The sequence below is a fragment of the Panulirus ornatus genome, chromosome 17 (assembly GCF_036320965.1).
Source record: "Panulirus ornatus isolate Po-2019 chromosome 17, ASM3632096v1, whole genome shotgun sequence".
NCBI classification, from domain to species: Eukaryota; Metazoa; Arthropoda; class Malacostraca; order Decapoda; family Palinuridae; genus Panulirus; species Panulirus ornatus.
Genome location: NC_092240.1, coordinates 49595243 through 49662494, shown reverse-complemented (window position 1 = coordinate 49662494; position 67252 = coordinate 49595243). Strand labels below are relative to the sequence as shown.

The 67252-nt window shown below is 43.5% G+C and overlaps 6 protein-coding genes and 1 pseudogene across 6 annotated transcripts in view; 2 read left to right on the top strand and 5 right to left on the bottom strand.

Annotated features, from left to right (window-relative positions):
• Nucleotides 1-1230, bottom strand: part of LOC139754484 (probable G-protein coupled receptor B0563.6) — a 12325-nt gene extending 11095 nt beyond the window's left edge. The window contains exon 1 of the mRNA XM_071671751.1: nucleotides 934-1230. The gene's annotated coding sequence lies outside the window, so the exon portion shown is untranslated. The remainder of the gene's footprint in view (nucleotides 1-933) is intronic.
• An 11109-nt stretch (nucleotides 1231-12339) lies between these two features.
• Nucleotides 12340-24387, bottom strand: LOC139754728 (golgin subfamily A member 7). The gene is made up of 5 exons (XM_071672432.1): nucleotides 23981-24387; nucleotides 19330-19464; nucleotides 18694-18846; nucleotides 15761-15862; nucleotides 12340-12903 (listed from the first exon to the last, which is right to left on the bottom strand). Exons 1-5 carry the CDS (start codon nucleotides 23987-23989, stop codon nucleotides 12856-12858), a joined length of 447 nt encoding a protein of 148 aa, XP_071528533.1. The 5' UTR covers nucleotides 23990-24387; the 3' UTR covers nucleotides 12340-12855.
• A 13662-nt stretch (nucleotides 24388-38049) lies between these two features.
• Nucleotides 38050-39038, bottom strand: LOC139754483 (uncharacterized). Its single transcript, XM_071671750.1, has one exon. It carries the CDS (start codon nucleotides 39004-39006, stop codon nucleotides 38200-38202), a length of 807 nt encoding a protein of 268 aa, XP_071527851.1. The 5' UTR covers nucleotides 39007-39038; the 3' UTR covers nucleotides 38050-38199.
• A 5262-nt stretch (nucleotides 39039-44300) lies between these two features.
• LOC139754444 (uncharacterized) lies at nucleotides 44301-47760 on the top strand (annotated as a pseudogene).
• Nucleotides 47761-47926: 166 nt separating this feature from the next.
• The window catches only part of LOC139754442 (uncharacterized), a 32341-nt gene continuing 13015 nt past the window's right edge, over nucleotides 47927-67252 (bottom strand). The window contains exons 3-6 of the mRNA XM_071671717.1: nucleotides 64501-64549; nucleotides 50410-50487; nucleotides 48294-48419; nucleotides 47927-48138 (exon numbers count right to left, since the gene is read on the bottom strand). Of these exons, the coding sequence (XP_071527818.1) occupies nucleotides 47937-48138; nucleotides 48294-48419; nucleotides 50410-50487; nucleotides 64501-64549 (455 nt within the window). The 3' untranslated portion in view covers nucleotides 47927-47936. The remainder of the gene's footprint in view (nucleotides 48139-48293; nucleotides 48420-50409; nucleotides 50488-64500; nucleotides 64550-67252) is intronic.
• LOC139754835 (uncharacterized) lies at nucleotides 52028-53928 on the bottom strand. The gene is made up of 2 exons (XM_071672700.1): nucleotides 53100-53928; nucleotides 52028-52168 (listed from the first exon to the last, which is right to left on the bottom strand). The coding sequence occupies exons 1-2, from the start codon at nucleotides 53517-53519 to the stop codon at nucleotides 52028-52030; spliced, it is 561 nt and encodes a 186-aa protein (XP_071528801.1). The 5' UTR covers nucleotides 53520-53928.
• On the top strand, nucleotides 54136-61855 carry LOC139754482 (uncharacterized). The gene is made up of 4 exons (XM_071671749.1): nucleotides 54136-55340; nucleotides 58667-59093; nucleotides 59233-59340; nucleotides 61676-61855. The coding sequence occupies exons 1-4, from the start codon at nucleotides 55144-55146 to the stop codon at nucleotides 61811-61813; spliced, it is 870 nt and encodes a 289-aa protein (XP_071527850.1). The 5' UTR covers nucleotides 54136-55143; the 3' UTR covers nucleotides 61814-61855.

Here is a 67252-nt window from a genome sequence, read left to right as displayed (position 1 = left end):
TATTGCGTGTTTGACGATATGTGTTTATATCATTGTATGGGTTGTGCATTACTTTCGTTGTTTCCTTGCTCCTCGCAAAACGCGGGACAGCGACAAAAGAAAAAAAAAATAAAATAATAATAATAATTATAATAATAATAATAATGATGATGATAATAATAATAATAATAATAATAATAATGATAATACCAGGAAATAATTCCAGAAGGAAATAATATAAAGTTATTGAATAATGATAAATAATAATATAATGATAGATAATAATAATATAGTAGTTTAGAAAAAATAATAATTGTTCAACCTAGTTCGGTCACTTTGAACAAACTCTCAAAAGTTATTCACAATGTGATGATATCTTTATTGCTCACCCAGAAAAGAAAAAAAAAAAGAAATACATAACAGATATTGATGGAATTATTCTCACACCCATTTAGTGTAATACCAGTAAGCGCCAAACTATCCATGGCGACTTGCCATTCATATACTATCCATCACTAAACCATTATATGTTCACTGATGGCGGTCGACCAAAAGGGATAATTTCCACATCCAAAAATGCTCTCGTACAATATACATTACATGTCTACACACATCACCAATTTCTTTTATATGTATATTAGCTTAGTATCAAATTCACATCTTAACGTATATGTATGTCAAACGAATTCACATCTTTAACGTTAGTTGTATATCAACGATTCAATTTAGTATTGTGGTATATCAAAACGATTCACAATCTTTAACGTATTATATGTGGTATATCAAAACGGATTCACAATCTTTAACGTATTATGTGTGGTATATCAAAACGAATTCACAATCTTTAACGTATTATATGTGGTATATCAAAACGAATTCACAATCTTTAACGTATTATATGTGGTATGTCACTATGAGTCAATATCCCATAGGCCTTATATAGCACTTACTTACCTCGGATAGAATAATGTTGAAAATTTGGCCTTGAATGGTTAGTTAGGATGTACAGTTCCTAAGGCCTTCCATGTCACATTAACGTAGGTGTGCCCTGGTTATGGCGGAAACTTACGCTTGTCACAAGCGTAATAATTCTTCTAGGTTCTGTCTGTGTGTGCGAGTGCGTCCTAGCAGTGTGTGTGGTGGGTGCGTTGGTGGGGACCCCGAGCCTGTGTGGAGGGTGAGTGCGTTTGGCAGGTGGCTTCTCTCCCTCACCCTCACTCACCCAGCACACGCTCGCTGCCACGGTCTCCTCCCTCCTCCTCCCTCCCTCCCTCCCTCCCTCCCTCGCTCCCTCCTTCCCCGACGCTCCGCCTACTGACGCGTGGATTCTGGGGGCCGCCCACTCGGGTTCCCCGCCCCCCAGCTCGGGTTCCCCGCCCGCCCCAGACTCGGGTTCCCCGCCCCGCCCCAGCCTCGGGTTCCCCGCCCCGCCCCAGCCTCGGGTTCCCCGCCCCGCCCCAGTCTGGGTTCTCCCCGCCCCCGGTTCCCCGCCCCGCCCCAGCCTCGGGTTCCCCGCCCCGCCCAGCCTAGGTTCCCCGCCACCCCCAGTCTTGGTTCTCCGCCCCCCCAGCCTAGTTCCCCGCCCCGCACCAGCCTTGTTCCCCCCGCCCCAGCCTCGGATTCCCGCCCCCCCAGCCTCGCGTTCCCCGTCCCGCCTCAGCCTCGGGTTCCCCGCCCCGCCCCAGCCTCGGGTTCCCCGCCCCGCCCCAGCCTCGGGTTCCCCGCCCCGCCCCAGTCTCGGGTTCCCCGCCCCGCCCCAGCCTCGGGTTCCCCGCCCCGCCCCAGCCTCGGGTTCCCCGCCCCGCCCCAGCCCCCTTCAAAACCACACCTCCCTTATATCGCCCTCCCCCAATGCATTGCCCCGTGCACACAGCCTTTCACCCCAGTGCCCCGCCCCGTTGCCTGTCCTCTCCCAGGGCACCGCCCCATCTATTGCCCCCTTTCCCAGATCCCACAGCGTCCTCTCCCAGCGCCCTGCCCTCTCTCCCAGCGCCCCCAAACAGTTGCATCTGCCCTCTCTAATTTACTTGTTTATCCCTGTGTTGCCTCCCCCCCTTCAATCCTGATCGTCCCGCCCCGATCCCCCGCCGGGTCCTTGGCCCCGCCCCGCCCGCAACCCTGCCCTAACCCTCAGCACCCACCCTGGCAGCGTCTCTGGAGGCATTGCATTCAAAGGACCCTGACGACCTCCCCTTCTTCTGAGCCAGCCACACACACACACACATTGTCAACAGTTTACTCGCGCTAATCTTTTCCTTCCTTCCACTGTTATGACCCGAGTGATCTTGTCTGTGTACACATCTGCTACGTCTGAATGTTCCATCGAGACGTAAATAAAACTATAGAAGGATCGTCCTACCGATGTATGAAAGAGAAACTTACTTTTCTCATCAGTGGAAAAGAAAAATTGCTTTGGTTTCCATAGGAGAGGTCCAAAAAAATTGTACATGGAAAGGTAGAAAAACGACACTTATGGGGGCCATGGTTGACCCCAATTTGACCCTAGTGCCTCGGATGGAGGGGTCATCTATCGCCATATACACACAGGAATGTCAACCACATGTACTTGAAATAAAGAGAACGATTTGAGTTGGGTGGTGGTCAAAGCTAGGCCCTTGGGTTTCATGTCTGCCAGCTGGGAGTGACCAATGACGCCAAAAAGGCTATATAAACATCTGAAACAGTTTAAACAGGTTTATATATAAATATTCAAGTGCTACAGTAATTCCCAGGGCAAAAGGTCATAGGGTTGATAAGTTATTATGGTAATTAGAATAACACGAAGATGTGAAGGGCAGTAGACTGGGAGTGGACATGGCTTAGCTTGTCTGAATCCACTTCGCCTTCTCTTTATATTTTTCTTTAAATCGTACTTTCTTTCAGTATCCTTAAGTTCTATTTTGTTGCGTGACTTCGTCCATTCTTGGCCCTTCTCTTGACCCAAAGAAAGTCATGGAGAAACGAAGAGGAGAAGTAGAGAAATCAGTAAACAGTAATCATGGTTTCTGGCAGACTCGTTGTGAATAAGCATGGCTAAAAATACTGCCTTGTTTACCCGGAGTGACGAAATGCAAGCTACCTTTTGAAGGCGTTTATTTATCTTGATTTAAGATGACACGACACAGTAGTGTATATATATATATATTATATATATATCTTTCATCCTCTTCGCCATTTCCCGCGATAGCGAGGTTGCGTTAAGAACAGAGGACTGGGCCTTTGAGGGATATCCTCACCTGGCCCCCTTCTCTGTTCCTTCTTTTGGAAAAATTAAAAAAAAAAAAAAACGAGAGGGGAGGATTTCCAGCCCCCCCTCAGCTCCCTCCCCTTTTAGTCGCCTTCTCCGACACGCAGGGAATACGTGGCAAGTATTCTTTCTCCCCTATCCCCAGGGATAATATATATATATATATATATATATATATATATATATATATATATATATATATATATATATATATATATATATATATTATATTCACGAGCTAGGGGAGAAAGAATACTGCCCACGTATTCCTTTAAGGTGACTTTAAGGGGTAGAAACCGGGGGGGCTGGAAATCCTCCCCTCCTCTGTTTTATTTTTCTAAAAGATGGAACGGCGGCGAATGAGAGAGAGAGAGAGAGAGAGAGAGAGAGAGGAGAGAGAGAGAGAGAGAGAGAGAGAGAGAGACCTTACCCCTGTAAGGCTCAGGCATCTGTTCTCGACGCTACCTCGCTAACGCGGGAAAGAGAAAACAGTGAAATCCATGTAATCTCCACCACCAACTCGAACTTTCCCTGTTTTCCCCTTTCCTCTCTATACTCTCCTGGAAACGACCAGGAGAGTTCTGAAGTCATTATTTAGGGTCCATCTTTGCCTACATCTCACGAATGATTGAGTACCTTCAGGCAAGGAAGTGACATAGCATTCCCCACTTACGTAATTTCCTTTTCGTAAGCGCCAACAAGTAAGTTTTCCCGGTTGGACTCCCGGGCCAATCACTGAAAATCTCCATCGCACAGTCCTTCAGCCAATCGGTGACCAGCTTGGCAGGGAGTCCCATCCTGGATGAACACTTGGGGGCCTTGCATTTTTTTGAACCAATGTGGAAGGTGGTCTGACAGTAGTAACTCGAGGTACCTAAGCCCATTCATAGTTCCATTCTTGGGCGACATTACAAGGTCCCCAACACCCTAGCTGAGACAGTGCCGCACCATAAGCGAAGCCAGGAACTCGACAGTGCTTGCAGTGTACCTGGGGTTCAATGGATCACATACTGGGTTCACTGTATGTGCTCACGATGGCCACTTTGGTCAAAGAAAAAAAAAAAGATAAGGCGGACCCATCACTCATGGACTTAGCTATATCCAACACAACCTAGTTCTTGCAAAAGTCGAGTATTGTCATCTGGTACCTACGGTTACAAGTAGATTGGGATGTCCCTTGTGTAAGTGGCGCCACACTGTCCTTACTAACACATCAATGGGCAGTTCAATTTTTTTTTATGCTCTCGAGTGTGGATCTACATCCACGGATGCCACTTGTGTAAGTGGCGCCACACTGTCCTTACTAACACATCACTGGGCAGTTTAATTTTTCTTATGCTCTCGAGCATGGATCAACATCCACTTGAGGTTCATGAAGATTTAGGTTACGTGGAGAGGTTTTTTCCTGGCCTTCCCAGGCCGTTCCTCATGGTTCGGTGTAGCAGTTCCGGTAGTCGTTTATGCTTCTCCATCCCATCGTTGTATGATCTCAGGTTCACAATTGTAATTATAGAAATTCCCCTAAGTGGCTCATTTCCCTTGTAAAGTGCACCTATAGAAGCTATTTTGTCACTTGCAATGCGAGTGCTTCCAACCATAGTAGGTGGTAGAGGTACGAAAAGGGAAAAGAAACAACTAAAAATCCATGCCATAAGTGCAAAGCACAGAAGTTTTTACACCTCCTCCAATCAGCTAAACTGCTTCTGAGGCGGGCTCTGGGCTCATGTGTTATGCCTGTATGTCACATAGTTACCATTGCTTGCTAGAGGGCGCCCGCTTCACTGGCGACACACACACTATTTCAGGTGTGGTAAAGTGATTTGCCATGGGCCTGCTCGCGCCTGCTTCATTGGCAGGCATTGTACACATGGTGCTACTGAAATCCACTTGCTTGTGGTTATACCATCTCTCTTTATCTATGATGCCTATCCCAACTAGAGTTCTCTCAAAGAGGATGGCCATAGCAATAAAGTCTTCATAACTGGTGACCTCCAATGCTGCTTCTTACCCTATAGTCCCTCATTCTTTAAAGGCCACTGGATGGGGGCAACTCTAGTGCAGTGTTTGCAGCGGCTCCTACCTCATGTTCCTACTGACTACTTCACCCTAATTCTCTAGCTTAATTGCTCCTACCATTTTGCCAAAAGGCAGGGCTAGTGCTCGCCGCAGGAAAATCATGAGTTGTGAAGCATGAGCTGTGTTAGTAAAAGGTTGTTATGTGTGACACTGAGAGATTGTATGCTTGTGGACAGAATGCCATTGGTCTATGTGTGGGTGAGGCAGAATGAAAAGACAGCTACTTGGGTCAGAGAGTGCATCTTGTGGTTATTCCCTGGTTGAAAAGTCACCTTCAGCGAGACTGTATTATTGGAGTACAGTCTCATCAAAGAAATTCTCACTCCAAAGGAATTCATCCTTTCCTTGATACTTACCGTAACAGCTTTAAAGATGCACAATGCAATGAAATTAAACAATAATATTAATAAACGTAGGCATGCCTTGATCATGATAAGGGCAATAGTTACACAAGGATTTTTCACATTTCAATTTTATTTTCAGAATGGATGACAGGAGGTACACTTGTCACCAGCTAATGTTAGGAAATCAATTCCTAAAACAAAAAATTAACAACAGCAGCTAATGGAAATAGACTACACATATGACTTACATTTAGCAATAATATGCATGATCTGATCAGTGATACCTACCAAGCATAAATATCAACTCATTTCAACCTAAATCCGTCGTCTTTGTTCAGTAAATAAACCATACTCTGATGGTACAGGAACCCATAATATCAGGATACTTAACATCCACTAATCACATCATGCATGTAATTACAATGAAGATACATTGTCCTAATTCCATAGCCAAATTAGAAAAAAATTTCAAGTTAATAATCAAATTCTAGTACATCATACAAATAAAATATATGAATTGAATCAATTTTGATAATGCTGGAGAGAATGCAACAGTTTCTAGGTGTGGTTCATTACCAGTCTGTCACTAAATTTGCTAAATCCCCTTTATAGAAAGTACAAAACATTCTTTCATTACACTAAAGGCTACCCCCTCAGGTTCTAGGTACAGGTATGGCTCACTATTGCACTGGCTACTGGTGAGAGGATCATCAGCTGTCAACAGGATATTTCTAGCTATTATAAGGCCCACAAGTAGTTAGCAAGAACCTACAGGAAGAATAGACTCTAACCCACAGTGCATTATTGTAAATCCTATTTGAGCCAAAGGATTTCTATTCACCCTTCCACGAACTATACCCCAACTCTTGGTAGTGTCTAATCTTCCTCGTAAACAACTGTTTCCTCTTTGTGGACTTTTTATATTAGTTATCCTCGTGGCATTGTGAGTGCCTCATCGACAGTGTATATTTACATTTATGACCCAAATATCATCCATAATTATAGACAAAGGTACAATTTCAAATCCCACATCTGGCTATCCCGAAGATATATATTGAGTAGGTGCATGTATAGTATACAGTACTAACCCATAAGATACTGGAAGCATTCACAGCTCCATATGTAAGAAGGTACAAGATGGATTCACATATTAGAAACACGTTTGAATTTGACAAGAAAAAAATGAGTACAGTAGTCTTAATAATGTGAGCAGATGCACCAGTCCCAGATGTTTCAATACCCCATATGGAAAATATTTCATACTGCTAAAGATATCCTTCAGCTTTTCATTTTTTCTCTCGTTTATCAGTAAGCTGTTTATAGTTATAAAATGACACTGTAAACAGACTAGTAAATTTTCATATGTTATATACAGAAACCAGCATCATTAAGTCATCTGGTTCATGGTTAACAAAATCACACACGAGATCAATGGTCTACATTTATTTAATATGTCAGTATGGAGTGATAGGACCTGAAACATTAATTCCTTCCTTACGCACAGCCAGTAAAGAAGGAATGCTATAAACTTGAATGATAACTACGGTTATTTTTTTTTCTGAGTAGTGTCTGTGCCAACAAATCATTACTTTCTCAGTCTTCAGTTTCACACATACAGTAATTGGTAACTTATTGGTGACATCTGAAGTATGTACCACTTGTACTCACACTTTACTGTCGTATGGATGAAGTGTAAATTTTCTCTGTAAAGTAATCACTAAGTATTTCTCAAGCTACACATAAAGTTCTCTGTTGCTTTGTAGCTAAACGTAATGATGTATTAGTCGAACTAAAGGTTCAGCGATGATTCTAGCTGTCAGGAGTATCTCGTATAAAATGTTTCACAGTAAACTAATGTGGCATGCCTTTTTCTTAAGCAAATTAGAAATCCTTTTATTTTTCAAGAACTTTTTTTCAATTTGATTTCCAATTGCCATATAAGTCATAGGGAAGCTACTGTATATGAAGTTCCTGAGAAATACTTCACCCTATGCCCTGCAATATATTAATGAGAGATTTGTAGAGCATACAGTTGACATAAAGGACATGCTGATTTCTTCACAGAAAATGATACTGTCAAGCTGGTTCTTTGGCTTACATTTAAGGGACATTTGAAATATAAAAATTTAAAAATTTATCTAAGGTGAAAATCCTTCTTTTTTTTTAAATGGATTATGATAATAGGAATATTATTCAGTTAGACAATACTTTCAAAGAATAGAAATATTGTGTAGAATTTTTTTTTTTCAAAAGACAAGTTACTTGTAATGTTGAATAACAGGATAGCGATAGAAGTTAAATATAACATTAACAGAGTGATTTTAATGCAGGAATGATGAACATGTATGAAAGAAAGAAATATATATATATATATATATATATATATATATATATTACTCGTGATGTAACCAATGGCAAGCAGTCTGTTAACACCAGTATATATACATAGTCACAGAAACTTAAGCACTCATAATGGAGGAAGTAACAAAATTATATTTACAGGAAGAAGAGAAGAACAAAATTAGCATAAAGGGTTGGTGGATAGTGTTCAGAAAATTTAAAGGGGAAGATTACAGATACTAAGGAACATGCTTCATTTAAATTTTAATCAAAGAACAGGTAACAGAACTCAAATATTTGACGGGAATTCAAGGGTAGTTATAACGAAAAGAAAATTTATAATTTTTGTCAGTAAATTCACACATGCAAAAGAAATTCCTTTTCATGTTCACGATAATTTACAGAGGTCTAATATTCATAAAAACATTAAAATTTCTCTCGTTAAAAAGAATCCATGTGATACATTCAAGACATGACTCTCATTGATAATAATAAAAGAGCATTTGAAGAAATAACATTATCAATAGCGTAGAAAAAAAATAACCATCATAAATTTTGTATATTTTCAGTTGCATTACATTATTCTGCATGTCCACGTTCATAAACTGTTAATCTACGACATTCTCATACTTAATATGATTTCCCTGTATTGTATCTGATAAAACAGGATGGCAGTAAGATAAAACATGACGTATATTATCATATTACACTTTTAAACAGTAAATATAGCTGTAAACTATTTTCGGTATAAAATGAAGTTGATCATGTTACACAGTACCACTTAATGTTATCCAAGTACATTTTTTATCTTTCTGATAATAACAGAAACTGGTACCTATGCCTAATGCCGTTAAATTACCTTTCTATCAATATGATGGTCTTAAGGAAAGGTTTATATTTCACATCACTCTGAAAGTATTGTAAGGAATTCTGTGGTACAACAAAGCTCACCGAGAATTTGATACTATCAAATACATAAATATATATACAAAATGTATTAATAGCAATGCACCCTCTCTAAAAAATTGTATGTCATCTTTTATAAAACCTGTAAACCATAAACTCACCTTTAATATAATGCATGCATACCCTGAAGATTTTTGTATCAATACCATACCAATCTTTTTGAATTTAAGGGTACCTCAACATACCCATGAACTGTGAACTTTAAATGAAATGGCCACAAAATGCTTTATGGCTGAGAACCTTGAAAGTCTATTTGAATAAGTTTTTATTATCAAAATAAAACAGATTCCCAGTTGTGCACCTGAATCGTTGCTGAAATCATCCAATACTTAAGGGTACAGCACACAATAAAAAATTCAATGAGCCTTTGGTCTATGCTTTCCGTTAGTATCTACATTCCCAACGGAATATCAGAATGTCATGGTAGAATAGCACCAACTTTATGTATCAGGCATGCTGCTCTTTATCACAAGCATCTCATGCACTTCTGAAAAAAATCCTGTTTTTCCAGTAAAAAGCATAAGTTTGCAGCCTTTACTGACTTCAATCATTGTTTCAATCAGCCTTCATACTGACCATTTCCTGATTCATCACGTCTTTCACATGCTGTATTTAAGATGATTTACATGCACTGTTTTGGGATATGCAGGATTAACTGTTATATAATAAATATATTAATAACAACTATCGTGCTAAATCATAAATAAAACATTGAAAATGGTTTGGATATGTAAAGTTATGAACATAAATGACAATACTATCAAAAAAAAAAAAAAAGTTATAGGCTGTCTATGTACACTTCGATCTCATATGAATTCAGGTAATTACAAAGCTGCCAAAAGCAACAGGATTACCCTGTATACTTATCACAGCACAAATCCTGATTCTGTTTTTAAATGAGCTGAGAATACAAGCTATCACTGGTGGTCTATTTCCTCAGTGTACCATTAGGATACAAACATAATTTTCCAAAATTGTTCTTATGAACTGCTTCATATGTATTCACAAGGTAAAAGTTTTATAACTGAAAAATTACATGAAATTAAATATATTCAGAGTATAATCAGCCCACCGAAAAAAAAAAAAAATATATATATATATATATATATATATATATATATATATTCACCACACCATCCATAAACAGATTAAACAGCTACAATTACATCACACACTCCTACCGCAGACTTACCTTCATCTGGAACCACTCAACCTCCTCTCTGCCTACATTCACACATGCTTTACTTTGTTGATAAAAACTCCTCACTGCTTAAAATAGCTTTCCTCTCACATCATATATTTGCAACAACTTCCACAAGGCATCTCTGTCAACCATATCATATGCTTTCTCCAGATCCATAAGTTCCATGCACACATAAGTACCTTAAGGCCACTTTCTATAATAGAGTACTGGTGTTACCCCTTTCTGATCTACTGCAGCTCAAGGCAGCACTAATGCCAGTAGCAGGGAAATGTAGACTCCTTTAAAGGGAGACATTCTTTAACAAGAGTTTCCTGACAGTGACACAGCTCTGCCAAAGGTAACTTTTCCCTCGCAATGTAAACCCAAGCAGCTGAAGTTCGAAAGCACCCTCCCATACACACACAAAATGTACATATATGTGGGTGGATGTAGCCTTTCTTCATCTGCTCCTGATACTACCTCACTAACATGGGAAACTGTGATCAAGCATGAAAAAAAAATATATTATGTGTGTGTGTGTTTGTGTGCAGCATTAATGGATCTGAAGAAAGCATATGATAAGGATGATTGAGAAGCCCCGCAGAAGGTGCTACGTATATATGGTTTGTGGGGCCCAGTTGTGGATAGGGGCTCTGGTTTTGGTGCATTATACATGACTAAGTAAAAAGCGAATGAGGCCATTTCTTCATCTGTTTCAGGCACTACCATGCTAGCACAAAAAATAGCGAACATGTACAAAAAAAAGATGAAAACACACATATTCTCGTACACACATGAAGCAATGATATTAGCACTCGCTGGAAAATAAAGTCTGAAGCACTAAGCTTCAGACTCTATTTCAACCAAATGTCAATAGTTTGACATTTGAGAAAGGTTGGAGCTTCTGTGTTTAATTTTCCAGTGAATTTACTCTCATCATTTCTTCACATGTATATGTGAGTTACTAACATATATATATATATATATATATATATATATATATATATATGAGAAAGAAACCAAGCAAGAAAGAGGCAGTATTATTATCTAGGAAAAATACAGACAATTAATAGAGTTACAATAAAGTATTTATAAATATAATAATACACGAATAAGAAACAAAATATAATTCAAACTAACAACTGCTTTAAAGAAGATGTAAAACATGAACACTAATCTAATTGAGTACCTCTTTCATAAATGCTACTGAAATACTCACTTCACCAGGGAAAAACCCAAATATTTGACAGTGCCAGCTGATGTACAGTCTATGACAGAATTCATATCCAGACAACTGTTTACCACAGAACACTACCACTGTGAGGGTATGAACTGCTGAAACCTTGGCTTTCTTTTAAGTCCACTAGATGGCAGTCATACACCCAATACAGTAGTCGAGTTCACACGTTCACTGTGACTGAGGATGGTACAATACTTAGTCTGCCATTATGAATGAACCATGTCACCTCTAGTACAACCAAGCTAGAACACCAATACCAAGCTAGATAGCTAATCAATTTTCTATCCATTAATCATGAAAAATCAGAAAATATAAATATCAACAACTTTTTGGACCCCCAACATAAACTACATAATGACCTTCTGGCCTGTAGTTTAATGTTCTGTATTTCTTCCACTTCATACCAAAGATGAATGGAATTCTGTAATTATCAAAGTGAGCATTTTCATTATATTTTATGGCATCTGGAGAAGACTTTGAACAGGCAACCTTGTCATACTGCCAGAAACAGCATATTCAATACCGACTGATTATAACCTATATAAAGTTCTGAATAATGATTATAAAATAAGAAATTCTAATAAAAGGACTGGGATGGATGTTGAAACATTATACAAAGATAAAATTACTACTATCTCAATGACAAAGTTGCTGATAACATTATCAAAGTCTACACAACATTTTAAGGAAAATATGCATATTATTAGCTCTGCTATCTTCGGAAACTATGCACAATGTATGATTTTAAATCTGGTTAAAATATATTCACATGAACTATAACAATACATTTTCCACCCTCAAAATTTTCTCCTTCCTTGTGGCCAAGCAGTTTCTTGAGCCTTGGAGGCAACAGTTTTAATACTAAAGCTATACAAAAATGCTGTCAGTCCTTGTACTGAACTTTAGAGATGGTAATTCAATAATATATCTGAAATCAGCAATTGGCCTGTATATCACATTACACTATGCACTATTTTCCTTACGAAAGGCATTGTTGTTTTCTCAAAAATTCCTTGTATCATGCTTACTTTTTTTTTTTTACCACGAACTGTATAACAATAGGGAGGGATACCCCTTCTTTTTTTTCTCTCATGACACAAACAAAAATATTACTAAACAACACACTACAACATGAGAAACAACTGCTGCAGTCTTATGCTGCATGAGGGCCAAAGCCTTCCACAATCATATAATAACCCCCTAACTTCAACATAGAAATAAAACAATTTTAGGTTTTGACAGCTTTAAAATATCAAGGCAAAATATATTGATATTCTGTACAGTGAGGATGTAGTCCATCCTTTTCTTTCAGAAGTCACATGTTTATCTCTTAAACCTATATAGAATATCCCATATAATGTTATAAATGTATTGGATGATCATGTGAGCTATGACTGGCTAACAATGAAGATGAAAGTGAGTGGTGATGGTGAAGGAATTATCAGTCCTGTACAGCAGTTATAGTATTGCTATGGACGTTTCATTGCGATCTCGTAGTTGCTGATTCTGTTAATATACTAATTTCAATCTGAGCAGAGAGTTAAGGAAATTACCAGAAAATTTTGTCAAAATTACCAGAAAATTTTGTCATCTGTAATAAAACAAGATTTCATTAGTACATTACATATTAAACATGTACACAAACAGTTACTGCTTCTCTCAAATCCTCAACAACATTCTCAGTTAAAAATTCATTCATGTAATTTATGTTCCCTTCTTTAAAAAAGTAGATTTTGAAAACTGAAAAACCTTTTTTCTCTACGACAGTATCCTGTGAGCATAAAAGATTCTTCACGATAATCTCTAGGAAAATTAGGGTCATGACTTTCCAACCCTTAGTATTTCCATTCCATAATACAAGACTTTGAGACTGGGGTTCTTCAAAAGGGCTGAGTTGGTCTGGAAGATCCTGAGAAAACAAACCAAGGAGTATGCTAGAGCTGAAAGGCTCTCTAGAACCAGGGTTGTTTATCTTCCTTTGGAGGTACCAGCACTACTAACCCCTCCCCCCCCAAAAAAAAAACCCAAAATGTATTCATAGGGGAGAAAGAATACTTCCCACGTATTCCCTGCGTGTCATAGAAGGCGTCTAAAAGGGAAGGGAGCGGGGGGCTGGAAATCCTCCCCTCTCGTTTTTTTTTTTAATTTTCCAAAAGAAGGAACAGAGAAGGGGGCCCGGTGAGGTATTCCCTCAAAGGTCCAGTCCTCTGTTCTTAACGCTACCTCGCTAATGCAGGAAATGGTGAATAGTATGAAAGAAAAAGATAAACCTGGTTCTAATAATCTTAATCCAAGGGCAGAATGACTGTTACAACTGCCATCATGTCTGAAGTTGGAGAAATATATGTTGGTAGTAATACACTGGTTCTCATGGCAAAGAGATCCAATTTGCACTCTTCTGGAGAGGATCCAGTTGAATGCTTCCCTCCCTATCAACAATTTCATTGACACTGATCTTGATAAGGCATCTCCCTCGACACTGCATAATCCTTCAAGATAAAAGACTCAGACTGAAAGGCATGTGGACATGCCCAGGGAGAGAATCTTTTCCATCCATTTTATCGAAGGCAGAGATTTGAAAAAGCATTGGTTCCCATGCTATGACAGCCACGGTATGGTCCTTCAGAAATAAAATTCCACTTTGTGGACAAAGGACATTCTGGCAGATGAAAAACTACGGAATAAGAGCTCTTTTTTTGGCAATATGAAAAGGACTTTTGTACCTCCATCCAAGGGCCCTCATTTACTTCGACCCTCTGAGGAATGGAAGCCCCACCCTTGATTCCACTGTACCCATCCAAACTACCTGAGAACTCACTGGAGATCTCCAAGGCATTGGTTTCTGGAGGTTCTCTACATTCTATCTATTCATCTGTAACTCTGACACCTGTTCCCTTACAGAACTCCCTCAAGAGGGGAGGCCATGGCAAAAGTATCCATAGTGGGTGAACTCCGGGCTGCCTCTTAGCCTTTACTGCCTTGCTCTTAATAAGCCACTGGCAGAGGGCAACTCTAACACAGTGTTTCCAGGGGGTCCTACAATGGTCTACAAAACTATAGATCAAAAGAATTTCCCAGGTGACTGCTGTTGGAAGATCTCTGCTTTCTACAAGAAAGAAATTATTTACCAAGATGGTAACCCTATGGCCTGTAGCCTTACCATATTTTTGCACATGGCTGCAAAATTGTACTTCACCACAAATTACTCTGCTTAAGGAGACCAGCACTGTTTATAAAGTGTGCTTGCTGATCAAAGTGCTGAAATCCACTTCCAAGAAACTGAGCACCTCTCAGGGGTGAAGAAGCATTTTGAACGAGTGCAGCTGCCATGGCAGTTACACTTCATGTGGAGGTAATCACCTTGAATGTTACCTTTCCAGATGGCAATACTACACACTCTGGTCTTGGCTACAAATCAAGCTTGATCCAGAGGGATGCCTAGATCCCCTGGTGTGGGAGATAATACAAGGGGCATTTCAAGTTAAAATAACAGTAGACAAGAAAAAGAGAAAGCACCTCAAGCTCCACTGTAGGCCAAGCTAAGATATTAAAAAATTGCTGTATTGTCAACCTAATAAAGTTAAAAAGAAAAGAAATACACTCATGGTTTACAGCAGTCAACTCCCACGTGCAGGCCTAAAAAAAAAAAAAAATGAAAAAAGCTCAAAAATAGAGAAAAAAGTTTTCCCCTCTCTGGATGAAGCTCCTTCCCACATATCTAAAAGACATGAGTGATGCATGATATGGAACCTGAAGCGAGAAACCAAGAAAGAAGTGGAAGGATGGAGTGAAAGATGCTCCAAGTGTTTAGGGCCTGAAGATGCAGAAGAGTGTAAGGCCTGGAAGAAATAGAGCAAACTGGAACAATGTGATATACAGATGGGTGATGTGCTGTCAGTGGGCTGAACCAGGGTATATGATGAGATCATGGGAAACCACAGAAAAGTCTGTGGGGCTTGGTTGTGGATAAGTAACTTTGGTTTTGGTGCATTATATATGATGGTTAAAGAGTGGTTGTGAGTGAACGAGGCCATTTATTCCACTGTTCCTGGTGCTACCTTGCTAATGTGTGAAATGATAAACCAATTCAAAAATGACAAAATTTTCTCTACAATTATCTTTACTAAAGTTGTCAACTAATGCATTAATTACCCTTCCTTGGGGAAACAACACTGGGAGCCCCATCAGACCTCTCCAGTGGTGAGTACGAGAAATGTGTGGTCATATCAGCCAGTGTGCCACCCTGCTGGCCAAGGGAGTTTGAGAACTATGCATGTATTCATACAGTAATGGGTAATTTATGTGATTTCGGAAAATAAAATCAAAGATTAGAGAATTATTATGATCACCTGAAATACAAATAAAAATCATGGCAAAAAGGATACAACTCTAAGTCCACGTTCAATAGGGTTGGTGATGAGTAGGCCCCGAGGAGTCCATATACGCTCATTCTGCTCTGCTACATATTTAGTCACCTTCTTCATCATCTGAAAGGAGAAATTTTTTAATCCTATTCCCATTACAGATATACTTTAGATACATAAGATCTTTAAATCTACCACAATAATACTGAAGTAAATGTCCATGGATGCACAATTAAGGGTATGGCTGTCAAATAAAGAATCGATTCTTACGAGTGAATTTATCTTAATCATATGAGATTCTTTCAAAGTAATCTAGACTGTAGTCCCTTCACACTTCTGGCACATTTTCAAACTGCAGTAACATATTTTCCCTGTTTTACTTGCCTTTATACAATGGCACTACATAGTAATTCCACTAATCCACACGCATTTCACCATGAGTCACACATACATTGAAAATCCTCACTTACCATTCAACAAAACTGACCCCCACCTCATTCTTGAGAAATTGAAGTGGTATCCCACATGGCACAACCACTATGCCCCACTTTGTCTTATACAAAACGTTCATCACTTCTTCCCTTTTCACAAAACCACTTGCCATGATGCTCCCTTTGCAAAACTCCATGTCTTAAACACCTCACACCTGCTAACATATCTAAAATATTCAACACTTCTTTAAAATACCCCTTCCATCTCCTCACTTCTTTGCCTTTTATCATTTCCCAATATGCTCCCTTGACTGGTGCTTCCATTTGCTTTCTCGTTCTCACAGTATTCACTCATTAATAACAGGTTGGTAAAAGGGCTAAGGTACTGGGCACAATGTATGGATAGGATGGTTACAGTCTATGAGGTTAGTGATTGGTATGTTTTATGGTATGGTATTCCTATTACTGTTGTATGGATGCAAGGATGGGCATCTACACCAAAACTACAGAAGAGGGTGGATGTGTTAGAAATGAATGGATGAGGACAACATAAAGTGTGTGGAGAATTGATCGAATCAGGAATATAGGGTAACAGAAAAGTGTGGTAATAAGATTATGTCTGAGAGAGTTGATGAGAGTGTCCCGAAATACTTTGGACATGTGGAAAAGAAGAGTGAGGAGAGGCTGACTAAGAGGGGAAACATGGTTGTGGAAATGGAGGGAAGAAGAAGGGTGAAAATGAATAGGAGATGGAAGGATGCAGGGAAAGATGCTTGGAGTGATCAGGCCCCAAATAAGCAAAAGAGTGTGAAATGCATAGGACAGAGCAAAATGGATCAGTGTCATACTCAGGGGGCAATGTGTTGTCAACAGGCTGATCCAGGCTTATGAAGAAGTCTGCAGAAATCAAAGAAAGGTCTGTGAGGCTTGGCTGCAGAAACGGGGGCTCTGGTTTCAGTGAAAACTACACGACAACAAGAGAGTGAATGTGAGCAAATGAGACCATTCTTCATTTGTTCCTAGTACTTCTTTGCAATGCAGGAAATGGTGAATAACTATGAAAAAAATCAATAATCCAACCCATGATTCTATTTGTAATTACATAACTTTTCTAAACGTCTCACTCAGTGAGTGAAAACATTATATTTTTAATCAATATTCATGGATCAAATCAGTGAAAGGTACACTGGTTAACAATGCTTTACAAAACCAAAATCAAACTTGCATACTGAATTCTTTGATTTTTTCATACTTGACTGCCATTTCCCACATGAGCAAGTTAGTGCCAGGAACAGATGAAAAAAAGTCACATCCACTTACATCTATTGTCTAGCTGTCATGTGTAATGCACTGATCCACAGCTCCCTATCCAAAACCAGGCCCAATAGACCTTCCCAAGGTTTACCCCAGATGCTTCACGTGCTCTGGTTCAGTTAACAAACACCATGTTGACCCCAGTATACAATATCATTCTAATTCACTCTTATATGTCCACCTTTCACCATCCTGCACATTCAGGCCCTGATTGCTCAAAATCTTTTTCCCTCCGTCATTCAATCTCCAATTTGGTCTCCCCGTTCTCTTTGTCCCCTCCATTTCTGACCCATATATCCTCTTTGTCAACCTCTTCTTACTCATTCTCTCTATATGTCCAAACCATTTCAGCACACCCTCTTCTGCTTTCTCAACCATACTCTTTTTGATGTTTCAAAATTAATTTCTGACCTATCAGCATCATCTTTTATGTTAAAAAGATTCTGTGAAGAGAAATATCACAAGCAGCACTTAAGACAAAATACAATGTACAAGAATATTCAGTTAACTGTGTCTGCAAGACATGCAGTACAGCTTGATATCAGCTGAAAAATATTTTCAGGTATCATATACATCATATCTTACTATAGTTGTCATTTTTCTTAATGAAGCATGAGTCTGTCTAAGGCATGAAAGACAGTGATGTATGCTTACCAGCTCTTGTTACCAGAGACAAACTTGTCTTATATTGGAACCACATTGTGCTATCCAACACACTGTAATAGATAGGCAAATATTATGGATTGAACCAGGGCATGTGAAGCGTCTGGGGTAAACCATGGAAAGGTGTGTGGGGCCTGGATGTGGAAAGGGAGCTGTGGTTTCGGTGCATTATTACATGACAGCTAGAGACTGAGTGTGAACGAATGTGGCCTTTATTGTCTTTTCCTAGCACTACCTCGCATACATGAGGGGGGAGGGGGTTGTTTTTCATGTGTGGCGGGGTGGCGATGGAAATTGATAAGGGCAGACAGTATGAATTATGTACATGTGTATATATGTAGTATATGTCTGTGTGTGTACATATATGTATACATGGAGATGTATAGGTATGTATATTTGCATGTGTAGACATGTATGTATATACATGTGTATGTGGGTGGGTTGGGCCATTCTTCGTCTGTTTCCTTGCGCTACCTCGCTAATGCGGGAGACAGCGACAAAGCAAAATAAATAAATAAAATAAATATTTTAGAAACATACACCCACCTGTTCATAATGTGTCTCCATGCAAAAGAATACAAGGTAAGCTGTTAAGCAACCAAGACAACCCTCACAGTAACGACCACACGACATCTTCTCAGCCTCCACAAACATACCATTGATGTCATTGATTGTATTCTCAAAAACTGACTTCTCAATCTGTGAAATAAAATAAAAAATATTAGTCTGTCCCTCAATGACAGCAGTGAAAGAACTGGTAGAAGGTACTTTAAAATAAATATACCAGGTGGATAAGAAACAAAATCTATAACTTTTAAGGTGTTTGTCATTAAGAAAAAAAGATTTAGTGTAATGACGACACTGAAATGAAGTAAAGGAACACCCAATACAGAAAGTGTGCTGATGCTGTGGTAAAAGGGAATAATGAAAAATGCTGTAGCTAATCTATTGATTAACAATCAAACACTATCAAATTAGTTATAATGATTCAAACCACCAGCACTCTCAACTGCTTAGATAAGAATTTCAATGCTTTATTAAAAAGAAAATGATAATTACCAAAGGTGGCATATTATGATTTTGAATGATATACGGCAGCCTCACAAAACAATGGGAATTTTCCGAACAACTCAAAAGTCTATACATGGCAAAAATCAAAATATATAAGGGGATTGGCCTCACCTTTCCTTCAAGTTCAGGAGGAAATTTTGTTTGAAATTTTACAGACGTTCCTTCAGAGTAGTCTCGCTGAATGAACACTTTAAGGCACCCAGCTGACCGTGAGCCAGCCAAGTCCTCTAGGGGCGTCCCATGATTCTACAAAAGAGGCAAAAATTATATACTATTTGTGCCTTTATTATTGTTGTCTTTCCTTTTCCAGAATATCTGGGGGGAAAAAATATGAAGGCTTATTTTAGTCTAATGGCAGTGTATGTGTTTGGAAGATCGATGCCTTTCTTTTCATAACACAAGTCTTAATAGAAGCTAAAGTACTCAATGAAATGCCCATCAGTGATTATGATAGTTCCAAGTTTCAACCAAAGAAATGGGAACACAGATCAAAGACAGTGCCAGCACACTTACCTCACACTGACTAATAACACGTGCCTTTCACGTCATGACTCCAATAACATAACATTTAAGTGGGAGATAAAAGTCATCTTTTTAACCTATGTTGTACCTCAAAATACCAATCTATACTTTTTCAACACTACTTTTCCTTCTTGTTTAGATAAGATAAGGTAAATGTATGGAGTTTTCATAGGATGGCTATGGAAATTCAACAAGAGTGAGATTAACCAAGGATCCATCTTAAGTGATAACATCAAAATTACTTGTATCTTATACACAAAACTTGTGAAAACCTCAACTAAACTCCCTAAGCAACCAATATTTACCATATTTTTAATAAGGTATAACGTGAAAATGTGATTCTATGGTTGCCATTTGTAGGCCATTGTCAAGCATTGTCTATGTTCCTGATGAAACAAAGCTACACAACTTGCAAATGGCAACCATAGACTTAAATTATTCACTGTAGATGGGGCACATATGTCACAGTAATTTTTTTCCATTCACTGTAGTTTGGGGCATATAAATTATTAGTTCTTGAATCGGTTGACTATGCCTTGAGACAAAAGATATGGACATTAATGCTTGTAGTGCCATCTCGAACATTGTTTCCACCATATACTCATGAGAATATGTAGAAGTATCTAAGAATCCTGTATGAATTCTGCACCCTCGTGTTATGCAGTAATTTTTGAAACCCTGTCTCTCATGCTTGCTAAGAGATATGACTGATGAAATCTCTTAGTAATCACATTTGTTTGTGATGAAAACTGACTTAAATACAGTGCATTTCATTGTATACGCCTGATGAAAATAATCCTAGAGTACCTCATATGCCTGGTAGTGGAGTGGAAGATTATAAAGAATGCATAGAAGACATAATCATTAACTCACAAGCTTGAGCTGATTATCATTTTTTTTGCTGAAAATTACAGTCTAACAAACTTGATATATATTTTTAAATGCTTAAGAATATTCCAAACACAAAGTCCTTGGATATTTAGGTAATGGAAGTCATCATAAGATGTATTAACCTCTTAACTTTTCTAAACGGGTATTTATACAAGACAAGCGATTCATTTAGACAGATGTTTAATCATTAAGTCCCAAACGTGTATTTCAGGGCCCTGCTGAGTCTAAGTGTATGCAATAATTTCTCCCCAATGTCATTTTCCACCCATGCCAACATTTTTGTGAAGTTCCAGGAAGGATACCTGAGCAGCATTAACCTATATATATAAGACCAGGCAGATGATCTTGATTTACTCGACAATGATCATCTGTCTTTGCATTATGTGGAGAGCGATTTTATGAAAACTGGCTCTTCCAGCATTGAAAGTTGATTAAGATGAGGCAGGAGAGGTTTCTAGCAAAACTGAAGGCAGTGTTGCCAGCACTTAACAGAGCACCTGACTGGTAATTGCGCTGGTGCAAAAAAAAAAAAAAATCATGATTATAACATGACTTACCATAAAAGATGTAATATAATAATAATTGGTAATCAATTTTCTGATGCAGGTAAAATATACAAAAAGCATGCTTAATCACAACGAATCAGATAATCAGGCCTTTATGCACTTTCGAGCATATTGTGTTGAAACATCCACAAAATTTTTGCACATTAGCCAAGTGAAAGAAGTGGATGAAGTATGCGGTACTTAAAAGTAATTTTTTTTTCACTTGGATATCTTATAAATTGTAAAGTTACATACAGTTTTTAAACAACTAGAAAAACAGAACCTCAGAGATGAAATGGAAACCTTAGTGAAGAGTTAAAGGCATAATGTTCATGGGCTTTCCTTACAACCCACAGCTATATTTTGACATTTGTATGGCTGCTGAGTGTCACCTTGGTCACTTATATAAGTGCTTATTTTCAAGCCTTCCACTCACTGGAAGCAATTCTGAACTGGAAATAAATCTATGAATAAAAGTAAATGTGAATGTATGTAAATTATTTTACATAGAGCTAAACTAGAATTTTACCAAGGATTTGAAAAAATGTCAGTTAAAACTGCTCACTAACACCATCCACAGTTTAAAATATTCAATAAAAGTCTTCTTTAGCTTTATACGAAAACTAGCTTTGACAAATGGTTACTTATGATGGAGGTGCTTTACGTAGCCAATCATGATTTTACTAATAACTGTGTAACATGTTTTGGAGAATTATGCCTTACTGAATGATATTAAGTAAGCAGTATACCTGGGAAAATACGGGGTTAATTTTAGTAAAATTAGATCCTAGTACCAAAAAATCAGCAGAACCTATGAAATCCTAACCTATCCTCCCTAGCTAAATCTTACATTTTCAATATTTTAGTCAAAATTTATCAGTCACGTCCATACAAAAGCATGGTATCTGATGTCAACAAAAGATAAAGTGAGCAGCCACAAAATTTCTAGTAGCACATGACTATGATGTTCGAATATTTTTTCTATAATTTCGCTACTCGGTGAGATTTTTAAAGGTTCTACTGATATTTTATACCTGCATCACCTACCTTTACATCAATGAACCTCAAACATTTCCTGATATTCCCAGCAAGTATATTTGTAATCACAATATATATACCCAATATCTAAGTAGCCATTTCCCAAAGTTAGTTTCGATGCCAAGTTAAAATAGACTAACACTCAATATCAAACATTTTTCATTAACTTATAGTAACAATATTTCTTTAGAAATATTGTTAAAGGAGCTACCAGTTTAGGGAAACCAATGAAATAACATATATATGGATTTGGAAGAAATGCATATCAATGAATTCTCTACACGTATAAAAATATTCTAAATTAAAGGAACAGGATATAGAACACTGCATTATATGCTACAATAATATATTATGATAGTAGGAACTATGACAGCTAGAGACTGAGTGTGAACGAATGTGGCCTTTGTTGTCTTTCTTAGCGCTACCTCGCACACGAGGGGGGAGGGGGTTGTTGTTCCATGTGTGGCGAGGTGGCAATGGGAATGAATAAAGGCAGACAGTATGAACTATATACATGTGTATATATGTATATGTCTGTGTGTGTATATATATGTATACATTGAGATGTATAGGTGTGTATATGTGCTGTGTGTGGACGTGTATGTATATACATTTTGTACGTGGGTGGGTTGGGCTATTCATTCGTCTGTTTCCTTGCGCTACCTCGCTAACGCGGGAGACAGCGACAAAGCAAAATAAATATAAATAAATAGTAGGAACTAAGATGATACGGAATTATATATCGGGTAAAGATAACGGAAACACTTCAAAACTCAAGAGAATCTATGAAAACCTCACCTAACTGTCCTTAGAAACCTATATTTACAATATTTATGGTATTAATTGAAAAAAGTATGAATGTTCTGATATTGCATTCAGCTGCTGAAAAGTATTTCGATACATGTGTTTAGCGTTCACTGAGTATGATTACTTTGTACAACTGCATGCAACCAATACAGTATAGCAGAAGGAAGATGTAGACAATATTTTTGGTAAATTTCGAGTATGATACTAATTAATTAAATTTTGGCCCCTATATGTTGGGATATGACAAGTTTACGTATGATCAGTCGATTAATATTACAAAGCTTCACGTAATAGTATCTCAAATTTACCTGACCTTTGCGCTATTACATTAATTTTTATGGAGAAAACAATAATGTGACAAATCATGATCCTCTGGTCCAAATTATGTACATTAAATATATAAAATCCATTACAATGCTTTAAATATGAATCTACATCTTATAATAGAGTTAGTCCCCCTCAAACCGGAGCTTTACTTGAATATCAGCATTGCGAATGATTACAGCGAGTGATTAAATGTCTCTAAATGAAGCTTCAGCGACATGACTAGTGGTGGATATGGCTGGGACGACCCAGTACACGAAGGTTCCAAACACCCACATAAATGGGAGAGGAAGTTCAAGGAAATAGTGACCAACCCACTCACCCCCCCTCAATGTAAAGTATAAACAAGCAATATACTTATAATACAAGAAAGCAACATTGCCACTTAAATACTTAAGGCAGTGCACATCATGGTGGCGTGATGATATACGACATATCCACCAATTTGTTTTATGACTACAGTAAACACCCCATGGCCGAGACACACCCTCCTCAGGCGATATTCGGGGTGGTAAACACTAGAGCGAATATTAATATTCTCCCCTCCCCCCCATATTACAGTCTAGACACACACACTTAAAATATGTTGACCCCCTCCACCCCCTAAGGTGGGGTGTTGTTGGGGTTTTGCTCACCTCAGACATCGTTGCACTCACTTACTGGGTCACCCCCCCACGGTTCTGAAAAAGAGGACCCCAGACTTTAGGGGAACCCCTAGGGAGTAGGCCTCCTCCTCTCCCCACCCAACCTTTCCCCCAAAAGTGGGTTGGGTCACACCCCCCTCCCCGAAACCACGTCTCTCTTCCTGAATCTTCCGTTTCCTGGGTTCTCTCCCCCAAAATGGGTCTCTTTTTTTAAGGACTGGTTCACCTCTTTTTAAAAGGCACCCGCTCCTTTTCCACTGGGAAAACCCACTTTAAAACCCGCGGAGTTTGCCCCCGTCGCCTCTCCGGGACGGACAAGGGTCACGCGAATGGCGAATTCCCGACGAGAAGATTACAGAACGACGTGTTTGTTTACCACGCCAGCCGCCATCTTGAATAATATTAAGGATCTCGCGTATAATTAAATAAATGTTAAAAAAAAAAGTTATCTCTTTATGGCGGGTGATAACTAATTTATTACCATTTCTCGATTCTTTCTATTTATTAGAGAGATACAGGGTTATTTATTCACGTAGAGGAGTGATTAGCTCTATAATATCCAGCCTCTTCTCCAAACTGAATGTCAAAGCTGAGTTTTCCTTTTGAGAATATTATCAAATATTTATGAGGGTGTTGTTGTTTATCTTATGAGGGTGTTGTTATTTATCTTATGAGGGTGTTGTTGTTATTTATCTTATGAGGGTGTTGTTATTTATCTTATGAGGGTGTTGTTATTTTCTTATGAGGTGTTGTTTTTATCTTATGAGGGTGTTGTTATTTATCTTATGAGGGTGTTGTTATTTATCTTATGAGGGTGTTGTTATTTATCTTATGAGGTGTTGTTATTTATTTGTTTGTTTTTATCTTATGAGGTGTTGTTGTTATTTATCTTATGAGGGTGTTGTTATTTATCTTATGAGGGTGTTGTTTATTATTCTTATGAGGGTGTTGTTATTTATCTTATGAGGGTGTTGTTTTTATCTTATGAGGGTGTTGTTATTTATCTTATGAGGGTGTTGTTTATTTATCTTATGAGGGTGTTGTTATTTATCTTATGAGGGTGTTGTTATTTATCTTATGAGGGTGTTGTTATTTATCTTATGAGGGTGTTGTTTTTATCTTATGAGGGTGTTGTTATTTATCTTATGAGGGTGTTGTTATTTATCTTATGAGGTGTTGTTTTTATCTTATGAGGGTGTTGTTATTTATCTTATGAGGGTGTTGTTATTTATCTTATGAGGGTGTTGTTATTTATCTTATGAGGGTGTTGTTATTTATCTTATGAGGGTGTTGTTATTTATCTTATGAGGGTGTTGTTATTTATCTTATGAGGGTGTTGTTGTTATTTATCTTATGAGGGTGTTGTTATTTATCTTATGAGGGTGTTGTTATTTATCTTATGAGGGTGTTGTTATTTATCTTATGAGGGTGTTGTTATTTATCTTATGAGGGTGTTGTTATTTATCTTATGAGGGTGTTGTTATTTATCTTATGAGGGTGTTGTTGTTATTTATCTTATGAGGGTGTTGTTGTTATTTATCTTATGAGGGTGTTGTTATCTTAGGTGTTGTTATTTAATGCTTATGAGGTGTTGTTTATCTTTGAGGTGTTTATTTATCTTATGAGGGTGTTGTTATTTATCTTATGAGGGTGTTGTTATTTATCTTATGAGGGTGTTGTTGTTTATCTTATGAGGGTGTTGTTGTTTATCTTATGAGGGTGTTGTTGTTTATCTTATGAGGGTGTTGTTATTTATCTTATGAGGGTGTTGTTATTTATCTTATGAGGGTGTTGTTTTTTGAGTTGTTATTTATCTTATGAGGGTGTTGTTGTTATTTATCTTTAGGTGTGTTGTTTATCTTATGAGGTGTTGTTTTTATCTTATGAGGGTGTTGTTGTTTATCTTATGAGGGTGTTGTTATTTATCTTATGAGGGTGTTGTTGTTTATCTTATGAGGTGTTGTTTGTTTGTTATTTATCTTATGAGGGTGTTGTTATTTATCTTATGAGGTGTTGTATTTATCTTTTGAGTTGTTATTTATCTTATGAGGGTGTTGTTATTTATCTTATGAGGGTGTTGTTATTTATCTTATGAGGGTGTTGTTATTTATCTTATGAGGGTGTTGTTATTTATCTTATGAGGGTGTTGTTATTTATCTTATGAGGTGTTGTTATTTATCTTTTATCTATGGGGTGTTGTTATTTATCTTATGAGGGTGTTGTTGTTTATCTTATGAGGGTGTTGTTGTTATTTATCTTATGAGGGTGTTGTTATTTATCTTATGAGGGTGTTGTTATTTATCTTATGAGGGTGTTGTTGTTTATCTTATGAGGGTGTTGTTGTTTTGAGGGTTTTTTATCTTATGAGGGTGTTGTTGTTTATCTTATGAGGGTGTTGTTGTTTATCTTATGAGGGTGTTGTTGTATTTATCTTATGAGGGTGTTGTTATTTATCTTATGAGGGTGTTGTTTTTATCTTATGAGGGTGTTGTTTTTACTTGATATTTATCTTATGAGGGTGTTGTTATTATATGATTATGTACATGGGTGTTGTTATTTATCTTATGAGGGTGTTGTTATTTATCTATGAGTGTTGTATTATCTATGCAGCGTGTGTTTTAATATTACTTATGGGGTTTTATTTATCTGAGGTGTTAATCTAAGAGTGTTGTTTATCTATGAGGGTGTTGTTTTTCTTAGAAGGTGCTAAATCTATGCAGTGTTTTGTTGATCATTAACTGCTGGTTTACATATTATTTATCTTGAGGCTGACCCTTATTAATCTTCTGATGTTTATTTATACTGCTGGGCTGACTTAATTAACTGTGGCTGACCGTCAATTAAACTCGACTGACCTTAATTAATGACTGTGGCTGGCCTTCAAAACTGCTAATTAACAATGCTGGTTACCTCATAACTGCTGGTTGACCTCAATTAACTGCTGGTGACCTAATAACTGCTGGCTACATAACTGCTGGCTGACCTCCAATTAACTGCTGGTGACCTCAACTGTGTGACCCAATAACTGCTGGCTGACCTATTAACTGCTGGCTGACCTTAATTAACTGCTGGACTGACCTCAATTAACTGCTGGCTGACCTCAATTAACTGCTGGATGACCTCAATTAACTGCTGGCTGACCTAATTAACTGCTGACTGACCTCAATTAACTGCTGGACTGACCTCAATTAACTGCTGGCTGACCTTAATTAACTGCTGGCTGACCTCAATTAACTGCTGGCTGACCTCAATTAACTGCTGGTTGACCTCAATTAACTGCTGGTTGACCTCAACTTACTGCTGGTTGACCTCAATTAACTGCTGGCTAACCTCAACTAACTGCTGGTTGACCTCAATTAACTGCTGGCTGACCTCAGTTAACTGATGGCTGACCCCAATTAACTGATGGCTGACCTCAATTAACTGCTGGATGACTTCAGTTAACTGCTGGCTGACCTCAGTTAACTGCTGGCTGACCTCAATTAACTGCTGGATGACCTCAATTAACTGCTGGATGACCTCAATTAACTGCTGGCTGACCTCAATTAACTGCTGGATGACCTCAATTTATTTATTTTTTCCTCATTACTCTACCGACCCCCCCCCCCTCACCATTTGCCCTCATACACCAGGACCAGTTTGGAACATGATTGGGGTCTGAAGCCAGACACGTATGTACCTTGGTAATACAGTGGTTCAAGTTCAATAATCACTGGGTCTCTCATAATGATGTTCAAAGTTGAAAGTCCTGGTTGTTGAACTTGCATTAGGAAGAAGGGGTTGGCATGAACAATATTGGGTGGTTTAACTGGTGAACAATATTGTGGTTTGGCTGGTGAATATGATATCGAATAGTCCACTTTTGAACAGCATATATAACTCAGTTGTTGAACACAACTCGGGGTTACCCCACTGTTGAACACAATATTGTTAACTCAATTGTTGAACACAGTATTGTTAACTCAATTGTTGAACACAATATTGTTAACTCAATTGTTGAACACAATATTGTTAACTCCACTGTTGAACACAATATTGTTAACTCCACTGTTGAACACAATATTGTTAACTCCACTGTTGAACACAATATTGTTAACTCCACTGTTGAACACAGTATTGTTAACTCCACTGTTGAACACAATATTGTTAACTCCACTGTTGAACACAATATTGTTAACTCCACTGTTGAACACAGTATTGTTAACTCCACTGTTGAACACAGTATTGTTAACTCCACTGTTGAACACAATATTGTTAACTCCACTGTTGAACACAATATTAACTCCACTGTTGAACACAATATTGTTAACTCCACTGTTGAACACAACACGGGGGTACTTCACTGTTGAACACAATATTGTTAACTCCACTGTTGAACACAATATTGTTAACTCCACTGTTGAACACAATATTGTTAACTCCACTGTTGAACACAATATTGTTAACTCCACTGTTGAACACAATATTGTTAACTCCACTGTTGAACACAATATTGTTAACTCCACTATCAAACAATATTAATTAACCCTCTAATGAACATAATATGAGACTGTCAGCTGTTGAACACAATATTAGGTACTCCATTAATGAACACAGTGTTAGAATGTGTGTCAGCTGTTGAACCCAGGTGTAGAGGTGAGAATTGAACACACTATTGTGAACAGCTGCTGAACAGTACATCAAGCTGTTAAATAGAAATGAGCAATTAAACGAACCTGGGAGGCAACAAGGAAATCATTGTGAAGGAAAAGAATGGAGATAGGCATAGAAACGAATTTATATATATATATATATATATATATATATATATATATATATATATATATATATTATATATATATATATATATATATATATATATATATATATATATAAAGTAAAACATGTGAATGGAGAAGGTAGCAAGATCACCTGTGAAGGAAAAGAATGCAGGTAGGCATAGAAATGAAATATATATATATATATATATATATATATATATATATATATATATATATATATATATATATATATATATATATATATATATATATATATATGTATATATATATAAAGACTTTAGTTAGGAAACTGTTTCAGAATTGACCTTAGTTAGAACACTGTTGTTTCAGAATTGAGAAAAGTGACCCCCCTTTTTTTTGTTTTGAAGAATGGTCAATACAAAGTCTGAAAAAAAAAAAATTATTTAGGGCTGTGTATTTATACCCTGATAGACGTAGATGCTAAATCAGGGAATGGAAAGAGATATGGTCAATAGATTTCATCTAGAACAATTTTTTTTTTAGACATTTTTGAAGCTTCATTTCATATGTAAAAAAAAGGTTTTTTGTTGATCTGTGTCCTTTTCAAACAGTATACTTTTTACTAGTTCTAAATCAAAAGCCTTTTTCCGTTTAGTAAACCATTGTAGAAACAATGCATATATTTTTTTGATAGTATCAAAGTGAAAACGACAAAAAATTTATTTTTGATGTTTGCACATTCTAATGTTGTCCATATATACTTTTATTTACCATAAATTATTTACCATAAAGTTTCTTAAAGATATAAGTCCTTCATAAACTCGCCATCATTCTGTTAATTTTTTCTAAGTAAGCAGAAGCCACTTGTAAATCATTTACAGGTGGTAATTCTTCCTTTAACAGTGTTAAATTTTTTTAGGTAAGCAGAAGCCACTTGTAAATCATTTACTGGTGGTAATTCTTCCTTTAACAGTGTTAAATTTTTTTAGGTAAGCAGAACCCACTTGTAAATCATTTACAGGTGGTAATTCTTCCTTTAACAGTGTTAAATTTTTTTAGGTAAGCAGAACCCACTTGTAAATCATTTACAGGTGGTAATTCTTCCTTTAACAGTGTTAAATTTTTTTAGGTAAGCAGAAGCCACTTGTAAATCATTTACAGGTGGTAATTCTTCCTTTAACAGTGTCACATTTTAAGGTAAGCAGAAGCCACTTGTAAATCATTTACAGGAGGTAATTCTTCCTTTAACAGTGTTTAATTTTTTAGGTAAGCAGAACCCACTTGTAAATCATTTACAGGTGTCAAATGTTTAGGTAAGCAGAACCCACTTGTAAATCATTTACAGGTGGTCATTCTTCCTCTAAGTGTTAATTGTTTAAGTAAGCAGAACCCACTTGTAAATCATTTACAGGTGGTAATTCTTCCTTTAACAGTGTTAAATTTTTTTAGGTAAGCAGAACCCACTTGTAAATCATTTACAGGTGGTAATACTTCCTTTAACAGTGTCAAATGTTTAGCTAAGCAGAACCCACTTGTAAATCATTTACAGGTGGTAATTCTTCCTTTAACAGTGTTTAATTTTTTAGGTAAGCAGAACCCACTTGTAAATCATTTACAGGTGGTAATTCTTCCTTTAACAGTGTTAAGTTTTTTTAGGTAAGCAGAAGCCACTTGTAAATCATTTACAGGTGGTAATTCTTCCTTTAACAGTGTCAAATTTTAAGGTAAGCAGAAGCCACTTGTAAATCATTTACAGGAGGTAATTCTTCCTTTAACAGTGTTTAATTTTTTAGGTAAGCAGAACCCACTTGTAAATCATTTACAGGTGTCAAATGTTTAGGTAAGCAGAACCCACATGTAAATCATTTACAGGTGGGAATTCTTCCTTTAACAGTGTCAAATTTTTAGCTAAGCAGAACCCACTTGTAAATCATTTACAGGTGGTAATACTTCCTTTAACAGTGTCAAATGTTTAGCTAAGCAGAACCCACTTGTAAATCATTTACAGGTGGTCGTTCTTCCTTTTAACAGTGTCAATTAGAGCACTAACCTTAACAGGCGAACTACCTCATACGGGATTTCTCAGACTTTCACATCAGTACAGTGCCAAAAAAAAAAAAATATATACGAAATAACGAAAAATAACGAAAAATAAAAGATAAATCGAGAATTTACATATATGTGAGAAGGAACATATTGACCTCTGTAAAAAAAAAACATATTGACCTCTGTAAAAAACATATTGACCTCTGTAAAAAAAAAAAACATATTGACCTCTTTAAAAAAAGAACATTGACCTCTGTAAAAAAAACATTGACCTCTGTAAAAAAAATATTGACATAAAAAAAACATATTGACCTTTGTAAAAAAAAAAAACATTGACCTGTAAAAAAAAACATTGACCTCTAAAAAAAATATTGACCTCTAAAAAAAAAACTGACCTCTGTAAAAAAAACATTGACCTCTGTAAAAAAAACATATTGACCTGTAAAAAAACCCAGATTGACCTCTGTAAAAAGAACATATTGACCTCTGTAAAAATAACATACTGACCTGTAAAAAAAACATTGACCTGTAAAAAAAAAAACATTGACCTCTGTAAAAAAAGAAAAAGTTAAGCTACTGCGTATGGGATGAATATATCAGAACAACAAGATAAATTAATTGTTGTTTAGCAGCAAAATTAAACTCACCATTGAGGTCAATAAATAGAAATTTATTACATGTTTATTACCTGACCATTGAGGTCAATCAATAGTTTATAACCTGGAATTAACCTGGTATTTTGATATATCATAATCAAGTCCTTATCACACGGTATTAAATAGGGAAATATACTCGATATGAGAGCAGTATGATAATGTATAACGCGAGTAAATGATAAATGGGTGGACACAGCAATGATAAATGGACATATTATGTACAGTACATGACAGTGACGTGATTGCGACGCGTTTTATGTCGCTCCTTTGGTTGACGCTAATAATTGTCACCGTTAGACTCAAACCACTGCGACAGTGAGTTAGTAAAAAGATATATATATTTCACTGCAAGATCTGAAGACACTGTTATCGTATATATTACCCGAAATAACGACTGGCAAAATAGATTGGCTCCATTTTAAGTCAGGCGATCCAAACATGGAAGCTACCATCTCATATCGAGCCACGGGGGTGTGCCTCGTTCACAAAGCTCATTAAACCTTAAATTAAACCTTATTCACCTGTAAGTGATTGAGGAATAAACGATAGATAGATGTTGTCAGACGAACAGCCACAATCGAAGGAGAAACTGATCAATTTCAAGTGATTGCGCCATCATCAACTTGGAAAGTCTTCTAAGACGAAGCTACACTGACATATGTCTCCTCCCCCCAGCCCTACAAGAGCATAAATTGTAGATAACATCTTGTAGTACAATTAGTAGTACATAATATTGTACATAACAGTAGTACATAATATTGTACATAACAGTAGTACATAATATTGTACATAACATTTACGCTTAAGGAAGTAAAACACATTTATGCTCAATGGAGGAGCAAATACGACTGGGAGGTTTGGGGTCTAGCCAAGTGTGGAATGAGTTTCAGAAAGTGTAAGCTAATATTTTGAGGATTGAAAGACTGAAAAAATGGAGGTGAAATGGATAGAATGGAATCCACAATGAAGGGATGAAATCTGAAAGAAGAAATAGCGATATCCAAGCAAAATTCTTTGACATTTTCAAGGCTACAGAACACGAGAGAGAAAGACACAATATTATGTCTTCCATTAACCAGTCTAGTTAATTTAGAGGTATGAATAAAGATGTTTATGTAATTGAGGGCTTAGTTCGCCAAAATCCTCAAGGAATATCTAAAGTCTATTGACAAATAGATGTATTTATATATTTTTTTAAACTCGAATTGTGATCCCTTGCAAAACTGCGCCTTCGTAAACATCACCATAACAAACATGGATGCTCGCTTCATCTCCTCTGTGTATTTGAGCTCACGTCTCTCATTATGTGAGCTTATCCACTCCTCTCTCCTCCTCCTCCCTCACTATATATGAGTTGTTTTTATTCCTCTCCTTACTCATGAGTCTATAGTCCCTCCTTACTCATTATATGAGTGTATTTCTCCAGATTACGTGAGCTTCTTCACTCCTTCCCTCACGAGCGATTATTTCTCTTCCTTGTCATTGCATGACCCAAATTCTCCTGGTCGCTCATCACGCGGGGCTTATTTCCTCTCTTCACGCATTGCCTGAGCCTATTTTCCCTCCTCGTTCATGGCGTAAGAGGATTTCTCCCCTGCTCTTTACTATTTTTTTTTTACTATTCTTATGATTGTTGCCTTGATATTCACGGGCCGCCCGGGGTCGAGGGCATGGGTTCGAATCCTGGGTACGGCAGTCACTCCTCGGTCAACCCAAATGTTCATCCACCCCTTGGGTTTGGTCGATATATATATATATATATATATATATATATATATATATATATATATATATATATATATATTCCTATGAGTCCACGAGGGGAAAATGAAACACGATAAGTTGTCAAGTGCACTTTCGTGTAATAATCACATCATCAGGGTAGATACAAGAAAGAAATATAACAGTTGATATACAATGAAGAGACGTAGCTAGGGACGCCATTTGGTAAACAATATATATATATATTGAGTGGGAGGGTTAGGGAAAATGATTTGGTGCAAGAGGTGAAAAAAAGGGCAAATGAGAGTTGGGGTGAGAGAGTATCATTAAATTTTAGGGAGAATAAAAAGGTGTTCTGGAAGGAGGTAAATAAAGTGCGTAAGACAAGGGAGCAAATGGGAACTTCAGTGAAGGGCGCAAATGGGGAGGTGATAACAAGTAATGGTGATGTGAGAAGGAGATGGAGTGAGTATTTTGAAGGTTTGTTGAATGTGTTTGATGATAGAGTGGCAGATATAGGGTGTTTTGGTCGAGGTGGTGTGCAAAGTGAGAGGGTTAGGGAAAATGATTTGGTAAACAGAGAAGAGGTAGTGAAAGCTTTGCGGAAGATGAAAGCCGGCAAGGCAGCAGGTTTGGATGGTATTGCAGTGGAATTTATTAAAAAAGGGGGTGACTGTATTGTTGACTGGTTGGTAAGGTTATTTAATGTATGTATGACTCATGGTGAGGTGCCTGAGGATTGGCGGAATGCGTGCATAGTTCCATTGTACAAAGGCAAAGGGGTTAAGAGTGAGTGCTCAAATTACAGAGGTATAAGTTTGTTGAGTATTCCTGGTAAATTGTATAGGAGGGTATTGATTGAGAGGGTGAAGGCATGTACAGAGCATCAGATTGGGGAAGAGCAGTGTGGTTTCAGAAGTGGTAGAGGATGTGTGGATCAGGTATTTGCGTTGAAGAATGTATGTGAGAAATACTTAGAAAAGCAAATGGATTTGTATGTAGCATTTATGGATCTGGAGAAGGCATATGATAGAGTTGATAGAGATGCTCTGTGGAAGGTATTAAGAATATATGGTGTGGGAGGCAAGTTGTTAGAAGCAGTGAAAAGTTTTTATCGAGGACGTAAGGCATGTGTACGTGTAGGAAGGGAGGAAAGTGATTGGTTCTCAGTGAATGTAGGTTTGCGGCAGGGGTGTGTGATGTCTCCATGGTTGTTTAATTTGTTTATGGATGGGGTTGTTAGGGAGGTGAATGCAAGAGTTTTGGAAAGAGGGGCAAGTATGAAGTCTGTTGGGGATGAGAGAGCTTGGGAAGTGAGTCAGTTGTTGTTCGCTGATGATACAGCGCTGGTGGCTGATTCATGTGAGAAACTGCAGAAGCTGGTGACTGAGTTTGGTAAAGTGTGTGGAAGAAGAAAGTTAAGAGTAAATGTGAATAAGAGCAAGGTTATTAGGTACAGTAGGGTTGAGGGTCAAGTCAATTGGGAGGTGAGTTTGAATGGAGAAAAACTGGAGGAAGTGAAGTGTTTTAGATATCTGGGAGTGGATCTGGCAGCGGATGGAACCATGGAAGCGGAAGTGGATCATAGGGTGGGGAGGGGGCGAAAATTCTGGGGGCCTTGAAGAATGTGTGGAAGTCGAGAACATTATCTCGGAAAGCAAAAATGGGTATGTTTGAAGGAATAGTGGTTCCAACAATGTTGTATGGTTGCGAGGCGTGGGCTATGGATAGAGTTGTGCGCAGGAGGATGGATGTGCTGGAAATGAGATGTTTGAGGACAATGTGTGGTGTGAGGTGGTTTGATCGAGTGAGTAACGTAAGGGTAAGAGAGATGTGTGGAAATAAAAAGAGCGTGGTTGAGAGAGCAGAAGAGGGTGTTTTGAAATGGTTTGGGCACATGGAGAGAATGAGTGAGGAAAGATTGACCAAGAGGATATATGTGTCGGAGGTGGAGGGAACGAGGAGAAGAGGGAGACCAAATTGGAGGTGGAAAGATGGAGTGATCGGGGCCTGAACATGCAGGAGGGTGAAAGGAGGGCAAGGAATAGAGTGAATTGGAGCGATGTGGTATACCGGGGTTGACGTGCTGTCAGTGGATTGAATCAAGGCATGTGAAGCGTCTGGGGGTAAACCATGGAAAGCTGTGTAGGTATGTATATTTGCGTGTGTGGACATATGTATATACATGTGTATGGGGGGGTTGGGCCATTTCTTTCGTCTGTTTCCTTGCGCTACCTCGCAAACGCGGGAGACAGCGACAAAGTATAAAAAAAAAAAAAAAAAAAAAAAAAAAAAAAAAAAAAAAAAAATTGAGTGGGAGATGTATAAAAGAAAGAGACAGGAGGTCAAGAGAAAGGTGCAAGAGGTGAAAAAAAGGGCAAATGAGAGTTGGGGTGAGAGAGTATCATTAAATTTTAGGGAGAATAAAAAGATGTTCTGGAAGGAGGTAAATAAAGTGCGTAAGACAAGGGAGCAAATGGGAACTTCAGTGAAGGGCGCAAATGGGGAGGTGATGACAAGTAGTGGTGATGTGAGGAGATGGAGTGAGTATTTTGAAGGTTTGTTGAATGTGTTTGATGATAGAGTGGCAGATATAGGGCGTTTTGGTCGAGGTGGTGTGCAAAGTGAGAGGGTTAGGGAAAATGATTTGGTAAACAGAGAAGAGGTAGTAAAAGCTTTGCGGAAGATGAAAGCCGGCAAGGCAGCAGGTTTGGATGGTATTGCAGTGGAATTTATTAAAAAAGGGGGTGACTGTATTGTTGACTGGTTGGTAAGGTTATTTAATGTATGTATGACTCATGGTGAGGTGCCTGAGGATTGGCGGAATGCGTGCATAGTTCCATTGTACAAAGGCAAAGGGGTTAAGAGTGAGTGCTCAAATTACAGAGGTATAAGTTTGTTGAGTATTCCTGGTAAATTGTATAGGAGGGTATTGATTGAGAGGGTGAAGGCATGTACAGAGCATCAGATTGGGGAAGAGCAGTGTGGTTTCAGAAGTGGTAGAGGATGTGTGGATCAGGTATTTGCGTTGAAGAATGTATGTGAGAAATACTTAGAAAAGCAAATGGATTTGTATGTAGCATTTATGGATCTGGAGAAGGCATATGATAGAGTTGATAGAGATGCTCTGTGGAAGGTATTAAGAATATATGGTGTGGGAGGCAAGTTGTTAGAAGCAGTGAAAAGTTTTTATCGAGGACGTAAGGCATGTGTACGTGTAGGAAGGGAGGAAAGTGATTGGTTCTCAGTGAATGTAGGTTTGCGGCAGGGGTGTGTGATGTCTCCATGGTTGTTTAATTTGTTTATGGATGGGGTTGTTAGGGAGGTGAATGCAAGAGTTTTGGAAAGAGGGGCAAGTATGAAGTCTGTTGGGGATGAGAGAGCTTGGGAAGTGAGTCAGTTGTTGTTCGCTGATGATACAGCGCTGGTGGCTGATTCATGTGAGAAACTGCAGAAGCTGGTGACTGAGTTTGGTAAAGTGTGTGAAAGAAGAAAGTTAAGAGTAAATGTGAATGAGAGCAAGGTTATTAGGTACAGTAGGGTTGAGGGTCAAGTCAATTGGGAGGTGAGTTTGAATGGAGAAAAACTGGAGGAAGTGAAGTGTTTTAGATATCTGGGAGTGGATCTGGCAGCGGATGGAACCATGGAAGCGGAAGTGGATCATAGGATGGGGGAGGGGCGAAAATTCTGGGAGCCTTGAAGAATGTGTGGAAGTCGAGAACATTATCTCGGAAAGCAAAAATGGGTATGTTTGAAGGAATAGTGGTTCCAACAATGTTGTATGGTTGCGAGGCGTGGGCTATGGATAGAGTTGTGCGCAGGAGGATGAATGTGCTGGAAATGAGATGTTTCAGGACAATATGTGGCGTGAGGTGGTTTGATCGAGTAAGTAACGTAAGGGTAAGAGAGATGTGTGGAAATAAAAAGAGCGTGGTTGAGAGAGCAGAAGAGGGTGTTTTGAAATGGTTTGGGCACATGGAGAGAATGAGTGAGGAAAGATTGACCAAGAGGATATATGTGTCGGAGGTGGAGGGAACGAGGAGAAGAGGGAGACCAAATTGGAGGTGGAAAGATGGAGTGATCGGGGCCTGAACATGCAGGAGGGTGAAAGGAGGGCAAGGAATAGAGTGAATTGGAGCGATGTGGTATACCGGGGTTGACGTGCTGTCAGTGGATTGAATCAAGGCATGTGAAGCGTCTGGGGTAAACCATGGAAAGCTGTGTAGGTATGTATATTTGCGTGTGTGGACGTATGTATATACATGTGTATGGGGGTGGGTTGGGCCATTTCTTTTGTCTGTTTCCTTGCGCTACCTCGCAAACGCGGGAGACAGCGACAAATATATATATATATATATATATATATATATATATATATATATATATATATATATATATATATATATATATATATATATATATATATATATATATCGTTAATGGGATGGCTTTGATTTGGACCCGTGCCGTTTCAGCTAACATAAGGATCAGTAAATAATAATGATAATGATAAATTTTTATCTTCATTCCTGTATAATGTCACATTAACCATCATATATTCAGGGCAAATGCCACAGAGCACTTTGTGTTATGGTACATTATCAATGATGTAATCATAAGTCCAAATGCTAAGTGCACGAGGCTAATTATAAGCATATAAGAGGAAAAATCAATATACGTTTCATGATTTTTTTTACCTTGGTAAAGCTATATTGACGTAGTGTACTGTTGTATAATTGTGATGTGGCAGATGTCTTTAACAGCAAGTTTAAATTCTTATTCAACTTTTGTGCTGATGTAATGGCTTCATGTAACTATGTATATATATATCAAACAAGAGAAAGAACACATTACACATCATTTACTGAGGTAAGTAAATATAAATGATTCTTATGAATCACTCGTAAATTTATTAGCCATTTTTTTTATTTTTTCAGTTTTGTGGTGTTTAAATTTATTAGCAATTTTTTTATTCTTTTATTTATTCATTTTTTTGTGTGTGATTCTCTGAGCCAGTGAATCTAGCACCATACAAACAGCTTATTTAGTCATTGGTATATATACATTCGGGAAATAAGGAAGAACATTTACCATGATCTAGCATTGGTTTCACTATATTGCCCCACAATTTCTCTTGATGCGAGAGTTCACTTAAAATATGTAAGCCATATCGGGCGTAATTGTCTTGTATATTGAGACACAAAATGTATTTGCCACAGTAAATGTCCTTTTTGGACATTTGGTTGATGTTCGATATTGCAGAATACGTCTCTTGGATAACACGATGGATTTCCCTGTCATTGTTGTCCTGGCTACAATGTCCATTTTCTGTGTTTTCCCACAGTTCTCGTTTTCTTCTTCTCCCGACTGGGGGGACTACGACAATTAACATGGACATGGCGTTGACGTTCGAGGTCTCCTGGTTGAAGTTGCTGTTCACGTTGTTTCCTGAGTTTATATTGTTGTTGTTGTTATTGTTGTTGTTGTTGTTGATGTTGTTGATTGTGTTGATTACGCCGTTGAATGCCTGGAGGGCAAACGTCAGAAAGTTGTAAGAGTTGAAGCCCAAATTACCAATCCCACTAGGGCACTGCGACCTCTCCCTCCTCACCCCACCCTTTATGTGTGTTGCTTCTGAGGCTTCGTTAGACCTATCTTTTACCGCTGGAGTGTTCTGCGTCGATGGAAGGTCTCCTCTGTTCTTCACTCTGTCGTATTGTTTCAGAAACTCGTCTGACTGACTCTTCAGTTCTCTTCGAAGTTTGTGGAGGACGGCGTCGTGAAGTTGGCTAGTGTGTGAACTGGTCCACACGGACACCATGAGTGCGAAGAGGAGTTTTCTGGTGTACATACCGCGCAGCGACGAGGGTGAGGTAGACGCCCGCTGGCGAGTGCGCTAGCGGAAAAGCTCGCTCGAGGTTCCGACACCTATATATATACACACACACACGGCCATGGTGATCGTCGACCCCGAACGCGCGACCGACCGCTGGATCGCGACCGTAAGACGCGCGCCCACCCGATCGCTAGGACCCACCCACCCAGCCGCTGGGTCGTGACCGGAACGCACCCAACCCGCTGAGTCGCGACGCTCCAATTTGGAGGGTAGAGTAAACCCCGGTTTTATTGGCTTTGGGTTTCCTTAGCGCGTCACGCCATAGAGGTCCACTGCTTGTAGGAAAAGGTGCCTTAGAGGGAACACACTATAGTCTCCCCTTCCGCTAGAAGACAAAGAAAACCTGAAGGCGTGACATTTGTACCGTTTTCAATGGCACACAACGACAACAACACACACGACGTGGGCCCGCTACGTGCTCCACCTTCTGCACCGCCTTCTGCAGCAGTGAGGGAGTTCCAGACGTAAAAGCCAGGGAGTTTCCGGGTGTCGTCAGCCCCCAGTGAGGGAGTTTCCCAGGGAGTTTTGGGGTCGTCAGCCCCCAGTGAGGGAGTTTCAGACGTACAGGCCAAGGAGTTCGATGGGTCCGTCAGCCCCTAACTTCACGGTACACGATTGGCTGCCTCTCCTCCTTCGACAAGGCGTTTCCGGACAATTCTCCCTCGCCCGTTGTTTTAGGGGGGGGGGGGGAGGGGGGCCTTCTATCGCCGTACGGGTGTGCGTGCGTGTGCGCGCGCGCGTGCGTGTCCCCCGTTAACAGCCTCCGTACAGGAGTTCGCAAGGCGCGGAGTTCACGAGCAAGGGCCTCGTACGGGATTTCCAGTACACGCCTTCGAGGCCCGCGCCCTCCGCCACTTGCCTCGCGACCCGACACGCGTGCAGCTCTTTGCACGCCTCCGTCACCGTCGCCTGCGTTAGGACGTACTCCTGCAGGAGGCGTATGAGAGCGTCGGATGCGCGAAGGGCGATAGCGTGCCTGTCGGCGACGCTGCAGAAGGCCAGGTCGCGTTTTCTTCGACCCGGGGCTGGGGGGATGATGACCATAATGGCGTTGGCGCTATTGGAGTTGCTGGAGACTTGGTCCGTATTGACGTTCACGCTATTCTGGCTATTCTCGTTGTTGTTGTTGTTGTTGTTGTTGTTCTGGTTGATGGCGCTGACGACGGCGTTGAAGACTTGAAGGACGAAGGTGAGGAAGTTGTAGGTGTTGAAGCCGTAGGCGCCGCCCTTCGCCGGGCAAGCGGCGCGGCCCTGTCGCCGTGTGGAAGCCGACGACGCCCCCCGAACTCCTCCTTCGGGAGCGCGCCATCCTCGCGCGATGGGGTCGAACCCTGGCTCTCCCACCGCAGCATCGGGGGATCGCTGCGAACTCGCCCTGACCATCGAACTCGGATCCCCATCCTGGACTGAGATCCGGGGATCAGACGCCAGTACTTCTACTCCTCCGTTCGAACCCCGGGCCTCCCGAAGGGCGGCGCCCTTGAGCACCCGCCTCACCTTCCGCTGGAGGACCTGGTCGTCGTCGTCTCCTCCCGGAGCGAGGAGGGCGCCTCCAAGGACGTCCGTGAACCCAGGGTGGTGTAAGACAGCGGCTTCCAGTGTCGACTCGAAGTCGACGTCGTCCTCCAGCAGGGCGTACGCTGAGCCAGCCAGGACCAGCGCCATGATCAGGAGCAGGGTCATGGGGGCTCCGCTGCTGCTGCAGGCGTTCTTCTGCCTCACATGTGAAAGAGAGAAAGAGAAGAAAATAGATAAAGGAATGAATACTCAAGCGAATTTCGGTATAGTGTCGTGTATGGGTGGTCAATTTCGACACCATATCAGACATGTATGAAGAATAACAAGATATTCTTGTTCATTTGAATATTAAAAAGAATATTAGGAGGAAGATAATTGATAAAAAATAATGAATTTATTAAAATATTAAAGCTATTAGAAGCAAGGTTTGTGATCAATATCGTGGGGCCGCCCTGGGTCGAGCGCACGGGTTCGAATCCTGGGTTTGTTGCTGCAGCTGCAGTCCGTCCACACACAGTCAACCCAGCTGTTCATCCTGCCCTAGAGATTAGTCCTTAAAATAAGTTCCCCTGGCCTTGATTAAGCTGTCAGTGCCCCTTGTCGCCTCACATAACAAAAAGAAAAGAAAATGAAATAGTTACACCTTGCCTTTAAATCCACGTTTGTGTATATAGAAAACGGTCAGTCAGTACAGAGATATCCTCACCTCCTCCTCCTCCTCCTCCTGCTGGAGGCGAGACGTGACCTACCTGACGAGGAAGAAGACGAGGAAGAGGTGCGCTCCGGTGGTGTGTGTGTTGTGTGGTGTGTCTCTGGGGGCGCGCGCGCGTGGGGGCGTCGCGTTCTTAGCCAGTCAGCCACCTAAACCAGGGGAGCTTTGGAGCGGGTTTTTGAGACGATGAGCCACTGAGGAGCGCCGGAGGTGTGTGTGTGTGGGGGGTTGGTGTTGGGGGGGGGTTGAGGTGGGGGGTGGGGTTACGGCAGCGACGATTTGGTGGGCGGAGCTCTGAACGGGTCAAGGGTGGTCCATGACAAAGACACTCCGGTCATGTGTGTGTGTGTGTGTGTGTGTGTGTGTGTGTGTGTGGTGTCAGTGTGTGTATGTGTGTCTGTGTGTGTGTGTGTGTGTGTGTGTGTGTGTGTGTTGTGGTTGTCGTGTGTGTGTGTGTGTGTGTGTGTGTGTGTGTGTGTGTGTGTGTGTGTGTGTTGTGTGTGTGTGTGTGTGTGTGTGTGTGTGTGTGTGTGTTGTGTGTGTGTGTGGCTATGTCTGTGTGTGTGTGTGTGTGTGTGTGTGTGTGTGTGTGTGTGTGTGTGTGTGTGTGTGTGTGTGTGTGTGTGTGTGTGTGTGTGTGTGTGTCTGTGTGTGTGTGTGTGTGTGTGTGTGTGTGTGTGTGTGTGTGTGTCTGTGTGTGTGTGTGTGTGTCTGTGTGTGTGTGTATGTGTGTGTGTGTCTGTGTGTGTGTGTGTGTGTGTTGCAGTAAAGAAAAATGATAATGAGGAAGATGATCAGTTATTCACACAGATGAATAACTAAGTCATGGGTTAAAAACCGACATAGAAAACGTTATGAATACATTCATAAAAGATGTAAGTTACGGGTGTCTTAAAGAACCTTCACACAGTACATTAAAGGACATTTTTTTCTTTGGTAGAATTTTATTAACTACTGATGGTGTAAATAGGGATTAGGATGAGGTGTGTTAGCTTGGATGGGTCCGATTTGGTGGTACAGCCCGACCTGCAGACCTAGAGACGAGGGATCTCTGGCGACAGGAGTTGACGGTGGCGAGGTGGTGTGGTTGCTTCATCCCCAGACTGGTCGGATGAGGTGCAGGTAATGGTTGGGCGAGTGTGGGAGAGTGAGCCCAGTGTGTTGGAGACATACTGTTTAGGTTGGGTAAAATGGACTGAAGATCATATTTTTCATGCTCTTCTCTGCATTTACTCTAATAGCTTTTGTTACTCATAACCTGTTTTTTTTTTTTTTCATCTGAACCCAAATTGCCCATTTGGTAGTTTCTTCTTTGCTAATAATCCTTCATTTCTGATTATCTTCCCCCAGTGTTTTACAAACCACACACTTCAGGTATACTAATTTGTGTAGTTTAGGGTAATTTCTCCACCTACTTTCTTAAAATATAGGCACGACATTGAGTTTTCAGCGGCTCTCCCTGGCGCTACACACTTGTTTTCAAGATTTATTGAACATTTCCCTTAGTGGGATAATCAGGTATTTCTGTTCGTTTTGTGATTCGCTTTCTGAATATACACACAGAGAATTTTTTTTTCTATCAAGGATCACTTGGCTCATATTGGCCAAGTTTCTGTTGGATCTTGATAACGCGTTTCCATTCCAGTATCAGACCCTCCTTAGTCCACCTCCTTCTACCCCAGTGGCGTCGAGGGTGTAGGGAAGATGAGGGGTCGAATGAAGATGTCTTCTAACTCTACCAGTCGTCTTCACTCTATCCCATTGTCCTATCCCCATTGGTGTCGAGGGTGTAGTGTAGATGAGGGTGAATTGAAGATGGCCTTTGATCTTCCAAGTCTATTCATTCTAACCCACTGGTGTCCAAGGTGTAGTGTAGATGAGGGTGAGTTGAAGATGGTCTATAGTCTTCCAAGTCCTCTTCATTCAACCCCACTGGTGTCCAAGGTGTAGTGTAGATGAGAGTGAATTGAAGATGGCCTTTGGTCTTCCAAGTCCTCTTTATTCAACCCCACTGGTGTCGAGGGTGTAGTGTAGATGAGGGTGAATTGAAGATGGCCTTTGGTCTTCCAAGTCGTCTTCATTCAACCCCACTGGTGTCCAAGGTGTAGTGTAGATGAGGGTGAATTGAAGATGGTCTATGGTCTTCCAAGTCCTCTTCATTCTAACCCACTGGTGTCCAAGGTGTAGTGTAGATGAGGGTGAATTGAAGATGGTCTATGGTCTTCCAAGTCCTCTTCATTTAACCCCACTGGTGTCCAAGGTGTAGTGTAGATGAGGGTGAATTGAAGATGGCCTTTGTCCTCCAAGTCCTCTTCATTCTACCCCACTGGTGTCCAAGGTGTAGGGTAGATGAGAGTTAGCTGAAGATGGCCTTTGACTTTAATCAAATTGGAATGCGAATAATCATATTGTGGAGGAACACGTATTGCATTCGCTGGCGAAGTTTTGGAAATCCCCCAGTGACCAAACTTACTCATACAGATGCCTCGTCATCCACTGTTTCCAGCGCATCATGATGGCATCGTAGAATGGAGCTTATTATTTTGATATTCCCTGTGGCGAAGAATAGAGATTATATTTTTGACATACCCTGTGGCGAAGAATAGAGATTATATTTTTGATATACCCTGTGGCGAAGGTGGAGTGGCGTAACATGAGATCGAAGAGGAACACTTGGATAAACGTTACGAAATCCATCTGATAAATGATAATGATAATAATAATAATGAAAATAACAATAATAATAATAATGATAATGATAATAATAGTAATAATAGTGATGATAATAATAGTAAAGATGGAGTGACAGGTCTTCGAAGAGTCACTTTTATCTGACGTGGGTGTGGAAAACCACAGGCACTCAGCGAATATGATGCGAGTTCGATGATTCAAGAAGGAGTTCGTAAGGCGTTGATCATCCGGCAGCGCGGGGATGCGAGGCTCACACGTCTGTAGGGTGAGCGAGGGAGGGTCTCCAGTAGGGCTGCTCAGTGTGGCAGCGACCACGGTAGAAGGAAGGTGTAAGGTGTGTGTGTGTGTGTGTATATATATCACCTCACCTCCGTCGCCTCCCCCAGCACCGTGTGGACGTCGCGCAAGCGAAGCTTACGACATTAGACTTCGAGGAGAATATTGGAGTTGAGAGGATGTATTCTCACACACTTTTACCCGTCGGCGAGAGTTCAATGGGCCCTAGCGAGCCTCCCGGCGCTGACCCCTTCCTGACGGAGTTCAGGGAGCAGCTCGCCGTCTACACCAACAACTACCTGGAGGAGTACACAAACGCCACGGAGAGGCTCGGGGATCTTCTAAAGGAGAAACCTGGCCTTGAACCGCACTGGCGGACTGCTGGTGGGTCAAGGTGAGACTTGTAGCCTAATGTATGGGCATTTCAAAGACCCGACGCTTGGGTCGACAGTGATCAAAATACACTATAGTTTTGTGGGCGATTCGCCCTTTTTATATATGTTTACTCGCGTTTTGACCAATGTGGATGCATCAGGTGGAGGCGTCAGCTGCTGAGCCCGGGCGTGGCATCCCTCCAGAGCCGCTACAGCGACTTCTTCGCCGCCGGCAGACGCAAGAACACGAACAGGAGGAGAAAGAAGTGAGTAGCGAGACGACAGCTTGTGGATATGGTTCTTGTGGTGTGGGGGTGTGGAGGTGGGTTGGGGAGAGGATAAGGTAGACGAGAGAGAGAGAGGGAAGAGGGGAGAGAGGGAGATTACACTGTGGGGGAGAGGATGATGTTTGGAAAGGAGAGGGGAGGAGAGAGGAAGATCATACTGTGGGTGTGTGGTCGAGGAAGGGAGGCTGGTGTGGTGGTAAGGGGTCGTAGCACCTCCTCCTCCTCCTGCGTCGTATATGACGTGGGATTTCAGCCAATGCCTTCTGCGCCCGATGGCGAGGGGCGTCGCTTTGCCCATCACTCACTACGCCCCTGTCACACGCCCTTGCAGACCCCAGCAGGAGGAGGAGCTGCCCATCGTCCTAGTGCCGGAGGAGGACCCGACCCAGTGCGTCGCCAACACCCAGCTCTCCTCCTTCGGCTTCCTGGGCTTCGTGCTCAACCTGGTCAACGCCGTCATCAACGTCGCCAACAACAACAACAACAACAACGACAACAACGACAAAACAACAACAACAACAACAACGACAACATCAACCAGGCGGAGATCACGGAGTCGGTCACCAACGCCAACAGGGCGGCGGGGCGTCGTCTCCAGCGCCTCAAGACGATGCGCGACGCCATCGACGCCAACCTACGACGCATCCAGACGTACAGCCACCGGCGTCGCAGGTCCTCCTCCTCCTGCGAGATGGACGCACTCGACGAGGCCCTGCTTGCGGCCGTGGCCCTCCTGGACATGTGGAAGGAGCTACTCTTCGAGGAGGACCCCTTCTGCATGGCCCTCGAGATGTGTCAGACGGTCGGGAAGATGGCTCGGGCGTCCAGGCTGGCCGGGATGATCGGCCAGGTCGGCGCTGTGGCCGCAGCCAACATGCTCCTCAACTTTCAGGTGAGGATAGGGAGGCGGGGGGTCACATCTTGGGGGGGTCACATCTTGGGGGGGTCACATCTTGGGGGGTCACATCTTGGGGGGGTCACATCTGGGGGGTCACATCTGGGGGGGTCACATCTTGGGGGGGTCACATCTGGGGGTCACTTGGGGGGGTCACATCTTGGGGGGGTCACATCTTGGGGGGTCACATCTTGGGGGGTCATATCTTGGGGGGTCATATCTGGGGGGGTCACATCTTGGGGGGGTCATATCTTGGGGGGGTCATATCTGGGGGGGTACATCTTGGGGGGGTCACATCTTGGGGGGTCACATCTTGGGGGGTCATATCTGGGGGGGTCACATCTTGGGGGGTCACATCTTGGGGGGTCACATCTTGGGGGGGTCACATCTTGGGGGGGTCACATCTTGGGGGGGTCATATCTGGGGGGGTCACATCTTGGGGGGGTCACATCTTGGGGGGTCACATCTTGGTGGGGTGGGTCAGTGGGAGGACAGGAGGTCAAAGCGAGACGGGTCACATCTTGGGGGGGTGGGGTCAGTGGGACGACAGGGGGTCAAGGTGGGATATACACCTCACTGAACATACCCACACACACACACACACACACACACACACACACACACACACACACACACACACACACACACACACAACACACACAGACTGGAGGAACGTCTTGTGTATACCATTCATATACATCCCGTGAACGACACCCATGATGTAAACATTCATACACATTCATACACATTCTCCGAAGCATCTATGTGAAGGAGCGAACACGCAGAAAACAGAGAAGGGGGCCAAGTGAGGATTTCCCCTCAAAGGCCCAGTCCTCTGTTCTTAACGCTACCTCGCGAACGCGGGAAATGGCGAATAGTATGAAAAATAAATTTCCTTCTTTTCTTTCAAACTATTCGCCATTTCCCGTATTAGCAAGGTAGCGTTAAGAACAGAGGACTGGGCCTTTGAGGGAATATCCTCACCTGGCCCCCTTCTCTGTTCCTTCTTTTGGAAAATTAAAAAAAAAAAAAAACGAGAGGGGAGGATTTCCAGCCTCCTCAGCTCCCTCCCCCTTTTAGTCGCCTTCTACGACACGCAGGGAATACGTGGTCAAGTATTCTTTCTCCCCTATCCCCTATCCCCAGGTGAAAAAAAGGGCAAATGAGAGTTGGGGGATTGAGGATTTCCCCCCCTCAGCTCCCTCCCCCTTTTAGTCGCCTTCTACGACACGCAGGGAATACGTGGTCAAGTATTCTTTCTCCCCTATCTCCAGGGCGTCAATCCTCCGTTCCTAATAGCTGCTGCTGAGGGCGGAGCCGCTGGGAAGAACTGCACGCAGGAGTACCCAGCCTGTGTGGAGGTCTTCCATCGTCAGTAGCACCACCTCCTCCCTCCTCTTCGAGATGACGACGAAAGCCGCCATGGAAGGAGGGGAAGGGAAGGAAAAGAGAAGGAGGGACGCCAACCGTGAGTGGCTGAAGGAGGAGGGAGGGAGAAAGGACGTCTTTTGAAGAATCCAGGCTCAGGGGTTGGGACATGATGTACGCCTGGAGGAGGGAAAAACGCTAGTCTCACGCGCTCCTGCAGAACAAGAGATGTTTAGGTGTTCTCTCTCTCTCTCTCTCTCTCTCTCTCTCTCTCTCTCTCTCTCTCTCTCTCTCTCAGCGTCTTCATCAGCACCCACGGGGGGAGCGCGTTGGCTTTGAGGGATCTTGCCAGTCGGTACCCATGGTCATGGCTTCGGCTGGCCCGAAGGTGCTTTGGGGAAAGGAGCGGTTCAGTCAGCTCGAAATAGATCTTTGGAAAATAGGCAGAGAGATAATTGAGGCATTGAAAAGCAACAAGATTGATGAATATTGATATCAAGATGAACAAAATATAAAAATATATATGTATTTGTCTCTAGATGGATGTTTGTGTATGTGTTATCTATGTATTTTGTCCATTATGGAATAAAATCTCATTTACGAATTGGATCAGCGTAGATGTATCACTAAAACAACCTTATACGTTTAGCGAATTTGATATAATGAAACTAGATCACAAGATCGCCCAGGACCAGTGTGGAGATGTCTGGCAAGCCCATCTTGGCGAAGTCTCAGCGTGAGCCATGATGTGATGTAAGAGGTCCTCATGCCCTTCCTCCTTCAGGAAGCTCGAGTCCAAACTCTGGTCGTCCTCCATGTCCTTCTTCAGACCCTCCCAGGTTGCTGTCGAGCATCTGGAACTCAGTCCTGAGCAGTCGTGGCCAACACTGCGACCCCAAGCTCCTGCAGAAGTGAACAGCGACTTCGGTGTCTCTCCTGCCGTTGGACCATTCCGCTAGGGCCTCGCTGAAGAAGGAGAAAATGGTACTTCAAAAGATACGGAAAACAGTTGAAGTGATCTTATACTTTGGTATGTTTGTTGTCCTTTGCCTCTGACGCCCTTGTGGACGCTGGGGGTCCAGTGGAAGGCGCCCTGCTATTTAAGAGTTGCTGACACTCACCTGAAGACCTCGGCGAAGACGAGGGCGAGATCGGTGCCGTGGCTGTGGACAGCGAGTGAGTTGGCCTCGCAGACGATCCTCAATGCACACTGACCCGAGCCGTCCGCTGTTAGCATCCAGAAGGACCTGGAAGACACAAGATAACGCCACTAACTCAGTTCTTCCAGTCAGAAGGCCCTGGAAGACACAAGATAACGCCACGAACTCAGTTCTTCCAGTTAGAAGGCTCTGGAAGACACAAGACAATGCCACTAACTCAGTTCTTCCAGTCAGAAGGCCCTGGAAGACACAAGATAACGCCACTAACTCAGTTCTTCCAGTTAGAAGGCTCTGGAAAACACAAGATAACGCCACGAACTCAGTTCTTCCAGTTAGAAGGTCCTGGAAGACACAAGATAACGCCACGAACTCAGTTCTTCCAGTCAGAAGGCCCTGGAAGACACAATATTGTTTCACGAACTCAGTTCTTCCAGTCAGAAGGCTCTGGAAGAGACAGTACTGTTCCACTAACTCAGTTCTTCCAGTCAGAAGGCCCTGGAAGACACAAGATAACGCCACTAACTCAGTTCTTCCAGTCAGAAGGCTCTGGAAGACACAAGATAACGCCACGAACTCAGTTCTTCCAGTTAGAAGGCTCTGGAAGACACAAGATAACGCCACGAACTCAGTTCTTCCAGTCAGAAGGCCCTGGAAGACACAAGATAACGCCACGAACTCAGTTCTTCCAGTCAGAAGGCTCTGGAAGAGACGAGACAGTGCCACTAACTCAGTTCTTCCAGTTAGAAGGCTCTGGAAGACATGAGACAATGCCACTACCTCAGTTCTTCCAGTTAGAAGGCTCTGGAAGACACAATACTGTGCCACTACCTCAGTTCTTCCAGTTAGAAGGCTCTGGAAGACACAAGATAACGCCACTAACTTAGTTCTTCCAGTCAGAAGGCCCTGGAAGACACAAGATAAAGCCACTAACTCAGTTCTTCCAGTTAGAAGGCTCTGGAAGACACAAGATAACGCCACTAACTCAGTTCTTCCAGTTAGAAGGCCCTGGAAGACACAAGATAACGCCACGAACTCAGTTCTTCCAGTTAGAAGGCCCTGGAAGACACAAGATAACGCCACTAACTCAGTTCTTCCAGTCAGAAGGCCCTGGAAGACACAAGATAACGCCACTAACTCAGTTCTTCCAGTTAGAAGGCTCTGGAAGACACAAGAAGCCACTAACTCAGTTCTTCCAGTCAGAAGGCCCTGGAAGACACAAGATAACGCCACAACTCAGTTCTTCCAGTTAGAAGGCCTGGAAACACAAGATACGCCACGAACTCAGTTCTTCCAGTAGAAGGCCTGGAAGACACAGATAAGCCACGAACTCAGTTCTTCCAGTCAGAAGGCCCTGGAAGACACATATTGTTCACAACTCAGTTCTTCCAGTCAGAAGGCCTGGAAGAGACAGTAGCACTAATCAGTTTTCCAGTCAGAAGGCCCTGGAAGACACAAGATAACGCCACAACTCAGTTCTTCCAGTCAGAAGGCTCTGGAAGACACAAGATAACGCCACGAACTCAGTTCTTCCAGTTAGAAGGCTCTGGAAGACACAAGATAACGCCACGAACTCAGTTCTTCCAGTCAGAAGGCCCTGGAAGACACAAGATAACGCCACGAACTCAGTTCTTCCAGTCAGAAGGCTCTGGAAGAGACGAGACATGCCACTAACTCAGTTCTTCCAGTTAGAAGGCTCTGGAAGACATAACAATGCCACTACCTCAGTTCTTCCAGTTAGAAGGCTCTGGAAGACACAATACTGTGCCACTAACTCAGTTCTTCCAGTTAGAAGGCTCTGGAAGACACAAGATAACGCCACTAACTTAGTTCTTCCAGTCAGAAGGCCCTGGAACACAAGATAAAGCCACTAACAGTTCTTCCAGTTAGAAGGCTCTGGAAGACACAAGATAACCCCACTAACTCAGTTCTTCCAGTTAGAAGGCCCTGGAAGGCACAACACAGTGCCACGACCTCAGTTCTTCAAGTTGCCATTTTAAGACGATATTCTCTCTCTCTCTCTCTCTCTCTCTCTCTCTCTCTCTCTCTCTCTCTCTCTCTCTCTCTCTCTCTCTCTCACCTGAGGAACTGGAGGGCTACTGACGCAGCCACGGCCTCGTCGTTGTGAAGTCGTGGCCTTCTTCGCTCCCGCCACGCCCTCTTCTCTCGGGTGTCCCGCCTGCGTCGCCCTCCTGCAGGAGGACACAGGAGAGCGAATAGCGCCCTTGATCAAGGCCAGAAGAAGAGGAGGACACAGGAGAGCGAGTATTGCTCGCGCCCTTGATCAAGGCCAGAAGAAGAGGAGGACACAGGAGAGCGAGTATTGCTCGCGCCCTTGATCAAGGGCAGAAGAAGAGGAGGACACAGAGAGAGCGAGTATTGCTCGCGCCCTTGATCAAGGGCAGAAGAAGAGGAGGGACACAGGAGAGCGAGTATTGCTCGCGCCCTTGATCAAGGGCAGAAGAAGAGGAGGACACAGGAGAGCGAGTATTGCTCGCGCCCTTGATCAAGGGCAGAAGAAGAGGAGGACACTGGAGAGCGAGTATTGCTCGCGCCCTTGATCAAGGGCAGAAGAAGAGGAGGGCAATGGAGAGCGAGTATTGCTCGCGCCCTTGATCAAGGCCAGAAGAAGAGGAGGACACAGGAGAGCGAGTATTACTCGCGCCCTTGATCAAGGGCAGAAGAAGAGGAGGACACAGGAGAGCGAGTATTGCTCGCGCCCTTGATCAAGGGCAGAAGAAGAGGAGGACACAGGAGAGCGAGTATTGCTCGCGCCCTTGATCAAGGGCAGAAGAAGAGGAGGACAATGGAGAGCGAGTATTACTCACGCCCTTGATCAAGGGCATTACTCTCGCCCTTGGTCAAGGCAGAAAAGAGGAGGATGGTTTTGGTGATCATATACCTTCAGCAGATGTGAAGGCAAATGATTGGTCAAAGTCAAAAGAAAGGAGGCAGATAATTGGCTATCACAGAAGAGGCAGATTATTGGCCAACAGAGAGGAGGTAGATGATTGGCCAACAGAGAGGAGGCAGATTATTGGCCAACAGAGAGGAGGTAGATGATTGGTCAACAGAAAGGATGCAGATGATTGGCCAACAGAGAGGATGCAGATGATTGGCCAACAGAGAGGATGCAGATGATTGGCCAACAGAAAGGAGGCAGACGATTGGCCAACAGAGAGGATGCAAATGACTGGTAAGGAGAACGAATAAGGCGAACGAACTCGTAATGAGAGAAGGTGTGTGGGGTGGGAGGGGGTGTTTACCTCCCTAACTACACTCTCTCCCCCACAAAAAAAGTATCTGGACACATAATCAATTGCTGGCCCTGTGGGTCAGATACTTTTTTTGGGGGGGAAGGAAACGAACTCGTAATGAAAGAAAGGTGGGAGGTTTACCTCCCTAACTACACTCCCTCCCCCAAAAAAAGTATCTAGACACATGATCAACAGCTGGCCCGAGGTGGGAGGCAGGGGAGTGGGGATGTCAGATACTTTTTTGGGGAAGGAAACGAACTCGTAATGAAAGAAAGGGACGGAGGAGGTTACGTGTTTACCTCCCTAACTACACACTCTCTCCCCCCCCAAAAAAGTATCTAGACACATGATCACCAGCCGGCCCGGGGTGGGAGGCAGGGGAGAGGGTAGAGGGGTGTCAGATATTTTTTTGGCGGGACTGTACGTACGTAGGAGTATCTTTCAATACGGACCTGGTGGTATGTTGACACTATTCATGTTGTTCTGGTTCGAGTTGCTGGTGGCCGAGTTGATGTTCTCCAGGTTGTTATTGTTGTTGTTGTTATTGTTGTTGTTGTTGTTGTTGTTGACATTGTTGGCCACCTGAGGAGAAGGACGTCAAAGACAACAAAGGTGTTTTTTGTTACTCGCCGCCAGTTAGATTGTTACGTTTTCATTGGCTGTATCGCTTATCATTATACAATAGCGTACCTTTTCCTTCCCCCCTGATTATCAATAATTGATTGTATTTATCAATAATTGATTGTATTTTCTATGATTTATAATTGTGGCTGTGCATGGAAATATGATTGTTTTAATAGATTTTTTTACTGGTTGGTGAAAAAAAAGATCAGTTTGGATCACTATTGTGGTAGCCATCCGTGTCAAGAGGCCCAGGAAAGCTGCAAGCGTACTTATAAAAAGAACCTTGAAGAATATAGGGATTTGAGGAATGAAATACACTTGGGGATAAGATGCTGCAGTGATATAGGGGGAGGGAGACACCGGGATAAGATACTGCAGTGATATAGGGGGAGGGAGACACCCAGGGATAAGATACTGCAGTGATATAGGGGGGCAAACACCTGGGGATAAGATACTGCAGTGATATAGGGGGAGGGAGACACAGGATAAGATACTGCAGTGATATAGGGGGGCAAACACTTGGATAAATACGTAGTGCTAGGGAGGGAGACACCCAGGGATAAGATACTGCAGTGATATAGGGGGAGGGAGACACCTGGGATAAGATACTGCAGTGATATAGGGGGAGGGAGACACACGGATAAGATACTACAGTGATATAGGGGGGCAAACACTTGGGGATAAGATACTGTAGTGACATAGGGGGAGAGGGGAAACAACTTGTAACAGGTCTGAGACCTTGTCTTCGCCAGAGGGAGATGTCTAATGCATCTTCGTGACTGTAATCAACTCATGGATGGGCGATACCTCTCTACCCTTCTGAACCCAGGGATTTCGTCTCACATAGTTTAGATCCCATGATAATACTACGTCCCACCCGTCAGAGTACCTGCCCGACGATGTTCACAACGCCCAGGATGAACCCGACGAAGCTATAGGCGTCGAAGCCTCCAGAGTTGTAGTCGCCACACTCGCCCTCCCCTCCTCCGTCGGGGAAGTAGACCAGCGGCGGCGCCTCTGTCGTTTTCGTCGTCGTCGGATGCCGTCTCTCCTCACTGGACTTCTTCGTCAGCGTAGGGCGTGAGAAGAGGCCCAGTGGGTCGAACATGGCGAGAAACCTGGAGGTGGTGGGTGGTGTTGGTGGTGGTAAGGCCACAGGTCTTCGCGGTCGTAGGGTTCCCAAGGGCGTCACGCGAGGCTGGGTGAACGAGAACATCCTGCCGGGGACGTGAGCGAAGTTGTGGGTGTAAGGGAAGATGGGTAGCGATCGCTCGCTCCTGGTCACCAAGTGTGTCCAAGTCGGGGACATCCCCGTCTGGCTTCACGTTGCTGGACATGGCCGTGGCGCCCTCACGTCTCTTCCCTTCTGCAGGAGGGAAACCATTACCTGTGAGTCAGCTCATGTGTAGGTAGATCCACCCCTCCATCACAACGTACCGTATCTAACGACTCAAAATCGACACAGACGACGAGAATTAAAATAATTTTCAACAATGGTAAGCGAAGCACCTCACAACATAGCTGTGTGATCTCAAGAGGTCATTTGAATGTATAAAATCACCCATCACAGGTAACAAGCACATTGTACAGAAGTAACAGTATTGTGGATCAATGCTGAGGGAGACAGACGCCTCATATATACACACCTGAAGGCGCCCTGCCTCTCCACACACCTGCCAGTCCGCCACACGCCTTTCAATCGCCAAACATTCTCAAACCCAGCTCCTCACACCGCTCCAAGAGAAGGAGGCAGTAATTCCCGTTACCCACCTGTAGGTGGCGACATGTGCGCTACGCCCCGGTGATCGAGGTGTGGGGGGAAGGTGCTGGCTCGGGAGTGTAGAGGGAGGGAGGGAGGGAAGGCATGGGGAGAGGTCACAGGGTTGGGGTGTAGCGAGGTGGCCGGCAATACACGTACACACTGCCCTCTCGCTGAGTGTCGCGTTACCTCACTACCAATAGACTGTGGGTCAATCACCCAGGCTCGTCTGTATGATCCACTCATCACTCGATCTCACACCTCGGGGCCCCCTCACACGACACTGGGAAATGACACACTAGTAGAACACAGTTGGGTACTCTGGAAGCCGCCCTTCCTTCCTCCCTCCACATAGGCAAAGATCCATTTGATCCCGTTCCCTCAAGTCGCCCAATTTTGATTTATCAACACCGAAACGAACGGAAGTGACCTCATCATTCGACTATACTCACACAGACGGTGTCTTTCGGTAGGTCTCGGTGGGCCGTACTCCTGGCGGAGGCGCTGACGGTGCGGTTTTGACGAGGTCGGTCCGTCTCCTGTCAGAGACGTCCGCGAGGCAGGCCGGCAGTGCTAGGAGGAGATGGGAGGCACTGAGTCTCTGGAGTGCGAGTGAGGTACCGTTGTGTGTGTGTGTGTGTGTTGGGCGGGGGTTGAGGGAGAGCGGTCCCGCTTCCCCACAACCTCACAGACGCTGGCGGAGTGTGTGCGTCTATGTTGGGAGGCTCGCCGTCGCCCCCCGCTACAGGTATACGCCCGCCCGAATCCCTCCCGAGAGGGTGCCATTACGTGGTACAGTGCGGAGTGTTGCCCTCACACTCGCCTTCAGCAGCGGAGGGAAGGGGGCGCCTCTGTATTAGGGCGCCTCTGTTCATTCCACCTCTCATGGCAGACTTTTCGTCTCTTCTGGCCACGGTCGATCTGTCGATACACTGGACGCCTTCAGGCCACGACGTCTTCAGGAGGGGCCTCACCCACCTGACGCAGGGGTACTTGAGCGAGCAGGAACGCTGGCTGAATGCCTCCGAGGCGTTCGAGAGCCACGCCCCTGACCTCCTGCCGATGGACGCCCTCGCCGTCTTCGACGTGGAATCGCTGAGGGAGGTGCTTCTCAGCTTGTCCCACGACCTGGAGGCGTCCCACGCCGACCTGGAACCCCTGGAGGTCCAGGGGCATGACCTGGGCGAGACCCCACCTGACCCAAGGGCAGCAAGAAGGTGTTCCTCCCGCTGTCCGAGGAGGTCAGGTCAAGAGACCCAGGTCATCCCAGGGTCACCCGTTCGTGCCGCCGGCGGAGGGGAGGAGGCAGACGAGGACGAGGTCACAACCCTCCTCCTCCAGGATGTCCTCCTCCAGGATGTCCTCCTTCAGGTAAGAGGGATGAACTCGAAGTCGAAAAGTACCTGGTGGTTTAAGTACCTGGTAGATTAACAGTACCTGGTGGTTTAACTACCTGGTAGATTAACAGTACCTGTGGTGGTTTAACTACCTGGTAGATTAACAGTACCTGGTGGTTTAACTACCTGGTAGATTAACAGTACCTGGTGGTTTAAGGACCTGGTAGATTAACAGTACCTGGTGGTTTAAGGACCTGGTAGATTAACAGTACCTGGTGGTTAAAGTACCTGGTAGATTAACAGTACCTGGTGGTTTAAGGACCTGGTAGATTAACAGTACCTGTGGTGGTTTAACTACCTGGTAGATTAACAGTACCTGGTGGTTAAAGTACCTGGTAGATTAACAGTACCTGGTGGTTTAAGGACCTGGTAGATTAACAGTACCTGGTGGTTTAACTACCTGGTAGATTAACAGTACCTGTGGTGGTTTAACTACCTGGTAGATTAACAGTACCTGGTGGTTAAAGTACCTGGTAGATTAACAGTACCTGGTGGTTTAAGGACCTGGTAGATTAACAGTACCTGTGGTGGTTTAACTACCTGGTAGATTAACAGTACCTGGTGGTTAAAGTACCTGGTAGATTAACAGTACCTGGTGGTTTAAGGACCTGGTAGATTAACAGTACCTGGTGGTTTAACTACCTGGTAGATTAACAGTACCTGTGGTGTTACAACTGGTAATTACCATACCTGGTGGTTAAAGTACTGGTCGCATTAACAGTAACCGGGTTAAGACTGAGATAACAGTACCTGGTGGTTTAACTACCTGGTAGATTAACAGTACCTTGGTGGTTTAACTACCTGGTAGATTAACAGTACCTGGTGGTTAAAGTACCTGGTAGATTAACAGTACCTGGTGGTTTAAGACCTGGTAGATTAACAGTACCTGTGTGGTTTAACTACCTGGTAGATTAACAGTACCTGGTGGTTTAAAGTACCTGGTAGATTAACAGTACCTGGTGGTTTAAGGACCTGGTAGATTAACAGTACCTGGTGGTTTAAACTACCTGGTAGATTAACAGTACCTGTGGTGGTTTAACTACCTGGTAGATTAACAGTACCTGGTGGTTAAGTACCTGGTAGATTAACAGTACCTGGTGGTTAAGACCTGGTAGATTAACAGTACCTGGGTGGTTTAACTACCTGGTAGATTAACAGTACCTGGTGGTTAAAGTACCTGGTTAGATTAACAGTACCTGGTGGTTTAAGGACCTGGTAGTTAACAGTACCTGGTGGTTTAACGACCTGGTAGATTAACAGTACCTGGGTGGTTTAACTACCTGGTAGATTAACAGTACCTGGTGGTTTAAATACCTGGTAGATTAACAGTACCTGGTGGTTAAGACCTGGTAGATTAACAGTACCTGGTGGTTTAATACCTGGTAGATTAACAGTACCTGTGGTGGTTTAACTACCTGGTAGATTAACAGTACCTGGTGGTTAAGTACCTGGTAGATTAACAGTACCTGGTGGTTTAAGGACCTGGTAGATTAACAGTACCTGTGGTGGTTTAACTACCTGGTAGATTAACAGTACCTGGTGGTTTAACTACCTGGTAGATTAACAGTACCTGGTGGTTTAAGGACCTGGTAGATTAACAGTACCTGGTGGTTTAAGTACCTGGTAGATTAACAGTACCTGGTGGTTAAAGTACCTGGTAGATTAACAGTACCTGGTGGTTTAAGGACCTGGTAGATTAACAGTACCTGGTGGTTTAACTACCTGGTAGATTAACAGTACCTGGTGGTTTAACTACCTGGTAGATTAACAGTACCTGGTGGTTAAAGTACCTGGTAGATTAACAGTACCTGGTGGTTTAACTACCTGGTAGATTAACAGTGCTTAGTAATTTTAGGAATACCTAGGCTAGGATCCAAGCTTAGCAGTATCGCTCCCGCCTGTTGCACAGGAGGTCCCGGGTTCGATCCTGGCTGTTGGAGGTTTGTATGATATATATATATATATATATATATATATATATATATATATATATATATATATATATATATATATATAGGTAGGACAGCCAGTACCTCTGCGTCAGGAGATATCAGTTGAATCCAAAGGGTTCGGTACTGCTTCGGTCTAGTCTGTGCTTCGAACAGGGCGGGAAGTAACGCAGTGGTTCTTTTTCCCCCCACTTAAACAACTCCTCTCTTGGCTCTCATGTGTCTTCCCTCAACTCCTCTCTTGGCTCTCATGTGTCTTCCCTCAACTCCTCTCCTGGCTCTCATGTGTCTTCCCTCAACTCCTCTCATGGCTTTCATGTGTCTTCCCTCAACTCCTCTCATGGCTCTCATGTGTCTTCCCTCAACTCCTCTCCTGGCTCTCATGTGTCTTCCCTCAACTCCTCTCTTGGCTCTCATGTGTCTTCCCTCAACTCCTCTCTTGGCTCTCATGTGTCTTCCCTCAACTCCTCTCCTGGCTCTCATGTGTCTTCCCTCAACTCCTCTCATGGCTTTCATGTGTCTTCCCTCAACTCCTCTCCTGGCTCTCATGTGTCTTCCCTCAACTCCTCTCTTGGCTCTCGTGTGTCTTCCCTCAACTCCTCTCATGGCTCTCATGTGTCTTCCCTCAACTCCTCTCATGGCTCTCATGTGTCTTCCCTCAACTCCTCTCCTGGCTCTCATGTGTCTTCCCTCAACTCCTCTCATGGCTCTCATGTGTCTTCCCTCAACTCCTCTCCTGGCTCTCATGTGTCTTCCCTCAACTCCTCTCCTGGCTCTCATGTGTCTTCCCTCAACTCCTCTCATGGCTCTCATGTGTCTTCCCTCAACTCTCTCCTGGCTCTCATGTGTCTTCCCTCAACTCCTCTCATGGCTCTCATGTGTCTTCCCTCAACTCCTCTCCTGGCTCTCATGTGTCTTCCCTCAACTCCTCTCTTGGCTCTCGTGTGTCTTCCCTCAACTCCTCTCCTGGCTCTCATGTGTCTTCCCTCAACTCCTCTCCTGGCTGTCATGTGTCTTCCCTCAACTCCTCTCCTGGCTCTCATGTGTCTTCCCTCAGCTCCTCTCTTGGCTCTCGTGTGTCTTCCCTCAACTCCTCTCCTGGCTCTCATGTGTCTTCCCTCAACTCCTCTCTTGGCTCTCGTGTGTCTTCCCTCAACTCCTCTCCTGGCTCTCATGTGTCTTCCCTCAACTCCTCTCCTGGCTGTCATGTGTCTTCCCTCAACTCCTCTCCTGGCTCTCGTGTGTCTTCTTCCCTCAACTCCTCTCTTGGCTCTCATGTGTCTTCTTCCCTCAGGGCACCAGATGGGTTGAGGGAAACTGATGAAATTGGTTGTCTCTGTCTCCGTTTCAGTCGAGGGAGGACCAGGAGGCTGCCCAAGGAGGAGGAGGAAGAAGAAGAAGAAGAAGAGGAAGAAGAAGGGAGGACCAGGAGACCATCCGAGAAGGAGGAAGAAGAAGGGAGGACCAGGAGACCATCCGAGGAGGAAGAGGAAGAGGAAGAGGAGGAGGAAGAGCAGGAGGTGAGGAGGAGTAGGAGGAGGAGGCGATCGAAGCAGGTTGGACCTCCTGTGATCTTCGTACCGGAGGGGAGGCCCAAGTGTGTCCAAAGGGCGCACATGTCCACCTTCGGGTTCCTGTCCTTCGCCCTGGCCGTGGCCAACGTGGTCATCAACGTGGCCAACAACAACAACAACAACAACAACAACAACAACAACAACAACAACGACAACAACATCAACCTCGCTAACAACAACAATAATGTCAACACAGCCAATGAGGTGAGTCTCTCGTGGCTGTTTGGACTTAACGACCAATTAGACTGTCTCATTTTCGTCTCTTGGCACGTGACCAACCGCATCCCGTTTTCGTCCCGCTGACGTTTTCTTCTCGCCTCTCTCCCTCTCTCCGCGCGGGCAGGTGATGGTGGGGCGTCGCCTGCAGCGCCTCCTTCAGCTACGGCGGCGCCTGAGCGAGCACGTCTCCCGCAGCCAGCGGAGAACCCGCCGCTGGCCCTCCACGCCCCTGGTGAGCGGTCCCTGTACCACTGCGAGGTCCTAGCACCACTGGGTGTACACTCTGTACATGTACACCTCATCTACTAGGTCCTAGCACCACTGGGTGTACAGTCTGTACATGTACACCTCATCTACTAGGTCCTAGCACCGCTGGGTGTACACTCTGTACATGTACACCTCATCTACTAGGTCCTAGCATCACTGGGTGTACATTCTGTACATGTACACCTCATCTACTAGGTCCTAGCACCACTGGGTGTATACTCTGTACATGTACACCTCATCTACTAGGTCCTAGCACCACTGGGTGTACACTCTGTACATGTACACCTCATCTACTAGGTCCTAGCACCGCTGGGTGTACACTCTGTACATGTACACCTCATCTACTAGGTCCTAGCATCACTGGGTGTACATTCTGTACATGTACACCTCATCTACTAGGTCCTAGCATCACTGGGTGTACATTCTGTACATGTACACCTCATCTACTAGGTCCTAGCATCACTGGGTGTACATTCTGTACATGTACACCTCATCTACTAGGTCCTAGCACCGCTGGGTGTACACTCTGTACATGTACACCTCATCTACTAGGTCCTAGCACCACTGGGTGTACAGTCTGTACATGTACACCATCTGTACTAGATCCTAGCACTTTGTGTACGATCTGTACATCTGTACTAGGTCCTAGCACCAGTGGGTGTACAATCTGTACATTTGTACTAGGTCCTAGCACCATTGGGTGTACATTCTGTACACCATCTGTACTAGATCCTAGCACGTTCCTTTTAAATATCTAGTGTACACAGAACACTCAACACTCTCTAGATGCTTGAGCCCCCCCCCCCCCCTCTCTCTCTCACTCTAGAACTCCCATACTAGATTCTAGCACAGGTTCTAGTGATCTCACAGAACTAGAAAAAGGGTCTGTGCAACACCTAGTTCCACTCTGTCCTCCTCTAGTAGACACTAGAATGCCTTCTGTGTCCTAGAACGTCCTTCTCTAGCACAGTAAACACTAGAAGGCCTTCTGTGTCCTAGAACGTCCTTTTCTAGCACAGGTTCTAGTCATCCCACAGAACTAGAAAAGGGTCTGTGCAACACCTACCCTGTACACCTCTAGTAGACACTAGAAGGCCTTCTGTGTCCTAGAAACGTCCTTTTCTGTGTTCCAATCTTGTTTACAGAGACATAGAGTGTAGTTTAGAGAGACATAGAGTGTAGTTTACAGAGACATAGAGTGTAGTTTACAGAGACAATAGAGTGTAGTTTACAGAGACATAGAGTGTAGTTTACAGAGACATAGAGTGTAGTTTAGAGAGACATAGAGTGTAGTTTAGAGAGACATAGAGTGTAGTTTACAGAGACATAGAGTGTAGTTTACAGAGACATAGAGTGTAGTTTAGAGAGACAGAGTGTAGTTTACAGAGACATAGAGTGTAGTTTACAGAGACATAGAGTGTAGTTTACAGAGACATAGAGTGTAGTTTAGAGAGACAGAGTGTAGTTTACAGAGACATAGAGTGTAGTTTACAGAGACATAGAGTGTAGTTTACAGAGACATAGAGTGTAGTTTACAGAGACATAGAGTGTAGTTTAGAGAGACAGAGTGTAGTTTACAGAGACATAGAGTGTAGTTTACAGAGACATAGAGTGTAGTTTACAGAGACATAGAGTGTAGTTTACAGAGACATAGAGTGTAGTTTACAGATACATAGAGTGTAGTTTACAGAGACATAAGTGTAGTTTAGAGAGACAGAGTGTAGTTTAAGAGACATAGAGTGTAGTTTACAGAGACCATAGAGTGTAGTTTACAGAGACAAGAGTGTAGTTTAGAGAGACCAGAGTGTAGTTTACAGAGACATAGAGTAGTTTACAGAACAAGAGTGTAGTTTACAGAGACATAGAGTGTATGTAGTATTTTATTATTTAATCTGTCTGAACTGTGTTTCAGATATGTGGAATATCACCTTCGTGTATTGAATACAATAAGATACACCTGTGCTCTTGAAATACACCTGTGAAATACACCCAGGACACGTGTAAAATACACCTGTAGAATACACCCAAGACACGTGTGAAATACACTGTAAAATATACCCAGGACACGTGTAAAATACACCTGTAAAATACACCCAGGACACGTGTAAAATACACCTGTAAAATACACCCAGGACACGTTCAATACACCTGTAAAATACACATAATACACTTGCAAAATACATCTAAATACACCTGTAAAATACACCTGGAGAATACACCTAATACACCACAAAATACCCTTAATACACCTGCAAAATACACCTGTGAAATGTATCCAACACCCCGTTACCATACCTCAGGGGGGCGTGGCCGAGTGGGCGTGTCCAGGGGGCGTGGCCAACCTGAAGGTGAAGGGGGTGTTGGCGGTCGTGGCCCTCTTGGACCTGTGGAGGCAAGCCATGGCCCACCCTCACCTACCTTGCCTCGCCAGAAGGTGAGGATAGTGACTGTACTGGGTGAGGATAGTGAAGGTGAGGATAGTGAAGGTAGGGGGTGAGGATAGTGAAGGTAGTGGGTGAGGATAGTGAAGATACTGGGTGAGGATAGTGAAGGTCCTGGGTGAGGATAGTGAAGTTCCTGGGTGAGGATAGTGAAGGTGAGGATAGTAAAGGTAGTGGGTGAGGATAGTGAAGGTAGTGGGTGAGGATAGTGAAGGTAGTGGGTGAGGATAGTGAAGGTGAGGATAGTAAGGTAGTGGGTGAGGATAGTGAAGGTAGTGGGTGAGGATAGTGAAGGTAGTGGGTGAGGATAGTGAAGGTGAGGATAGTGAAGGTAGTGGGTGAGGATAGTGAAGGTATGGGTGAGGATAGTGAAGTAGTGGGTGAGGATAGTGAAGGTTCTGGGTGAGGATAGTGAAGTTCCTGGGTGAGGATAGTGAAGGTAGTGGGTGAGGATAGTGAGGGTAGTGGGTGAGGATAGTGAAGGTAGTGGGTGAGGATAGTGAAGGTAGTGGGTGAGGATAGTGAAGATAGTGGGTGAGGATAGTGAAGGTAGTGGGTGAGGATAGTGAAGATAGTGGGTGAGGATAGTGAAGATAGTGGGTGAGGATAGTGAAGATAGTGGGTGAGGATAGTGAAGATACTGGGTGAGGATAGTGAAGGTAGTGGGTGAGGATAGTGAAGGTGAGGATAGTAAAGGTAGTGGGTGAGGATAGTGAAGATAGTGGGTGAGGATAGTGAAGATAGTGGGTGAGGATAGTGAGGATACAGATCGGGACAGTAACCCCCCCCTCCCCCCCCCGCCCACACAGGTTCTGTACCACAGCTGGGCACCTTCGTCAGGGTGGAGATGTCATGTCGACTGTGGGCGGCGTGGGCGTGAAGGCGGCCGCCCACCTCCTGGCCCAGGCCATGGACATCGACCAGGGGTACCTGGAGTGGGCGGCGGAGCGTGGGCGTGAAGATGTGGGCGGGTGCCATCGGCTCTTTCCCGGGTGCTAGGGGCCAGGACCACGCCCACACGTACGACTAGGACCACGCCCATACGTACGACTAGGACCACGCCCACAGAGGGCCAGGACCACGCCCACACTTACGACTAGGACCACGCCCATACGTACGACTAGGACCACGCCCATAGAGGGCCAGGGACACGCCCACAGCTAATACCAGGACCACACCCACAGAGGGTCAGTGACACGCCCACAAATGACCAGAGACGCACCCACAAGTGACCAGCGACACGCCCACAGAAGGGACAAGAAACACGCCCACAAATGACCAGGAACACTCCCAAAGAAGGGTCAAGAACACGCCCACAAATGACCCAGGGACACGCCCACCAGTGACCAGGACCACGCCCACATTAGAAGTACACCTCTGTGCAAATGATCTTACACCTCAGGCCTTGATTAGTACCAGAATGACAACACCCACATAATAAAGATGAACACCTTGGGTGTGTTTTGTGAAGCCATTCCAATCTTTGTCTGTCTGGGTTCGATGCCCTTCGGTCGGTGGGAAGGTAATGCGTGCCACATCCCAGCATGGGGGAAAGAGAGAGGCGAGGATGGTTACGAGGTGACATTACACAGGAGAGAGAGAGAGAGAGAGAGAGAGAGAGAGAGAGAGAGAGAGAGAGAGAGAGAGAGAGAGAGTTAACGCGTCGTGCTCAACGCCGGAAGAATTAGGTCAACGACGAACGGGTATTGTACGTTAAGTGTTGTCAGGTCGCGCGCGTGTGTGTGTGTGTGTGTGTGTGTGTATGTACGAGAGAGAGAGAGAGAGAGAGAGAGAGAGAGAGAGAGAAGAGAGAGAGAGAGACAGACAGACAGACAGAGAGAGCCATGTCAGGAAGCCCATAACTCAGCTATAGACAGGGAACCCCCCCGTCTCTCTCTCTCTCTCTCTCTCTCTCTCTCTCTCTCTCTCTCTCTCTCTCTCTCTCTCTCTCTATGGCGACAGGAGTCCCTCCATCTCTGTCGTCCACGGCCACTCTGTCTTCTGTCTGTAGGGTTTCTTCTGTCTATGGACGTCCTCGGTCCATTCTTTTCAAATAAGTTTGCAAAATGGAATATATATATATATATATTGGAATGGATCACAATTTTGCGCGTGATCAAGATATATTCCTATGAGTCCACAAGGGGAAGATGAAACAGGATAAGTTCCCAAGTGCACTTTCGTGTCATAATCACATCATCATCAGGGGAGACACAAGAGAGAAATATAACAGTCAGTTGATATAATGTTTCTCTTCGAAGTTACGGTCCGTTATGAGCTCTGCTACAGACCACACCATCCTGGAGGCGAGGAAGTCGTGCTCGTCAGGGGCGCGAGGCCCTTCGTAGCTCGGCCGAGGAGCTAGGAGACGCACGAAGCCCCCCCGCGGGAGGCCACAGGAAGGCCAGGACAGTAGAAGGTGGGAGAGAGGAGGAGGCGCGGGGCGTCGGGGGGGCCAAGAGCCTGGTGCAGGCGCACTGGGAAGACCCAGTGACTTTGGCTGGAGACGTTGAGGACCTGGGTGACGAAGGCGACGCCGCCCATCCACGTCACACTGTTCTCCACAACGTTTTCCTTGTTGTTGTTGTTGTTGTTATTGTTGTTGTTGTACGGCATGATGAGTACGGTGAAGGAGACGAAGCCGAGGACGGTCAACCCCCCAGCAGGTGGGTACTGAGATGGGCAGGTCGTCTTCTTCCTTCTCCTCCTCCTCCTCCTGCCTTGAGCCTGTGCCTCAGCCAGGGGCGTTCGTCCCCTAGGGCGGCCCGCAGCTGCGGGCTGTGTTTCCGCCCTTCCCCCACGGGGCAGGAGGGCGTGGTGTGAGGCCGTGGGGCTCCTGCCGGCGACGCAGACGGCGAGGAGAACCGACCGAAAAGAAGATTGGTGAACCACCGTCGCTTGACATCACCTGACGGAGGGAAGGTCGAAGTCACTGAGGCCCGACACGCGTGTCTCTGTGGCCATGGAACACACACACACACACACACACACACACACACACACACACCCACACACACATACACCCACACACACACACGCTGAATCTTCCTACCTCAAGATTGTGGTGGGAATTGCCGAGGTGTCAAGGAGGGTGAAAGGAGGGCAAAGAATAGAGTGAATTGGAGCGATGTGGTATACCGGGGTTGACGTGCTGTCAGTGGATTGAATCAAGGCATGTGTATGGGGGTGGGTTGGGCCATTTCTTTCGTCTGTTTCCTTGCGCTACCTCGCAAACGCGGGAGACAGCAACAAAACAAAAACAAAAACAAAAAAAAATATTCCTATGAGCCCACGATGGGAGTAAAATGAAACACGAAAAGCTCCCAAGTGCACTTTCGTGTCATAATCACATCATCATCAGGGCAAGACACAAGAGAGAAATATAACAGTCAGTTGATATACAACGTAGAAGAGACGTAACTAGGACGCCATGTGGTAAACATGCGTTGACGGTTTTGGGTAAACATGTTAACAAATGTGGCATGTATATAACGGGTTGGCCAGATGGTGTTTTGTTGGCTCACCACACCAGCTGTTGGGGGGTCGTGGGACTCGAACCCACTGTGGGGAGAACGGTACGACCCGTGTGGGGGTGTACGACCTCTGTGGGTACTATGGGTTTAAGGGAAAGGGTTTAAAGGCCAGTTTTGTCATACTCAAGGGTCGTATACCGTCGTGTTCAAGGGTCGTATACCGTCGTGTTCAAGGGTCGTATACCGTCGTGCTCAAGGGTCGTATACCGTCGTGCTCAAGGGTCGTATACCGTCGTGCTCAAGGGTCGTATACCGTCGTGCTCAAGGGTCGTATACCGTCGTGTTCAAGGGTCGTATACCGTCGTGGTCAAGGGTCGTATACCGTCGTGCTCAAGGGTCGTATACCGTCGTGCTCAAGGGTCGTATACCGTCGTGCTCAAGGGTCGTATACCGTCGTGCTCAAGGGTCGTATACCGTCGTGCTCAAGGGTCGTATACCGTCGTGGTCAAGGGTCGTATACCGTCGTGCTCAAGGGTCGTATACCGTCGTGGTCAAGGGTCGTATACCGTCGTGGTCAAGGGTCGTAACCGTCGTGCTCAAGGGTCGTATACCGTCGTGGTCAAGGGTCGTATACCGTCGTGGTCAAGGGTCGTATACCGTGTGCTCAAGGGTCGTATACCGTCGTGTCAAGGGTCGTATACCGTCGTGGTCAAGGGTCGTATACCGTCGTGCTCAAGGGTCGTATACCGTCGTGCTCAAGGGTCGTATACCGTCGTGGTCAAGGGTCGTATACCGTCGTGGTCAAGGGTCGTATACCGTCGTGCTCAAGGGTCGTATACCGTCGTGCTCAAGGGTCTTATACCGTCGTGCTCAAGGGTCGTATACCGTCGTGGTCAAGGGTCGTATACCGTCGTGTTCAAGGGTCGTATACCGTCGTGCTCAAGGGTCGTATACCGTCGTGTTCAAGGGTCGTATACCGTCGTGCTCAAGGGTCGTATACCGTCGTGCTCAAGGGTCGTATACCGTTGTGCTCAAGGGTCGTGCACCGTCGTGCTCAAGGGTCGTATACCGTCGTGCTCAAGGGTCGTATACCGTCGTGCTCAAGGGTCGTGACCGTCGTGTCAAGGGTCGTTACCGTCGTGCTCAAGGGTCGTATACCGTCGTGCTCAAGGGTCGTATACCGTCGTGTTCAAGGGTCGATACCGTCGTGCTCAAGGGTCGTATACCGTCGTGCTCAAGGGTCGTATACCGTCGTGCTCAAGGGTCGTATACCGTTCGTGTCAAGGGTCGTATACCGTCGTGCTCAAGGGTCGTATACCGTCGTGCTCAAGGGTCGTGATACCGTCGTACTCAAGGGTCGTATACCGTCGTGCTCAAGGGTCGTATACCGTCGTACTCAAGGGTCGTGCCATCTTACCGTTGTGTTCCTGGATCATACCATTGTGCTCAGTGGTGAGAGAGAGAGAGAGAGAGAAGAGAGAGAGAGAGAGAGAGAGAGAGAGAAGAGAGAGAGAGAGAGACGTAAGCAAACACACCCGCACTACCGGATTACGAGGTCAGGAGGAGTCGTACCGCCGTTATGAGACCCCCCACTTTGCGGCACGTGACGTCATACGCCAGAGACGACGTCACGGTCAGGGGCGCGGGCGCGAGAGGTCCCGTATGATCGTTGTATCCAACCTGGCCGACTCGAGTGTCGGCCGGGTTATAGTGAAGAACACACACGCCCTTTTCTCCCCGAAGAACGAACACACCCCTTTCTCCCGAAGAACACACACACCCCTTTCTCCCGAAGAACACACACACCCCTTTCTCCCGAAGAACACACACACCCCTTTCTCCCGAAGAACACCCCTTTCTCCTCCTCCTTCCCCCGACGTGGCCACGAGAGAGTCGATAACATCCGGCTGCTCGCCTCCTGCTGGTGGTGTCATCGCTGTGGTGGATGGTTTTCCGCCAAGGG

Coding starts and splice junctions, on each gene's coding strand:
- LOC139754835 (XM_071672700.1), bottom strand. CDS start 53,519: ATGTCCCCGACTTGGACACACTTGGTGACCAGGAGCGAGCGATCGCTA. Junction 52,169..53,099: donor TTGTGAACATCGTCGGGCAG/GTACTCTGACGG, acceptor CCTTCTCCTCAG/GTGGCCAACAATGTCAACAA.
- LOC139754482 (XM_071671749.1), top strand. CDS start 55,144: ATGACCTGGGCGAGACCCCACCTGACCCAAGGGCAGCAAGAAGGTGTT. Junction 55,341..58,666: donor TCCAGGATGTCCTCCTTCAG/GTAAGAGGGATG, acceptor TCTCCGTTTCAG/TCGAGGGAGGACCAGGAGGC. Junction 59,094..59,232: donor ATGTCAACACAGCCAATGAG/GTGAGTCTCTCG, acceptor CCGCGCGGGCAG/GTGATGGTGGGGCGTCGCCT.
- LOC139754483 (XM_071671750.1), bottom strand. CDS start 39,006: ATGTACACCAGAAAACTCCTCTTCGCACTCATGGTGTCCGTGTGGACC.
- LOC139754728 (XM_071672432.1), bottom strand. Junction 18,847..19,329: donor CTCCTGAACTTGAAGGAAAG/GTGAGGCCAATC, acceptor TTTATTTCACAG/ATTGAGAAGTCAGTTTTTGA. Junction 15,863..18,693: donor TGGAGACACATTATGAACAG/GTGGGTGTATGT, acceptor TTCTCCTTTCAG/ATGATGAAGAAGGTGACTAA.